The 72,089-nt window shown below is 35.3% G+C and overlaps 1 pseudogene; it reads right to left on the bottom strand.

Moving 5' to 3' along the window:
• Positions 1-20,433: 20,433 nt before the first annotated feature.
• On the bottom strand, positions 20,434-21,431 carry LOC115512983 (annotated as a pseudogene).
• Positions 21,432-72,089: the final 50,658 nt, after the last annotated feature.

Raw genomic sequence — 72,089 nt, forward strand, 5'->3', positions numbered from 1 at the left:
GATCTCACGGTTTGTGAGTTCGAGTCCTGTGATGGGCTCTGTGCTGACAGCTCAGAACCTGGAGCCTGCTTTGGATTCTGTGTCTCCCACTCTCTCTGCCCCTCCCCTGCTTGTGTGTGCTCTCTCTCTCTCTGTCTTCTCTCTCTCTCTCTCATTCTCTCTCTTAAAAATAAACATTACAAAATTTTTTAGGAAGTCCAGTTCATTGTTTTTTCATGAGTCATGCTTTCAGTGTCATATTTAAAAACTCACCACCATAATGCAAACTGGTGTAGCCACTTTAGAGAACAGTATGGAGGTTCCTTAGAAAGTTAAAAATAGAACTGCCCTACAATCCAGCAATTGCACTGTTAGGTAATTACCCAAAGGATACAAAAATACAGAGGCGAAGGGAAAAATGTACCCCGATGATTATTGCAGCATTACCAACAATAGGCAAACTATGGAGAGAGCCCAAACATCCATTGGCTGATGAATGGATGAAAAAGATGTATCTATGTATCTATCTATGTATCATCTATCTATCTATCTCTCAGTCATGAAAGAGAATGAAATCTGGCCCTTTGCAACGACATTGATGGAGCTAGAGTGTGTTATACCATGCAAAATAAGTCAGTCAAAGACAAATACTATATATGATTTCACTCATTTGTGGAATTTAAGAAACAAAACAGATGAACATATGGGAAGGCGGGGGGAGAGAGAGAGAGAGAGAAACAAACCATAAGAGACTCTTAACACTAGAGAACAAACTGAGGGTTGATGCAGGGGTGTTGGGTGACAGGTGGGATAGAGGGGTGATGGGCATTAAGGAGGGCATTTGTTATGATGTGCACTGGGTGTTGTATGTAAGTTATGAATCACTGAATCCTACTCCTAAAACCAATATTGCACTGTATGTTAACTAACTAGAATTTAAGCAAAAATTTGAAAAATTGAAAATCATCTAGATTTTCTGTTTTCTTACATGGGTTTTATAGTTTAACAATAAATTCTTTGATCATTCAAGTTACTTTTAAAATTACATATGAAATGTACATCAAAGTCACAGTGAAGGGAAGGTGAGCCTAGGCAGAGGCATGTGGCTTCCTTGGGCTGAGGAGACAGAGCTAGGCATGTGTGAGGCCAAGGAGGCTGGAGTTCACAAGGAAAAACACTAGACAACAAAGAGCTACACGTTGAGCAAACCCCAGAGACCTCTAGAGGCTCCTCTTCTGAATTCTTCCACTGATTTCTGATGTGCACATGTGTATGAGAAATCTACCTGAGCCTGGCCAAAGAACCACCTAAAAGGATCAAACACAACAACGTCTAGGGCCCATCTCGTGTCAACTCTACTTTATGTTCCAGGAAGCCACAGTAGAAAACATTAACATTGCATCAGGTTCAGAAGCTTATCATATTACTTTTGTAGTAGGAAAAAGTTAGCTGTTCTATTCCCATCTAACAAAACTTGAAAAGCAAGCCATAAAATGATCAAACTATTTCCGAGTAACTTAACACTGTCCCAGAACGAGCTACAAGAATATTTAAAGGAATATTAAGCATCCAACAAGGTTAAATCACGGTACTATAAAAAAATTATAAAGGCATGCAAAGAACCAGAAAAATATGACTAATAATGAGAATAATTGATCAATTGAAACTGACTCAGAACTAGAACATGAATGAACTTCAAAAACCTAAGAATGCTTTGATATATCTATGTTGCGTATTTTATTTTATTATTTTTTTTATTTTTTTTTAACGTTTATTTATTTTTGAGACAGAGAGAGACAGAGCATGAACGGGGGAGCGTCAGAGAGAGAGGGAGACACAGAATCTGAAACAGGCTCCAGGCTCTGAGCAGTCAGCACAGAACCCGACACGGGGTTCGAACTCACATACCGCGAGATCGTGACCTGAGCTGAAGTCGGATGCTTAACCGACTGAGCCACCCAGGCGCCCCATATGTTGCGTATTTTAAATGTCTTGCAATTTGGTTGTCAATTATACCTCAGTAAAACTGGAAAAGAACCATAAGAATGCACACTTTATGATTCCACGTATATAATATTTTAAAAAGACCCCAGTAAAATATACTGGTTGTGGTTATACAGTTACATTTTGTTTGGTGCATTTAAAAAATGTGCATTGTATTGCACAATAATCAAGTTATAAAATCAAAACTTTGTTTTGTCAATTAAAATGTAAAATATACTTTAAAATATAAGTACTTTGACAATGCAAAGTATTTAGGAAGATATGGGGTAGTCATTCTAATCCCATGCTGGCAAATGTAAGTACTAATTAGAAATAACAAGAAATGAGGTTTTCAAAAAGTAAGATTTTGTAGTACTACACACTGATTGTAGAATAGACAAGATCCAGAACACTGACAACATCAAATGGCTGGTAAAATGTGGAGTGAGAGGAACCCTCATTTGTTGGTGGGAATGCAAATGGTGCCGGTCAGTTTGGAAGGCAGTTTGACAGTTTCTTAAAAATGTAAGCATACCCTAACCATATGACCCAGCAATCACACCTCTTAGTATTTACCTAAAGGAGTTGAAATAATGGTGTATACATGTCATTAGACATTTGTCCAAACCCATCGATGTACAACAGCAGAAGTGAGTCCTAATGTAAACTAGGGACTTTGGTCATTATGATGTGTCAATGTAAGTTTATCAATTGTACAAATGGACTGTTCTGTGGGGGGGAATATTGATAATGGGGGAGGCTGTGTATATATGTGGGGGTAAAGGTTTATGAAAATTCTCCATACTTACCTCTTAATTTTGCTGTGAACCAAATGCTCTAACATCTTTTTTTTTAGTTTATTTATTTATTTTGAGAGAAAAGAGAGAGCACAAGCACATGTGAGCAAGGGAGGGGCAGAGAGACAGGGAGAGAGAAAATCCCAAACAAGCCATGATGTCAGTGCAGAGCCAGATGCAGGGCTCAATCTCACAAACAGTGAGATTGTGACCTGAACTGAAACCAGCAGTCAAAATGCATAACTGACTACCACCCAGATGCCCCTAGCATCTTTTTAAAAGAAAAAAAATAAGGTTTTGGTAAACTGCTTTTGGTCAAGAGAATTAAAATACGATGTGTATTAGGTAAAAATATTGATTACTTATCTCCTTTGTAGATTTTACACACCTAGCAATATCTCTTGTATATTTATTTTGTAACTTTAGGTGAAAGTTTATTTTTATAAAGTAATTATAAGTATCTTTTAAAAATGCATATCAGATAAATATTTGCAAACGTGTTTGCTGAAAATGTGGTCTAATGTTCATTATTGGAAACTTAGATGCCACGAGAACCCCAATACTTCTTATTTTTGGTAACACGTACCTTTTGCCACAGGTGTTTCCGTAATAGCAAGTGAAAAGTTGACTTGGCTTTCTGTTTTGTGTCAATTAGATTACTTTGGCTTGAATATATTATGAATGTACATCTTTCTTGAAAATGTGTTAAATAGGGGCGCCTGGGTGGCTCAGTCGGTTAAGCGTCCGACTTCGGCTCAGGTCACGATCTCACACTCCGTGGGTTCGAACCCCGCGTCGGGCTCTGTGCTGACAGCTCAGAGCCTGGAGCCTGCCTTGGATTCTGTGTCTCCCTCACTCTCTGACCCTCCCCTGTTCATGCTCTGTCTCTCCCTGTCTCAAAAATAAATAAACGTTAAAAAAAAAAAAAAAAGAAAATGTGTTAAATACTCAAAATAAATAATAATTTACTAATTTCCCAGGTTTCGTCTGTCAAGACCTTTTAAAAGTCATATTTTACCTTTCTTACAAGCTAAAAAATCCACTTGTTATATTTCATGGATGCTGATGAAAGATAGATTTCTTTTATGACTCACAGCCCAGGAAATCCCGTGAGAACCAAAATATGTTGGTTCCCCTTTCCCCCAAACGTGTGATGGAGAGGAGCCCAGGCAGATGGCACAGACATGATGAGTTTGCATTCTAGCTCAGGAACCCGAATCTTTTACAGTGTGAGGGGAGCCTGACTATCCTCTGCCCCAGATGGAAGTATTATCTTTATTATACTGAGCTGTATGTAAATTTTCTATTTGCTCCAAGGGGAAAATACTAGCCCCATTTTATAAGGCCATTTGTTATCAAACATCCTTGCAAAGACAATCTGGCCTGAAAATAACTAGTGTTCCATTCTTGTGTGATATACGGAACATGAGGGACCCATGATAAATCATCTAGGAACAGTATTCAGCCATGGATTCCATCTTTTCTCGGCTTCAGGTGCATTTTCTCATGAGTGCACCCCTGTCAGCCACTCTGATTAATTTTACTCACAGTATCTGGGACCAAATTTGTTCAATTTTTCTCACATAGCATTTAATTAAGATTTATATCAACAAAAATACAAGGAGCAGAATGAAGCTCACTTATACTAATGATCTCAACTACGCCCTCCAAGGCCTGGCAAATTATCGGGCCTTTTCCCTGAAGTTTCTGTACGCACTTTCACTTGGTCTGAGGCATTATTTCAGGTACCATGGGATGCATTGGTGATTGCACAACCTCTGCCTGAAACCATAAGGAAGAAGACTAAGACAATTTTCTCAGAACAATCCTATGCAATGAGTTAAGACTGATCTAAATTCCTTTGGGGGCCAGGGTAGTGTCACTGATCACTACAACTAGAGTTGGGTGAAATTTTATAATACCTATTCTTCCACTGGTGACTTTAATTTTAGAGATAACTACACATAGCGTGAACATAAAGAAAGACTCAGCATATACTGAAGTATCTTCCTCATTTACTCTGGTCAGTTAATAAGTGTACAGGGATTTCCTTAAGTAACTTGAAACTGGAAGTCTTCCAAATTTTCCTTAGGGCCTGTGGTGTGTGTGTGTGTGTGTGTGTGCCCAAGTTAGTGTAAACCTCAGGAAAGAATACATGCATACATACATACAGGCATCAAATAAGCCTCAGGAAAATGCTGTGTTAAATAATTGCTGCTGATTTTTCACGACAAATCCTTGGGGCAGTGTTTCTCCTATTCAGCAAGCTCAACTTTTCCAGAGATCTGCAAGACGTATTGAATAGTGACTCTGTTCTGAGGATGGGAATTTTTGGGGATCTCTAGTCTCATTCTCTCCCCTCCAGGGGTGGACAGGCTGTCAATGTTAACAGCTACCATGGTGATAAGACTGCTGGCTTTGAAGATTACCATGAAACAGGAAAGACGGATGGGTCAGAATGGCTAAAACAACACAAACAACACAAGAAATAACAAGTGTTGGCAAGGATGCAGAGAAAGGGGAACCCTCCTGCACTGTTGGTTGGGAGGGCATACTGGTGCAGCTGCTCTGAAGAATAGTATGGAGGTTCCTCAAAAAACAAAAACAAAAAAAAAAAATAGAACTATGATCCAGCAATTGTTCTATTAGATATTTACTCAAAGGATGCAAAAATACAGATTCCAAGAGGGTATATGTACCCCAATGTTTATAGCAGTATTATCAACAATAGCCAAACTATGGAGAGATCCCAGTGCCCATTGACCGATGAATAGATAAAGGAGATATGGTATATATCTACAATGGAATATTACTCAGCCATCAAAAAGCATGAATCCTACCATTTACAATGACATGGATGGAGCTAGAGTGTATTATGCTAAGTGAAATAGGTCAGTCAGAGAAAGACAAATACCGTATGATTTCGCTCATTTGTGGAATTTAGGAAACAAAACAGATGAACATATAGGAAGGGGTGTAGAAAAAAGAAGAAAAGGAAAGAAACCACAAGAGACTGTTAACAATAGAGAACAAACTGAGGGTTGACAGAGGGAGGTGGATAGGAGACAGGCTAGATGGGTGATGGGTACTATGGAAATGATTATTGCAAAGGACAAATAAACCAATGGATGTAAAATTTCAGCCAAGATATATTTCTCATAAACAATGTTATATTTAGTTAATTACTATCCTTTTTATTAATAAAATGTAGATTTTACTGAACACAAAAGAAATTTTGTATATTATGTATATATGTATACATATATGTGTGTATATATATATATGTATATATACATATTCTGATATATATATATATGTATATATATATATATATGTATTCTGAGGTTCAGCAGTTTCTCTTGAGCAAGTGCTCCTCTGATTTTTTTCCCCAAAACTCTGTTAATACTGAGAGTTCTGAAAAAGTATATTTTAAAATGCTGTCAACATTTTTATTGTTTTTGTTGACCAGCAGATTTACAGAGGATCTCATTCTCATTCTTTGACTTTTGATTTTTCTACAAGAAGTTCTATTGTCATCTACTTGTCAGTATCTTATGATAATTGCTTTATGTATTCATAAAGCAGTGTTTTTAGTTGAAATCAGTAGGAAGGATATGCTGGTATATCCTCACTCTGTCTTAACTGCAGCTGGAACACCTACAACACGTGCTTTATTCAAATCAAAAAAGGGAACATTATATAACAGATTCATCATTATATTCAACATTATATAACTATTCATCATTGTCTCATAAAGAACAACAACCAAAAAGTAAAATTATTCTTGATTTTTCAAAGGCCCAGACAACCAAGATTATTGTAAATATGTTTATGCACCGTGTAATTACATTGAAAGAATGTTTTCCTTATAATACATATTGTATAACATGTATTCAGTCAATGTTTAATATCAAAATTTTTTCATTCATATAAATGTTTTGATTTGCTTATTAACAAAATGTGAATAATGTATGTATGTGTAACAAAACAAAAATTTTGCTGGGCTATATAAAAGGCCCACGTTAAACATTGCTTTAAAGGTGTTTTTTACCATTCCATTTCTGGTAGTTGTTAAGTAAAAATTGGGTTTAAAAAAAAACTGTTGTTAAATGGTTTAAGATTTAAAGATGGATGTTCACAAGTTTTTTTCTTTTCTAAGGTTTGAAAGAGTTTTCTTTTTCTTTCTTTCTTTCTTTCTTTCTTTCTTTCTTTCTTTATTTTTTGAAAGAGTTTTCTAAAAACATACATTCTTTGTTTACCACATCGTTTGATTCTGGAGTGAAGCTCTGTAGACCTTGGCCTAGATTAGGTATCAAGAAACTAAAGTATAATAATATATGTTGTATAAAGAAGTCCGTGTGGGCCAGATGGGGGTGTTTTAAGGATGATCATTTGAGAAACATTGAGATAGATGCTGAAGTAGTTACAGTGCTCCCCAAAATATTCTACAATCACGGCAAGGAAAATATCCACAAACTTGTATACATTATGTAATATTAATCTTAAAAATTCTTTTGTGTTCAGTAAAATCTACATTTTACTAATAAAAAGGATAGTAATTAACTAAATATAACGCTAGCTATGAGAAATATGTCTTAGCCGAAATTTTACATCCATTGGTTTATTTGTCCTTTGCAATAATCATTTGGATGGCAAAAAATTTTCCTACTCAAACATTCTAGAATGTGAGGTACAAAAATCATAAAAATAGGACATAATGGTTATGAAGCTACCAGAGAATATTTTATAATTCCATGCAACAGATTAATATATTCATCTATATTTTACAAATATAACATGATTTCTCTATAATGTTTCAAAAAAACCATTGTACTCAAATGCTCTGGTGATTAATAAGAGAGGCACAGATTACCATAAATAATATTCTGGGAATATTATTTTTATTCATAAGAAAAATGGCTTGTAACAAAAGAAAAAGGAAGAATGAGATTTATAAGCAGTGGTGTTATCATTTGGCACACCTCATTTCTTGCATTGCAGATTATATAATCTCTCTCCACCTAGACAAACATGCATTATTATAATGCTATTTTGATGGCAATTTAAATTAAGATACTCTAAACTTGGGAAAACTAAGAATGTTGTCCTTATAGGAGAAACGGAATGTATATACTGAAGCAAGTTGAAATTTACTACATTTTAAATTTGATAACATAAAATTAAAACTATAATCAGAAATTATCAGGAAAACTTAAAATATTCTACAGTCTAAAGTATTTTGGCCCGAATTATCAAAAAACTATATCTGTCCTTTACTGCACTATTTTTTTAAGACGCAAAGTTAATCTTACATTTTGTAACCGTGGTGAAATCTTAAAGTGTTTCTTAGAATGTTTCTTTTGTTTTTTTACTATACTTCTGGTTCTATTTTGGACCCCGAATGCTTTAATTGTCATCTCTTAGCAGTCAAGGGACAAAATAAAAGGAATTTTAGGTGAAAGAGGTGATAGTTTTTCCAGGCTCTTGGACAGACATCAAAGGAAGAAGGCTTTATTTTACTCCCTGTGATTTCTTTAGGTTTGGGGAGCCAGAAAGTATCATCAGAGAACAAATTTCCAGTTCAAAATGAAGAAGAAAAAAAGGTCTCAAACGGAGAAGAAAGTTTTTGAAAGGGGTATTAATAGATCTCTGCACACAAAAACAACTCTGAATGAAAGAAAATGCTTTCACTTTACAGAATTGTTTGAAAGTCAAAGAATGCAATGTTTGCAGACAAACATATGGCAAAATCGTACTATTTTCTGTAGTTGTCAATCAAACAATTGTACCAAGGAGAAAGAGTGCCTTGAGGAACTCATGGGCTAGCAGCTGCGTGAAGACAAGTACACTTGACTCGAGTTTTGGATGCAGCTTTCTTCCTGGAAGGGCAGCTTTGTTAATGGGGAAGAAGTACATAGAGGAATTGTTAGTTTCACATCGGTGAAGCCTCTTGCCAGCCACTGTCAGTCAGCCTGCCGTTCTCATTGTTGCCACCACTAATCATATATGATCATTTTCATTAATATAAGGACATTCATGCAGCCCCTGGGTGGCTCAGTCAGTTAAGCAGGCTGCCTTCGGCTCAGGTCACCATCTCGCCATTCCTGAGTTTGAGCCCAGAGCCTGCGTCAGATCCTCTGTCTCCCTCTCTCTCTCTGCCCCTCCCCTGCTTTCTCTCTCTTTCTCTCTCTCTCTTTCAAAAATAAATAAACATAAAAAAATACATTCATCTCTTCAAGGAGTTGGGTGGGATGACTGAGGTTAGTTGCTGTTCCCCAAAGCTTACTGTTCCTTAAGTCTGACTCAAAGCAAATATACGACAGTAATGGAGGTATATGAATCTCTCAAGAGATCATCAAGTCGAGGTAAACAAACCCATACATAATGGAGGACATGAAGATATGAATTGTAATTACTAACGGTCACGGACATGAGGCCACATTTGTCTGCACTGTTGCATTATTTTCATTTTAAATATAAATGTTATTGAATATTTTCTTCTCGGACGAATGGAAAGAAATGAGTCCAATTTCTTACCCTGTGAAGGTTATCTATACAGAAATTAGAGACACTCCGTGTTTTAAGATCGTTCTATTCCACATGTTTTCAGATGGTTCTATTCCACAACGTCCTGCTCGGCAGAGATGTGTAGAGTAGACAACAAACGGCATGGCCACAGGCACTGAAAAAAATCACAGTGCGGTGTAGCCAATCACAGCAGGCCCATAGCAGAGTTACACCATATTAGGTGGTGTTATCAACACCGGTCCTCTTGAGGTATCTACGGGTTCCCAGAGGCTCACTTTTCAATAGCCAGCTCCAATTCTCTGCTTCTGCAAAATCATTGCTTTCTGTGCCCTTTTGTGGCTTTTCATTTATTTCTGCCAAAGCAGTATTAGTCAAATAACCAAAGCAGAAAATGAATTTATTAGGTAGCTTATAAAAGAAGCAAAAGAAGTAAAGTAACAGAAATCAGGGCTGCCGGCCTTAACTGGTAGGGTGGCTGTGCTGTCCTGGAACTATGAAGACATTTTGAGCCGTCCCAGTGTCTATGCATTGCTTGCTGAGGATTCAGTATCTGGACTACATGATTTTTTTTTTTTTTTTTTTTTTTTTTTTGCGGAACCTCGGTTCACTGGCATTATTACACCAGAAAACCATTGGTTTAAAATTGAAAATTATAGTATCCTGCTGTTTAAAAGTCCTCAGACAGGGCGACTGGGTGGCTCAGTGGATTAAACGTTTGTGACTCGATTTCAGGTCAGGTCCTGATCTCACAGTCATGAGACTGAGCCCCACGTCAGGCTCCGCACTGATTGTGAAGCCTGCTTGAGATTCTCCCTCCCTCTCTCTCTCTCTTCTCTCTCTCTCTCTGCCTCTCCCCTCCTCACAATTTTTTTTCTCCCTCTCTCTCAAAATAAATAAATAAAACACTAAAAAAAATATTATAAAAGTTCTCAATTTTTCCATCCTTTACTTTATAATCCTCCCTACTTACTAGATTGCTCACCCTACCAAGAACTCGTGTGTATTTATTAAAAACTTTGAGCCTTATTCCAATTCTTTCCCTTATGGCTTTTCATTTCTTATCTCGTGGATTTCCTTATTCTTTTCCTGAAAACACATACATACATACATACATACTTAAACATAAGTATTTTCTTCTCCCAAAATAACTTTCTTCTTTGCTAAATTGTATGGTTCTCCTCATCATATAATGAGATGATAGTATAGGGTTGCTATCTCCCCACATTTGGGGACTGTGTGTGGCCTAAAAGTACCTGGTATAACAAGGGGTGAGGGGCATCGTTTTTGTTTTTTTGATTTTTCATAGTAATGGTCATTTATTCCTACTTCTGTTTATAAAACTAAGCTTCTCTAAACTATTCGTATCCAGGAGTTTGTCAGCAATGAAAACATCTATACTTAAATATTTAAAATTTTTTTTTCACTATTAACATGTGGAAAATTAAAAGCATATGAGTTTGAGAACAACAATAATTATAAACATATAATATTAAATATTTCATGTAAACAGTTTGTAATAGGAAAGCACTTATTAATTGCTTATCCATATATGATATGAAGCTAGGAGAAAGTTAAAAACAAGTTGACTAATGTGATCTGGGCCCAATTAATCTGTGAATGATTAGCGCACTTGCTTTGAGCATGGTGCTAATGAGGTGCATATCACAGGCTTGATCTCCTCCTGGGCTGGTTAGGTTGGCTCTCCACCATCACAGCGTATTTCACTTCTAACTTTCATAAAGAGCTCTTACACATATGTCACTGGTCATAAGGACAAACACATTAGAGAATAGAGATGAACATTGCCAAAGTTATCAACTCAACTGGAAAAACAAAGCATGCACTCTTATATGGAGAGGTCAATAATCTTTATTCAGTTTCCCTTCTACTGGCATTGCCATTGTTAAAAATGAACAAAACCAGTATATGTAGAATGCTTGATAAAATGTAAACAGTGTCTTCACATATGCTATAACATTTTATATAAACATGAAAAGATACTTAAACACTGTAATCCATCCTTTCCACTTACACACTGATAGGGCATTGAAAAGCAGAAGATAATTTGAAACATAAACTTCAAAAAGGGGCTCTTTAAAACAGTTGCATATAATTTAGTTATTACCTCACTGTTCAAATATGTTTTGCATATAAAACTGAGTCATACTTGATGCTTCAGTTTCTTTTTTTAATTTTTGTGTCAATGTCAAAAATTGTTCTGGCCACACCTTTCTTAAAGCACAGCATACTACAGTTACTGGTTTTGTTCATTTTTAAAGAAAAAAAAATCAGTAAATGAATGTGTGAATTCGAGCACAAGATATATTTCAAAGGTTAAAAGCTAGTTGTCTTTAAATTTCTGTGTCAAATGATTATTTTTTTGCATTTGCATGAACCACTCTCCTAAATTCTCTATATTCTTGCATAACTTGCCTAAGAAGATTGTGTGGGTCTTTAAGAATAGTATTATAAAGGGGAGCCTGGGTGGCTCAGTTGGTTAAGCATCTGACTCTTGATTTTGGCTCAGGTCATGATCTCACTGTTCATGAGATTGAGCCCTGTGTCATACTTTGTGTTGACAGCCCAGAGCCTGCTTGGGATTGATCACTCCTATAACAATTACATAGTTTTCAAAGAAAATATAGTGGCAATATGGATGCTCAACCAACTGAGCCACCTAGGTGCCCCTCAACTGTCATTTTAATAACATGGTTGGATATAACAGGAATAGGAATCACACAAGACCCTGGCACCAGCACTTATTAAGCAGCTCAGCATGGATAGTATCAAGTTTAATAAGAAAACACAAATATCTATGCAGAATGAAGGCCTTTTGACACAATTTTGAGATTCCAGAGTACCAGCAAAGGACACTTGCTCTCTTCTCTCTATCACTTTGAGACTTTGCACTAGTTCCTGGGCATATTTCTTGAAAGATTTTCATTTTCTTTTCTTTCTTGCATTACTTTTTGAGGACATGTGTAAATAGTTAGGGCCCCAACAAAATAACATTTGAGAAAAATACTGGATTGGTTAATCATTTTCCTCTTTCTTATATGTTGAAAATAAACATTATGAAGGTCACAAGGGGACTTGATTTCCTCTAGGAAGTCATACTTTGTTTAGAATGTGTCCCTCTGATTCTCCATGTATGGTCATCTTGTGTTCATTACCTGAGTCCAACAGATCAATTTCAGCCAAAGCAGCACTTTCATAGTTATGAGGTCAAAAAGCAAAATTGCAAAGGTAAGAACAATTTATGTACTAAATTTGCAGTTCTCAAGGAAGTTGAGGGTGAATGTGTAACTTGCAAAAAAATCTGTTGGTATTTAATATCTGTCACCAGCCACATAAAAAACCAAAAACAAACAAAAAAAATGCTGAAAAAACATCAGCACTTACTTCCAACTTTAGGAGTTACATTAATACCATGGTGGAAGGTGAGACATCTACATTTAAATATCACTCTGTAAAATATGGTTTTACTTAAAACAATTGGCTGTTCTAAATTCCGCTCCTATTTTATCCCAAGCATTTTTATGCATTTATAAAAAGTAAAGGGATAGTGGGAAATGAGTTGGCTTCATTAGCGAAAGAAGACTTTTAAACATTTAAAAGATACCACTGTTATTATGTTATGTTATGTTATGTTATGTTATGTTATGTTATGAGGCATCTATATGATGCCTCAGATAAAGAAAAACAGTTAATTCCAATAATTGCTTGATATTTTAATCCAAGTTACCAAGTCAAATCTTTGAAAATTTGAGTGGTATATTGAGGTAGGGATTAAACACTGAACATTAATTTTTTTTTAATGTTTATTTTTGAGAGAGAGAGCACAGTAGTCAGAGAGGGTGTGGAGAAAGGGAGACAGAGGATCTAAAGCAGACACTGTGCTGTCAGCACGGAGCCCAAAGAGCGGCTCGAACCCATGAACCATGAGATCGTGACCTGAGCCAAAGTTGGACTCTTAACAGACTGAGCCGCCCACGCACCTTTGAATATTAATTTTTATTTGCAATGATAATGATAAGAATACTAATTTCCTGAGAGCACAGCATCATGACATAAACATTATTCTTGCTGAACTAAGAAAGCTTTGGAATAGAAATGTACTTGGAATTAGTGGGGTACACATAAAGGAAATAATTTTGTCCATACAGACTGCAGTACTCTATCAATCTAAATATAAACTGGTTGCTAAAATTGACTAACATTCCTAAAAATACACAGCTATAGCAAACAAGCTACAAGAAATAGCCGATGAAGCTGTTATTAACACAAAAATGACTTGCCAGTTGCAGTAAATGTCACCTTTCTTTGCTACTTATTATCAATTAAATTTTAGAAGTGGTTTTCACTTATAATTATCAAAAAGAAAGCTTTCAAAAAGAAACATATTACAATGTATATCTCCAAAAACTAAGAAAAGAAATAGACAATCTATGAGAGATTGAAGAGTTTACAAGCAATACTTTGAAATTTTAGTATTGTGATTTGGAATACTTCATATGTGGGAAGAAATCTTGATGGACTTCCTATTTTCATTGGTTAAGTTTATATTCCATACTGGAACTGAATGCATTTGAAAAGGATTCTGATTTCTAGCGTCTATGTTTGCCAAAACATTCAAAATAATGATAAAGTTTAAAGACTTATTGTATAAATTTTGCCTCGTAAAAATATTTGTTAAAGAAATATACTCAGAATGGAGGCCAAAAAAACACGGGATGAAATATTTACACATTTTTTAACATAAAAAGTTAGAATTCATAATCTTCTCCATTTAGTATTATTTCATCTGAGTTTATCGGGTATTTCAATATCTGTTGCAAGATTTTATTCAATTAAAGTATTATGACCTTGAAGGGCGCCTGGGTGGCTCAGTCAGTTACGTGTCCAAATCTTGATTTCAACTCAGGTCATGATTTCACAGTTCAAGAGTTTGAGCCCCTGGATGGCCTCTACATTCACAAAGTGGAGCCTGCTTAGGAGTCTCTCTCCCTCTCTCTCTGCCCCACCTGTCTTTGCATGGGCATGCTCTCTCTTGTCCTCCCTCTATCAAAATAAAGAAATAAACCTAAAAAAATTATGATCTGAAGAGGCAGTCATATGAAAAGTACAGCATAGGGAATATAATAAAAATATTGTAATAAAAAATATTATGACCTGCAGTATAAAAGTCAATTGAAGACAATTATTTTGAATTTTTTAAGCATAAAATAAAAGTTTGAAGAAGATTACAAGGAATTTTATAAAAACAAAGTTAAATAGAGCATATTTAAAAAATATACTCCCAGATAAATATCAGTTCCATAGTATTAAACACATTACATGTATTATATGAAATGTGTTTAATATATATACATAAAGGGGTACCTGGGTGGCTCACCCAGTTAAACATTTGACTTCGGTTCAGGTCATGATCTCTCAGTTCGTGAGTTTGAGCCCCGTGTCAGAGCCTGTTTGGAATTCTGTGTCTCCCTCTCTTTCTGCTTCTTCCCTGCTCACGCTGTTTCTCTCTCACACAAAAATAAATAAACAGCACAAGAAATTAAAATATATATATATATACATACAATATTGACACATACATTAAGAATAATGATTCCATGATTCTGCTTATGGTGTTTTTAAAGTAATGTTCAAATAAGAAATTAAAAATAATCTATTTTTCAAAATTTAGTGTAGACAGATATATTTTAGTTTTGAAAGAATCTTATCTTTGAAAATAATTTGTGAGAAGAACTATTTGAAAATCCACGGCAAAATAAAACATGCCATTAATAAGCAACTACTTAATAAAATTGTATGATTTTAATTATTTTAACACACTCTTCTCACTCAAAAATGTTGACTTGGATGGTACATTACATAATCACAATATTCTTAGTCACCACTTCCTCCACCAGGATCTAAATTAAGAGCCAAGGTACCTGATGGAATATTTGAGAGAATATTTGCTTGCAAAGTGTAATAATCAAATTTGAGTGCTACACAATTTTAGAAAAGGAAAAAATCTGCATTGACTATACCAGATGAGGCAAAGTTAATAAACAGAGCACAAAAATTTAGACTTAACCTAAAAAAAATTGTCAAAGAGGTGAAAGGGTGTATGTGTAAAACTAAGAAAGAAACGGTCATGAAGAAAGGCCAACTGCAAAGAAAGTCATGAGACACACTGAATTTGTAGCTGAAATACAAATTTCATGGGTGGATTGAAGAATAGTCTGCATGCAGACCAAAATAACTTTAAACATTAGAATATTGGGTTAAGCGGCGCCTCGGTGGCTCAGTCGGTTGAGCCTTCGACTTAGGCTCACGTCATGATCTCGCGGTCCATGGGTTCGAGCCCCGCGTCAGGCTCTGTGCTGACAGCTCAGAGCCTGGAGCCTGCTTCGGATTCTGTGTCTCATTCTCTCTCTGCCTTCCGCCACTTGTGCTCTGTCTCTCTCTGTCTCTCAAAAAGAAATACATGTGAAAAAAAAAAAAAAGAATATTGGGTTAATATCTGCCAGACAACAAAGGGATAAAAATTTCAAAGGAGAGTCAAAAAGTATGGGTGATGGTATAAAACAGAAGTGTCGTCGTCTCTAAATTAAGAGACCCAGCACAAAAGCTAGAGTGGCAGGAAAGAAAATATTTAAGGAAATAGACTCATGGAACATAGACTCAGAGTTTCTCCTATGAAAGGAAAGTTAATTCAGATTGAAAAGCTCCCTATGCTGCCCTACAAAATAGGTTTTTAAATTGCTATGTATAGACACATTATATTTAAACTAAAGACTGAAAAGATAAAATCTTCCTTAAAGAAAAGCCCAACCACCCATCAGGAAACAAGATACAAGTGTATTTCAATTTTCTCATTAGCAATAGTTGAGTAAATAGGAGAGTAGTATTTTCACAGTACTGAAGGGAAAGAAAGTCAAGTCAAGGTATTATTTTAATCCTGTGCAACTACCAGTTAAAAGTGAAAACAAAACAGAACAAAACTTTAGCATACAGCGTCTCAGAAATTTTAAATCCGTATGAAGACTCTCTTGGAAAACGATCTTGGGTGAGGTAGGCCACTAAGAAAAATAAGTCCTGAATTCTTCAAGATAAATAGATATGTAAGCTATGCCAGCTGTTTGGTTTCCAACACTATTCTATCGTGAAATACATCAAGTGCAGGGCGCCTGGGTGGCTCAGTGGGTTAAGCGTCCGACTTCGGCCCAGGTCACGATCTCGCGGTCCGTGAGTTCCAGCCTCGCGTCAGGCTCTGGGCTGATGGCTCAGAGCCTGGAGCCTGTTTCAAATTCTGCGTCTCCCTCTCTCTCTGCCCCTCCCCCGTTCATGCTCTGTCTCTCTCTGTCTCAAAAATAAATAAACGTTAAAAAAAAAAAAAAAAGAAATACATCAAGTGCAGTGTCTTTTCTTGATTAAAACCCGACTGACACATAGGTCAAAAAACAAAAGCAAAATCCGAAACAATAGATCCAGGAGATATAAAGACGAAACATATTTTCATTTTTCATATGAAAAATATTAACCTTACAATGCTATTTCAAAATTATTAAGCAAAAATCCTATAGAATTTGGGTGAAGAAAATTCCCTGTATAGTCAAAAAAATCTCTTTTATGTAATGATAGATGGAGTGAGTAAAAGGTAAGTAAAAATATTGAAAAGTTAATAACAAAAAGATAGTTCTAAAGATGGCTTATTGTCTGTATCATAAAAAACTATCAGATGTAATTTGTGTAAAGAGAAATTTATGAAATCCTATAGACTTGAATGAAAACAAAACTACCATATGCCAAAATCTGACAGATACAAAAAAAGCAGTACATACAGGGAAATTTGTAACTGAAAATACATGTATTAAAATAACAGCCATTGGGGTGCCTGGGTGGCTCGGTCGGTTGGGCAGCCGACTTCGGCTCAGGTCATGATCTCGCGGTCCATGGGTTCGAGCCCCGCGTCAGGCTCTGTGCTGACAGCTCAGAGCCTGGAACCTGTTTCCGATCCGTGTCTGCCTCTCTCTCTGCCCCTCCCCTGTCCATGCTCTGTCTCTCTCTGTCTCAAAAATAAATAAAACGTTAGAAAAATTAAAAAAAATAAATAACAGCCAGTAACTGAAACAACTGAAACTGAGTGGTCCTATTAGAAGAAAATAGAAGAAAATTTAAAAAAAAAAAAAAAAAAAAGATAGACATAAGTGAATAAATACATTAAAAACACACAATGAGCCTGCTTCAGATTCTGTGTCTCCCTGTCTCTGCTCCTCCCCTGCTTGAGCTTTGTCTCTGTCTCTGTCTCAAAAGTAAATAAACATTTAAAAAATTAAAATAAGTAAATAAACAAATACACACATACATACATACATACATAAAGGGGGCGCCTGGGTGGCTCAGTCAGTTAAGTATCTGACTTTAGCTCAGGTCATGATCTCACAGTTCGTGGGTTCAAGCCTCGTGTTGGACTCTGTGCTGACAGGTCAGATCCTGGAGCCTGTCTCCCTCTCTCTCTTCTCTTTTGCTCGTTCTGAACATTAAACAAAATAAAAATAAAAAAGAGCACACAGATTATTAAAAATGCAGAAACTATCTCAGAGCTTAAAAACCTGACATTGATGAGAAATAGGGTAGGGAGAGGAAAGTAGAATCATTTTAATTACAATATGAACTTAATCCTGTTAATATTTGCTTCCTTCTTTAATATGTATTCATATAGACATATATATGTCAAATATATTTTCGTAAGCATGTATACATTTAAAATTCCAAACACACAACAGACATTAAAGAAAAAAAATAGTATACAAAATTGAATATAGTTGAATAAAACATAAATATAAACATTTCAAAAAACATAAAATGTAAAATCAGCATAAGAAAAAAATAGAACACCAGTAGCCATTAAGGTAATTAAAATAGGAATAGAAGGTTGGAGTATGCAATTATTAAGCTTGAGTCAATAAATATGAAGATTTTTTTAAATACAGAAAATATGCATAATAATAGAGCTATTTGCCTTGTTCCTTGTCTTAAATGTAATGAGTCCTTTAGTCTGCAAATGAATTGTGGTGTTTCCTGTAGGTTTTTGGTATAAAATCTGTTCTGAGAAATATAGTAGTATAGGCCCTGACAAACATAATCAGATAAGAAAGTGGAAATTGAGAATAAGAATGAAAAAGAAATGTATTTGTAAGTGATGTATCATAGATTCATAAACAGGCTAATAAAGCAATAAGAGACTTTGGTCAAGTTTCTAAATTCATGAATTATTCACACAAATTGACAATACAACCAATAATCATAGAGAAAAAAATAGAATACGATGCTATTTCCATAACAAAAATAATTGTGTAGACTCTAACATACAAGATGTTGATGGAGAAAAACATTAAACTCTTTGAAAGAATAAAAAAGTAGATTCAGAATAAATGGAGAGAAAATATGCAGTAACAGCCTGAAACAGGCAAGTATTTGCTTATAATGCTTACTTAACAATTCACTGTTTTTTAAATTTTTTGTTTTACTATTTTCCTTTTTTTATTTTTTATTTATTTTTTTTTATTTTAGAGGTAGAGAGGGCCAGAGGGAAAGAAAGAGAGAGAGAGAATGAACCTTAAGCAAGCTCCGAGCTCAGTGCAGAGCCCGATGCAAGGCTGGATACCCTGACCTGGGATCATAACCTGAGCCAGAATCAAGAGTCAGACACTCAACCAACTGAGCCCCTCAGGTGCCTCAATTTGTTATTTTTATTCAAACTCAAATTTTGCCCTTAAAGTTCTGTTCTGTCATCAAATTTCAATTTATGGGCATAACTAATTTTCAACAATAAGCTTAGAGAAAGACTTGGTACTATAGATCGTAAGATGATTTCAATATAATTTTTATTTTCATTCATTTCTATAGTTCTTAATTGTAGCTATACAGGTTCATATTCACAACTTTCTAGAAAGGAGAAGTTGACCGTGGCATTTAAAAGTACTGATTATACTCAGTTTCCTTCCCCAGATCAATAGAATTTATTAGTTTTGGTGAAGAGTGGGCTAATCAAAAAAGTAACAGGTCAGTTTTTTCCCCATTCACGTGACATTGTATTATACTCGCTATTATTAGTTGTGGCCCACTGCTCTGATTCACCTTCATCCTGTGGTCAAGTATGACCATTTCTAAATTTGTCCTGAAATACTTGCACAAAGGCAAATTTGTCCCACCTGGTATTTGTGGTCTTTATTTTTCTTCCATGTGATTTACTTTGAACCTATTTCTTCTGAACTTAACCCTGTTTATACTTGTTTCCATCTATCTCTAACATGTATTCATGTAGAAGTGTTAGGCCCAAGCCATTAGAACTCAGGTTTACCCACAGAAATGTGAAGTCAAAGAGCTGTTTAAATACAGCGCAATTATTTACCTATAACATACGTAGGGACAATAAATGTTATGCAAAAGAAACAGGACACCTGGGTGTTTCAGTAGGTTAAGCCTCTGACTTTTGATTTCAGCTCAGGTCATGATATTGTGGTTCATAAGATTGAGTCTTGCCATTGGTCTCTTCACTGACAGCACAAAGCCTGCTTGGGATCCTCTCTCTCTCCCTCTGTCTCTGTCTCTCCCCCACTTGTACATGCATTCTCTCTCTCTCTCTCTCTCTCTCTCTCTCTCTCTCTTTCTCCCAAAATAAATAAATAAACTTAAAAAAAATATTATGCAAGAGACTAACTGGTCAATGACAATTTTTGTCAAATGTCAAGATCCCAAAAGAAATGTATCAAATTATAATATTATATAATTTTAAATATGACAGATGTCTCCATATAAGCATAGTATCTATACTACTTAAAAGTTCTGTTAATTGAAGATTCGAGACTACAATAAAGTGTATGACATTCTCTTTTCAAGATTGAACACTAAATACATAAGGAATGTGGAGGTGTTGTGAACTGCCTCCATTTTTTCCCTGAAATGTATCCCCATGTTCTTAACTTGAAATGCTCATCTTTAAATGTGTATTTTTTGAAGATGGCTATAGAAGGAGTATCTCCAGAAATTTACTGTCTAATGCCTGTATGTGGTTTTTGTATTTTTAAGACTGTTTTTTTTTTTTGATTTTTAATGGATCAGTTATTTAATTAGGCTCCTTGTAAGAAATTTAGAACACTAATTTCTGAAGATAAACGCCATTTGTGAGAGCGGAGTTAGCCCTGAAGTTGAGGAACAGCTTTAATTTTGGCAGAATTTGTGAGTCCACGGCTCTCTGATCAACTTTGCACTGCTCTGTAATCTCTTATTTCTCTTTCTCCATGTTGAAGATCTCACCTTCCTGGTGTCTGGGTGTGTGCAGCTTCTTCCCTTTGGAGTGAGCATCAGAGAGACGTTTTGGAATTTTCCAACTGTTGACATCAATTTTGGTGGAAGTGGCAATCACCAATTTCTGGTGTGTTCTACACAGAGGAACTCGATTGAGGGCCAGAGGACCAGTCACAAGTAGCAAACCACTGCTCCATTGCTTCAGGAAAACCACCCTCTTGCCTTTGTGGCTTCCAGGGAGGATGGTAAAAATGATCCCAGGAGTGATGTTAGCTCCCAGTTTTCTCACCTGCTGCCTGACAGGTTTTTTGCTGTGACTCAACAGCTTCTGAGCATACCTTCCATAAGCTAATGCCCAGGCATTCTGTGAAGTTTAACCACTTTGCTGCCACCATTCTCATCACCACCAAGTGACTTTGTGACAGTAGCAAGAACCTTCTCCTTTTTCTTTCCAAGCCTGAATTTCGGTGCTGAATACTTCCCCTTGTACATGGCCTTTCTCGAATACGTAGAAGATCGGGAATATCTGCCACTTCCTCTGACTAGGACAGGGTTTTGGCTGCAGTGGGCCTTCCCCTTCTTTGGCGTTTTAGCGTTGAGGTTACCCTTCTTAACCTCGCCACCAACATCAGGCTTCTTGGCTTCAGGTTTCTTCTCCTTAGTATCTGGTTTGTCAGCTTTATCACTTGCCACCTTGCAAGATGGGAAAGAACTTGAGACCATGTCTTTTAACTGGTCAAGCGCTATAGGAATGTCTGCAAGATCTGGACCAGTGACAACTGGAGACAATAAAAGGCTATATGGGAAAGCCAAAGACCAAAGACCAAAGACCAACCTCATCTTTGCAGGTTAGCCTGTACGTACCGCATCAGCATCTTATTAGTAAACGACCCCCAAACCATAAAATATATGGATTTAATCTAATTTTCTCTGAGTTGCTACACAGAAGTACTTCACAGAGTGAAATTAGACACTTCATGGGATATTTTAAAACGTGGAGTAAGTACACTTGTCGTTAAATCAATCAGCACCTGCTGTTACACACAGCTTAGTTGCCTAATAATAAATTAATTAAATTTGAATGTAAGATGCCTTCATCTTTCTGCACATTTATATGCTGAGAGTGTCAAGCCTGAGTGTGAATTCCAAAGGAAATACTGTCGTATATTTTTTTTTTCAGAGAATCAAAAGCTGCTTTTCCCATTCCTACTGTAAGCTGCTTTGAACACCATTCCCAACGAATGTGCCAATTTGGTGAAGGGTGTGAGCCAAGGCTTGCTGATTTCAAAGCCAGCTTGCATCACTGCAAATATTTCATTTCTGGTTTTTTGCACGCAGGATCAAAATGATGAAAGATGACTGCTTCTCTTATGATCTAGAAAAGGCTTATTTTGGGGTCAAGAATCACTGACGACTTTACCAAATGTTTTCTTTCCCCGTTGTGTTTTCACTTACTCACTCACTCACTCACTTACTCACTTGGAGACCTTGATTTCACTCTTATCAATCATTGCATGTACCTATCTCTACTCAGCTGGTAGTTTTGGAGACCAGAGCTGTAGTATAGGAGCCAGGAGCTGGCAAGGACTGTTGGGGGCTGGAGTTCAGAACAGGTCTCCAGTCTCAGGAAAGAATTCGAAGCAGAACACCAAGGAAAAAGCATAGTCATAAGAATCAGACAATTATGCAGAAACAAAGATATTTAAGCAAAAACTGTAGCCCAAATGTATGAGCAACATAGACTTAGACCAACAAAAATTTGCTCCCTGATGAGGTTTAAACCTACTGATAGCTGAATGTCTGGAAATCCTGGTGCCAGTCCCGGACTTTACTTCATCCCTGTCCAACTATGGGCCCTCATAAAATTTCTAGAATCCTGAATTATCTAGAGTTTCCAATTAATAATTTGGAAGTCAAATCTACAATTCCCTTTATTAAAGCAAACTGGAATAATATTATTTTAAGCAAAAGAACACTGAGGCTTTAGGGAGTTCTGATTCAAGATAGTGACATAGGAAGATCCTGAACTCACCTTCTCCATGAACACACCAAATCTACACCCATTTATGGAACAATTCTTCCTGAAGAGGAAAAAAAAAAAAAAAAAACACTGAGGTTTTAGATAATGTAACAGAGAAAAAATAGTATGTAAACAATCTAAGCTACCTTATCTTCCTAACAAAAAACAAACAAAAAAAACTCTGATGATGAAAGAAATAAACTCATTTGGCTTGATCTCTACCCATCAATCAAAACATAAAACAACTGTACAAACCTAATGTTCATAACATACAAATTGTCATCTTACCAAAGTTATATTCTCAACCTTTCTGTCCTTCCTTATACTGTCTTCATTCAAGACATTCAGAGACCACAATTCTTTCCAACCAAGTAAACCATGTCTACATTTCTCTAACCCCATCCCCTTTAAGCTCCAATTACTTTAACTCTAACCAGCTTCTGTCATCTCCTGCCTCAAGCTGCCTCACAATGGCAGCGTATATAATGTATCTATTTCTGACATGTTTATTGTGCAAAAAAAAAAATACATTAGTACATTTTTCATAATTAGCTGAGTTTTTATTGCTAAATGGGCCTTCCCAAAGGGAATGGGCCTTCCTATGAAATTTATTCTTTGCTTGGCCACCTATGGAAGATTACAATATAGGTCAAATGATAAATTGCATAGTATGAATTCTACTGTCTCTGTCATGATCCATTGGTTTGGATTGGTTTCTTTCTTCAAACTGTAGTTATTATTTAACATAATAATACAATTCCGTTGGCAACCTACAAAGGATTAAATATGCAAAAACAAGGAACAAGGGAAGGAAGGAAGAAGGGTTAGAGGGAGAAAGGGAGGGAGGGAGAGAAAAAGAAGGACTTGCATGAACTTTTTATACTATCCATCCACTTTCAAACTGGATGGAAGTAGGGAAGATTAATAGAAGAAGAAACAGAAAGCTAAAGTTGAAAGAAAGAGAAGAGATCCCTTTTTCCTATTGTTTCTTAGAGTTTTTAGAATTAGGAGATAAATAGAAGGTACTTTAAAAATGATTATAGATACATGGATTTGGTTCTTGGTCCTCCAGTGCATGAGTCACTGGTGACTCCATCTCAGGATTTCTCAACCTTGGCACTATTGATATTTTGGTCTGAACAATTTCTTGCGCATTGTAAGATGTTTAGCCACACTCTTGGCTTCTACCCACTAGATGTCAACAATACCCTTAAATTGTGACAACCAAAAATGTTTTCAGACTTTGCCAAATGTCTTCAGAGGGGCAAAATTGAACTCCATGGAAAATCACTGCTTCATGCGATGGCAAGTGTTAGAGAAGGCTATGACTTCAGCCCATTGTTTAGATGAGCAGTTTGCCATCCTGATATGTATATATATACATATCTCCAAAATATAATATATATTATAATATATGCATATTATATATATACACAATATATGTACAATATATGCAATATATATATTATGCATATATACAATATATGCGATATATATATACACATATATATGTATATATATACATATATATACACACATATATATATATGTATATATATACATATATATAAAATCCTTAAACTCTCTCTCCACAGATTTTCATGTAATTGCTCTGTGTTGTAGCCTGGAAGGACGTATGAAGTACTTTAAAACTCTAAGAGTCTAACATATACCCAGGGTTTAAACCCTGGCTTGGAGATAATTTGGCTGGCCTTAACATGAGACCTCAAGCTAATGAAGAGACTGTATTTCTGTCCTCTAAAATCCTCTAAATTTTGGAGCATTATATTCACAGCATATGCTTCATTCTCATGAATTTATGCATTGAATATCTTGTGTCAGCACAAAATAAATCACTGAAATCTATAAAAGTCTCCAAAACATCAGACATTCAGTGTACTTTGCATGGAAGGATATCTTGAATTAAATTTACTGATGCATTAAGTATTAAGCAAAATTGCCTATATGGAACAAAACTTTCCTTACTACTTGTACAGGACCTCATCTTATCTAGTGTTAGGCAAGACAGGAAATCAACTTCCTAACCTATGTTTAATGGTGCAGTTGGGTGGGATGAACAATACATTTGGATATAATGGAATTGGCAATTTACATTTTGTTTAAAAGACCCCAACTGCATTTCCTTGACAGATGTTCAAACCATTATTTAAATTTTTTTTTTTTTTTCAACGTTTACTTATTTTTGGGACAGAGAGAGACAGAGCATGAACGGGGGAGGAGCAGAGAGAGAGGGAGACACAGAATCGGAAACAGGCTCCAGGCTCTGAGCCATCAGCCCAGAGCCCGACGCGGGGCTCGAACTCACGGACCGCGAGATCGTGACCTGGCTGAAGTCGGACGCTTAACCGACTGCGCCACCCAGGCGCCCCTCAAACCATTATTTAAAGGGCAATAAAAAGAAGTAAACAGAAACTCAAAGGCTAATTATTTATTTTATATCTACATATTTTTAAAATAATTATTTGAAATCAATGTGGTCTGTGAATTTAAATTGAATTCATTTCTCCATTTCATTGGATAAAAATTTGACCCTCTTCCCATTTATAAAAAAAAATGTTTGTTTATTTTTGAGAGAGAGAGAGAGAGAGAGAGAGAGTGTGCAGGGGAGGGGCAGAGAGAGAAGAGAGAGATTGAATGAATCCCAAGCAGGCTCTATGCTGACAGTGTAGAGCCTGATGTAGGGTTCAAACCCACAAAGCAGGAAATCATGACCTCAGCCAAAATCAATAGTCAGATGCTTAACTGACTGAGCCACCCAGGCGCCCCAACCCTTCCCCCATTTTTTATCTACTGACCCTAATTTTGGGGACCTATGTGTATTGATACTTTGTTTCCTAACATATTTTCAGCCTCTGCTCTAAATCTCCTCTGAAGTTCTTTGTTTTCCTTTTCTAATTGCTCCTTATTTGGATGATCAACCAAAATTTATCAGCAGCTAAAAGCCTCAAACTCCTTAAAATATCAATAGTTTAAAGAGATATTTCAAAAAATATGACAATGTTTAAGTGTAATGTCAATCTTCTGAAAAAAATAATGTTTATTTAATGAAGATTCCTTTAACAGTAATAATGTTTCAAGGTTATTAATAAAAACTAAGTGCATTTTAAAGTATAATATACATTTTAAAAACCTTTAGCATTCTTTTTATGTGAAACATATAATCTGAAAATTAGCAACGAGAGTACCCAGTCCAGATGTTTGACACCGAACGTGTAGTGTTCCAGAAGATTTTACTGATATCACTCTCAGATTACCACCATAGAAGTGCTAAATTAGTGGTGTTGAATCAAATAATTGATCACAAAGTACACATCCATTCTTAATATTTGCATATTTGCGAGTCCCACTGTAATAGCACATGTGAGATTCTGTCACATCTTTATCATTAAAGAATCGTGAAGATTGGGGCATCTGGGTGGCTCAGTCAGTTAAGCGTCCGACTTCGGTTCAGATCATGATCTCATGATTCGTGAGTTTAAGCCCCGCCTCAGGCTCTGTGCTGAGCTCAGAGCCTGAAACCTGCTTCAGATTCTGTCTCTCTCTCTCTCTGCCCCTCCCCACTCAAACTCTCTCTCTCTCTCTCTCAAAAATAAATAAACATTAAAAAAAAAAGAATCATGAAGATTGATTTCAGCTGAAAGTTTGTTTATAAAAAAATCATGTTTGAAGTCCACATTTGGTTGATAGAAATTAAATACAAGTTTTAAATATAAATAAAAATATCTCAATTCTGTAAAATGTTAGTAAGTGGAAATTCTGTCAGTTTTTACTGATATTAAAAAAAGTCTATAAAACTTTATTGATTATTATTCATTTTAATCTCCCATTTTCTCAATTCCAGTAATATTAACTTGAACTACATAACTTGAATCTTTTTTTAAATTATTTTTTCTAGTGTTATATTAGTTTCAGGTGTACGGTGTAGTGATTCAACAATTCCATACATCACCTAGTGCTCATCATGACAAGTGTACTCATTAGTCCCCATCACCTGTTTAACCCAGCCCCACCTCTGGTTAAATCTTTATTACAATATTCTTTAGGTAATGTAGTATAACGTTTGCCGTTGTTTTATAGTTTCAGTTTGAAGCCCCATAGAAGTAGATGACTTCTGAAATTTGAACGGATATACAGTTGTACAAAGAAAAAATAAGTAGAAATCAACCCCAATCTTGAAGATCTACTAAGTAATATTAAGTATAACTATATTGATTCTTATGATTTGTTACTTACATAATGTAATATATGTTTCCTTGTTAATATTTAGCTTTTATTGTAAGCAAAACAAGCATAATTTGGTTTCAATAATTTCTTTTTTTTTTATTTTTTTAATGTTTTTATTTGAAAGAGACAGTGAGTGAGTGGGGGAGGAGCAGAGAGAGACGGAGATAGAATAGGAAGCAGCCTCCAGGCTCCAAGCTGTCAGCACAGAGCCTGATGCAGGTCTCAAACCCACAAACCGTGAGACCATGATCTGGGCCAAAGTCAGACACTTAGCTGACTGAGACACCCAGTCATGCTGTCAACAGTTTCAATTAATCTTGCAAAGTTAATTATTGTGTAAATTTGAGGATAAAGGATACACTCAAATAATTCTTTTTTAACATTTTGTTGCTTCCCACGTGTAGTAGAAATATTATTCCACACAAGTGTACCTAATATGATCGGAACATAATCCTATTTCTGGGCACTCACTGGAGATTCCCTTGTCAGAAATGACACCAGCACGCATGGGCAGCAGTAGCCTGAGCTTTTACTGCAGGTCTGGGACATCCAAAATCTCATCAGAACATTTTATTTCACAAAGCCTCTGTCTCTTTCCCAGGCTCCCTTGGCTCATGCACAAATTATCTTTCTATAATATTGAAAACATGATATAGTCTTCAAAATTTTAGTTCTGGTTAATTAACTATTGTGAATTACTGGAATTTTGGAAAACTGCTTACTACTGTCCTTTTGCACATTAATTTTCCTAAGAAACAAGTAGCCGTGGCATTCAGGAGTGATTCTGTCCCACACAACACTTTAGTCAACACGACTATAGTTATCTGGGAAGTTCTTTCTTGTGGATAGTTGATCTAAAAATGAAAATGGCAGTAGAATTGTTATTTACCTTCCTAAACACTTATTTGTTCATTAGCACATTCAATGAGTATTTTTTCTTGCCTGTAGGGTACATAATACATTCTAGGCATTATATCAGTAAATACAAGTAATAATTCTTCTCTTCACAGAAATTACAGTCTGAGTCTCCCTTTTGTAGCACCTTTAGTCTGTGTTTTAGACTCAATTTTAGTATGAGCAGTTACTGGTAGTGGCTGGCCCAAATGTGATTTTCTGTGATTTCTTGTGAGATGTTATTTACTTCTCTTTTTAAAACATGTCACTATTGAGAGAGCATTTACCACCTAAATATGATTCTGCAAAGGCAAGAATAGTCTATTTGTGATTGAAATCATTCTTTACACCTGAAGATCAGTATCATGATACTTATTGGTGAGAAACTCAAAGCTTTTCCATTTAGATCAGAAACAAAACAAAGATGTCTCCTCTCACCACTCCTTTAAACACTGTATGAGAAGTCTTAGCCAATGCAATGAGACAAGAAAAGCAAATACAGAATATATGGATTGGATGAGAAGAAATAAACTATCTTTGTTTGTAGATGACATGAACATTTATGTAGAAATTCTGAAAAATCTACAAGGATATCCTGTAACTGATGAATGATGGTAGTAAGTTTTTAGGATACAATGTTAATAAATATCACTTTCCTATAATAATTACTTTCCTATAAACCAGCACTTTCCTATAAACCAACAATGAACATGTGCAATTTGAGATTAGAAAAAACACGATATTTTTACATTAACATCCCTCAAAATGACACACTCAATTATAATTCTAACAAAATATATGCAAGATCTATATGAAGAAACCTACAAACTCTGATGAAAAAACAAAGACCAAATAAGTAAATGAAGACACATTTCATGTTCATTGATAGGCAGCTCAATATTTTTAAGATTGTCACTTCTTCTTAATCTATACATTTGAGGCTATTTCAATCAATATCCCAGGAAGTTATTTTATTGTTATTGACACATTGATTCTAAAGTTTATATAGAGGCAAAAGATCTAGAACAGCCAGCACAATGTTGAAGGAGAAGAACAAAGTTGGAAGACTGACACGACCCCACTTAAAAACTTACTATAAAGCCACAGTAATAAAAAAAGTATTGGCAAAAGAAAAGGCAAATAGATAAATGGAACAGAATAGATGGCACAGAACTAGATCCACATTCATATAGTCAACTGATCATTAACAAAAACAAAAGAAATACATGGAGCAAAGATACTTCTCAACAGATGGTGCTGGAATAGCTGGGCATGCAAATGGAAAGAGAAAGAAAGAAAGAAAGAAAGAAAGAAAGAAAGAAAGAAAGAAAGAAAGAAAGAGAGGGAGGGAGAAAGGGAGAAAGGAAGAAAGAAAAAGTATGAACACATACCATATACCTTGCACCAAAATTAGCTCAAAATAGATCACAGACTTAAATATAAAATGCAAAACTATAAAATGCCTGGAATATAATGTGGGAGAACACATAGATAAACTTGGGTACAGCAACAACTTTTCCAATATGACACCAAAGCCATGATACTTGAAGAAATATCTATTGAAGTTAAAAACTTAAGAGACACCTCACCAAAAAAGACATACTAATTACAAATCAGCATGTTAAAAGATGTTTCACATCATATATCACTAGAGAAATGCACATAAAAACAATGGTGAGATACTACTACATACCTATTACATCACCAAAATTTGGAACACCAACAACATTAAATGCTGTGAGGATTTGGAGCAATGGTACTCTCATTTATTGCTGGTGGAAGGCAAATTGGTACTCCCACTTTGGAAAACAGTTTGGTAATTTCTCATAAAATTAAATATACTCTTACCATGTGACTAATAATCATGTTTCTTGATATTCACCCAAAGGAGTTGACAACTTGTGTCCACCCAAAAACCTGCACATGAATGTGCAATTAATAATTGCCAAAACTTGGAAGCAACCACAATGTTCTTTAGTAGGTGAATGCATTAATAAACTGTGTACCTCCAGACTATAGAGTATTATTCAGCACTAAAAAAAAAAAAAAAAAAAAAAAAAGGAAAGAAAGATAAAGAGAGAGAGAGAGAAAGGAAGGAAGGAAGAGAGGAAGGAAGGGAAAAGAAAAAGAGAGAGCTTTTAAGTCATGAAAAGACGAAGAAATTCTTATTTCCAAATGAAAGAAGCCAATCTGAAAAGACTACATACCATACAATTCCAACTACACAACATTCTAGAAAAGGCAAGACTATGGAGACAGTAAAAAGATCAATGATCAATGATTGCTAAGTGTTGAATGGATAATGGAGGAACAGGTGGAGCACAGAGGATTGTTAGGGTAGTGAAAAACCATATGATACCATAATGATGATAGAATATACAACATCAAGAGTGAATAGTAATATGAACTATGGGTGGGACTTTGGGTGATTATATTGTGTCAGTGTAGGTTCATCATTTGTAACAAATGTACTACTCTCCTAGGGAATATTGGTACTGGGGAAAGTTAGGCATATTAGGGGTGAAGGGTATGTAGGAAATTATGTATCTTCCCCTCAATTTTGTTGTGAACCTTAAATTGCTCTAAGCCTTATTTTTTTTAAATGTTATTATTTTTGGTCCCATTACTGTAATAATCCCTGAAAAGACCCATAATTATTTAGATTTATAGCTTTAAAGTTTCAGGCTATTTAAAAAATGGTGACATTGGGGCACCTGGGGGCTCAGTCACTTAAGCATCAGACTCTTGGTTTCTGCTTAGGTCATGATCTCATGGTTTCATGGGTTCCAGCCCCACATTGAGCTCTGGGCTGACAGTGTGGAGTCTACTTGAGAATTTCCCTCTCTTCCTCTCTCTGCCCTTCACCACTCATGCTGTCTCTGTTTCTCTCAAAAAAAATAATAAACATGAAAAAAATTTTTAAATGGTGACATCAAGAAAGGAAAGAAGGGAGGTAAAAAAGGGAGGAAAGGAAGAAAAGAAGGAATAGTCTTGACCAGTGCCATGCATAGATCTGTGCAGCGCTATGAACTGATAGAATTTAATTAGATGGTTTTAACATCTGCCTGAAATAAAGAAATATCAGTGATCACCTTTATTTTTCCCCCACCTGTCCCAAGACCCATGCACACCCAGAGTCAATAATCACCTTTAAAGTGGGCCTTCATTCACAGAGAGAACAGTCAGGTACCACATACTAGCAATCTTCACCTAAGGTATCACAAGTCACAGCTATGTCACAAGATATTTGCTATCACTAATATTTATAATATCCAAGCATGCAAATAATTAATTTTTTTAGTTAACTAAATTAGAACAGATTAAAAATTATCTAAAATGGACCATTCTCATTCATATGCTGATATATTTTCCAGAGAGAAAGAAGTATAGAAGCACTCTACACAACACTGGGTTCATCCATGAGAGATCCTTGCATGAAGTCTTGTTGTGTACATAGTTGTGGAAACGGGAAGATGAGAACTCTCGATGCTTCTCCCTGTATGTACTCTAAACTGCAATGGCGCTCTTCCAGAGAGGAAGGAATACCAGTTCTATATGACGCCTGGAGTGTACAATGTATAACAGAAACGAAAAGTGTGCGGAAAAGTGGCCAATGGAACGTAAATTGGCCAGAGTCCATAGAATATTTCCATAACTTCATTCAAGCCTGAAATGAAAAGACAGAAGTTCACTTTTGAAATTTACTTCCAACATCTGCTTAAGATTTTAATATAAAATATTGTCTAGGGGTGCTTGGGTGGCTCGGTCAGTTAAGCGTCTGAATTTCGGATTCAGCTCAGGTCATGATCTCACAGTTCATGAGTTCAAGTGCCCTGTTGGGCTCTGTGTTGACAGTGTGGAGCCTTCTTGGGATTCCCTTTCTCTCCCTCTCTTTCTGCTCCTTCCCTGCTTGTGCACTCTCTCTCTCTCCCTCTCTCTCTCTCAAAATAAATAAACTTTAAAAATAAAATAAAATGTCTAGAACAAATTAGATGCTGCTCAGCTATTATAGATTAGATGCTGTTATAAAGATCAATATCTAGAGCAATGGGTAGAAATAAACTAGAGCCAGCCCTTATTTGCCAAACTTATGCATTTTTAATTTGTACTATAAATTTCTAGTTTCCATTAGAATAAAATATTAGTAAGAGATTTTGAGAAAAACAGATGAAAAAAGTATTTTTAATGCTATGATTCCAATATTTTAAGAACCTGTTGGAAGTCACACAGTCTCATTTTCCCAGAAAGTGAAAAGATTTGTAAATATTAAGTATTCCGAAGTATTATATTTAAAGAAAATAAAGTGCAGCTCATATTATTTATAATTAATTTCAGTTGTGAGAAACAGAAAATCCAAATTACAATACTTAAACAAGAAATAAATTTATTTCCTTCGTACAAAAATCAAAGATACATTTTGGAAGATCAAGACTGGGATGACAGTCTCAGGGACCAAAGATCTTTTTCTCGTTTGCTTTTTTTTCTTTTTTTCTTTTTTGACCAGCCATTTTTAACATGCGGCTTCCACATCATGGTCCAATGTAACTTTCTGAACGCTAGTTCTCCAGTCTGCATTCCAGTCAACAAAAAGGAGGGGATGACAACAATGAGTGTAATCCTACTTTAAAGGACATGCTGGAAATCATATATAGCAATTCCATGTATATCCCTAAATTCTAACAGTTGCTATTGCAAGGGAACCTGAAATATGCAGTTCCTTATTCTGAGAAGCCATGTTTCCAGCTAAATATCAGGCAGACCATTATATACAAGGAAGAATGCCTATTGGAATACAACTGACAGCCTTTGAAACACGTTCTAAATAGCCCTGAAGTCACAAGCTGAGGGGCACATGGGTGGCTCAGTCAGTTAAGCATCCAACTTCTGCTCAGGTCATGATCTCGCGGTTCTTGAGTTCAATCATCAGTTGGGCTCTGTGCTGACTGCTCGGAGCCCGGAACCTGCTTCAGATTCTGTGTCTCCCTGTCTCTCCCTGCCCTTCCCCTGCTCATGTTCTGTCTCTGTCTCTCTCTCTCAAGAATAAATAAACACTAAATTTTTTTTTTTTTAAAAAGGGTTGAAAGTGTAGCCATTTCCTGCCTCATAGCAAACTTAGCATTCTCCATCATCATTCTATTCAACATTGCAATAAATATTTTAATGTCCATGTCAGAAAATTAAATGCATACTTAAAAAGTCTCATATATGTATCAAAAAAATAGCTTATAGAGTTTTTTAGTAAACATGTATTTTGGAATTTTAGATTGAGAGAAAGTTTTCAAAGATAGTATGCCAAGTTTCTATATCCCTTCACCTAGTTTCCTCTAGATGTTGGCATCTTACATTACCATGGCACATCTGTCACAATTAAAAAATGACAATGATAGATTATTATAAACTAATTGCATACTTTATTTGGATTTCACTAGTTTTTCCATTCTATCTATCTATCTATCTATCTATCTATCTATCATCTATTTCAGGATCTAATACAGGATATCACATTGTATTTAGTGTCATATGTTCTACATCCTCTCATCCTCTTTTTCTGTGACAGTTGCTCAGTCTTTCTTTGTCTTTCATGACCTTGACAATTTGAGGAATGCTGGTTAGGTATTTTGCAGAATGTCCCTCATTTTTTTTTTCTGAAACTAATACTGGGCTATGTACGTTGGGAAGAGTGTCACAGAGATGAAATGACTATCTTATCGTATCATAGTAGAGAGCATGCCCTAAAATGTTTAAATAAAAATTTTTAAAAATTGGTCTCATTGAAAATATTTCCTACTTGGGGCGCCTGGGTGGCGCAGTCGGTTAAGCGTCCGACTTCAGCCAGGTCACGATCTCGCGGTCCGTGAGTTCCAGCCCCGCGTCAGGCTCTGGGCTGATGGCTCAGAGCCTGGAGCCTGTTTCCAATTCTGTGTCTCCCTCTCTCTCTGCCCCTCCCCCGTTCATGCTCTGTCTCTCTCTGTCCCAAAAATAAATAAACGTTAAAAAAATTAAAAAAAAAATATTTCCTACTTAATGAAACATTTTAATATTATGAGAATAGTCTTGTAGAACATAATACAGGAAGTCAGTTTTAATCCTGGTACACAATCCTGATTTTTAACAAAGTTTTGTCTAATAAAATTCTTTTTAGAGATTTTTTTTTACATAGCAAAAAATACAAAAAATTAAATTGTATGATATTGTCTAAAATACTGTACTACCAAAGTGGCTTAAAGATTGTAGTAAACAGATTAAATATTTCTCCTATAATCTTTATTTTTGTCAATTGTCTAATAAAGAAGCTTTGCACACATAGAAAATACTAAGTAATTAATCAAAGCCTGCTCAAATTATGATGTGTTGTATATTAAAGTATTCAAATCATCTACAATATCCTCCTGCTCATCATCATCATCATCATCATCATCATTATATAACTATAATTCTGCTAGCTTTGCCACCATAAATTAAAAAAAAATGTCATCAGATGATAAGTAGGGCTTCAGGTAGACAGTACCTTGACTAATTCTGTTTTGTCTGGATTTTTTTCCCCAGAAATGTATAAAACTAATGTAGTAATTACTATAGGCTCAATACTTTTGCTGAAAATTAATGAAGGATCATAGTTTTTCTTGATCTCTCTAAAGCAGGCAATTGTATGGTGGCAGTTGGATATTAGCTGAAAGGTCTCAAGTACCTTGGAAGTTGCAGTTGAATCCTGAGTCAGGGGATGATCTATTCCTGTTCCTTATCAGGAGAATTTGAGTCTAAATAGTTCCTGCTTCTAAATTATAAGGGTCGTTATCTAAATTAGTCTGAATATCCTTCCTCACTTCTTCACCGTGTTGCTACACATGTACATTCAACTGATTACCAATTACACTTTATGAGCAGGAAGTGTATTTTCTTTTTTATAAAGTTTCTTTATTTATTTTGAGAGAGAGAGAGAAAGAAAGAGAGAGGTGTGGGGGAGGGGCAGAGTGAGAGAGGAAAGAGAATCCCAAGCAGGCTCCGTGCTGTCAGCATAAAGCCCTATGTGGAGCTTGAACTCACAATCTGTGAGATCATGACCTGAGCCAAAGTTGGACCCTTAACTGCCTGAGCCACGCAGGCATTCTCAAAAGTACATTTTCATAATCAATCATATTTAACATATTATTCTATCTTAATAAGTTGATGCCTTTTATATTTCAGAACTAGATGAACTAACTTATATTGAGTGCGTATGATACATTATAGGCTATTTGTTGAATTTACTGCATAAAAATAAAATTTTTTATTTTATATATATCACATGAATTTAAGTATGTATATAAATTATAAATTTATACATGTTTAGGAAAGGAAAAATAAGGAGAGTTAAAGGTCAAGTAGAGTAATAGCCATGCTTTCTTGATCTACAAACCTTGTCTTCTTTTACAATTAATCCTTAATAATTAAAAAAAATTATACATACAAAAAAAGAATCACAGGATTTACTGAAAAGTTCATTCCTATAGCATTATTTTAAACATGACCAAACACCTCTACATTTTGGAATACACATGTTTATCCTCGGTTATTTTTAAACTTCTTTAAAGTTTAAAGAACTCATCCCTCCTATTACATATTGACTTCTTTAAATATCATTATGTTTTCTAAATATAAATGTAAGTCAATGTTATTATATTTTCTAAATATGAGTATAATAGAATATGAGGCAAATGATTATAGCTATTTTGATACTCCTCAAAACGCGACTTGTTTAGAGACAGCCTATCAGAACATTAGTCTGTGAACATCTTCTTTTGTGTTCACAGAATTATAAAACATTTGGATATCCAATCTCTCTTAGCTTTATGAAACATGTAACTAATATACAAAGTTTAATATAAATAGAATGTACAATGTTCTTTGGAATTAAGCATTTTGAAAAGCACATTGAGTTATTTTGAAAAGAATGAGAATAATCACATGACAAACGAAGTCCTATCAATTGCAAATATTCAGCTATTCCTTTGGCACTCCTTGGAAGCCACTCTTTGGTCTCGTACTGTGTATATGCATGAGTCAGCCCCTGCCTTCTCATGACAACATGTAGTTCTCTGTACTTTATATGAATTCTGATTTTCTTCTTCACAAAAGTGAGACGAATGTAATTAAACAATATTGACCTGTTGCCTTAAAAACAGAAGTCTATTTATAGAGACTCACACATCCCTCCTTTCTCAATGAGAAAAATACTGTCAAGTTGCCGGGTCAGCAGGAAGTTGACCGTCAGCTGGTATGCTTCAGGGGTCCTCTACTCAGTTTCTTCTTCTCCAAAAGGCCATAGGGTTTCTTATTCTCCAAAAGGCTAGTTTGGGTTTATTCACACGGTGTCTGGCTTTCAGGAGCAACAAGGAGTGAAGATGTAATGTGCAATCACTTTTCGAGTCTCTGCATCACTTTTTTTTTTTCTGTTCCATTGGCTATAGGAAGTCACCTGGCCAAGCCCAGATTCAAGAGGTAAAAATAAACTTTCTCTTCATGAGGTAAGAGCAAAATCACATTCCAATGGGGGCTGAAAGCAAGGATTAAAATAACTGGTGGTCATTTCTCACACTATACCACATATCCCAGCCCTAATTCCAGTAGGTTTTAATACAATCTGTAATCTCAGTGTATCTCATTAAAGGTGGGGTATGATAATTACATTTGTTACAAACTATCACTTAAGCTAGTCTCTGGGTCAAATATGAGGTGTGACCAAGAAAGTTTCTTAACCTCAACTTCCTGCCAAATGTTTTATGTACTGCTGTATAAAGGAGGATTGACTCTTAATGTTTGGATTTTCAACTTAACTAAATAGCTAAAATAGCAAACTATTTCTTCCCTTATAAATAGTAAATAATTTTACATAATTTATTTCTTCCAGTTGTAAGTTCTTGTTTCTACCATTTCTTTCAAAATGGCAGAGGCATATTTTGAAGCTTTAGCTTTGATAAAGACAAGAATCTTGCTTGGCATAAATATCCCACCCATATTTTCCAAAATTAGAAGGACTTCAGAGTTTCCATAACTGTGGATGCCAAAGGCTAACCATGAGAACCACAGGAATTTAACAGTAATGACAACATGCTTGATCCAGAGTTTCATATTTAGTAGTTCAAAATTTCATTTTGTTAGATGTTTTGAAAATGCATTTTTCCATTGGAAGCAAACATCAAATATCGTTTTCCTGAACAAATCTACAATGCTCACAGCATGATTATATTTTAAGAGATAAAGCTTTTTTCTTAAAACTACGAAACTTTCAAAAATAATGTGCCTTCTTTTCTTTTAGTCCTTCTTTTAAAAATATATCACACTACACGAGTCTCAGGAGAGTGAGTCAACATGTTTAAGCTAGTATAAAGTATTTTAGGCAGCTCAACATGCATGTGGTGTGATGGTAAAAATACTGAAGCTTCTATGTGCTGTCTTCTTTATACAAATAGACCACTGCAATGGATTGTGGACAGGGCACAGCAAAAATAAAGCAGTACCAAAGCTGCAGATATATGATTAAGGAGGTCGTATGGTATATTCAGTCTCTTTCCTACAAGTCTCCAGGGGTCCGTAAACATATCTACTTGATGTAAAAATAGATGGATTGGCCTCTGGCAGCCATATTGCTTTAATGTAGACTTAACTGCTAGTGTGTGGTTCCTTTCCATTGGAAACACCAACCAACCAACCAAACCAAACTGATGACAACAAGTGTAAAGGACACAGATTGCATATCAGGCACAAAAAGATACATACTACCTATTTGGGAGGAGGAACAGGAGACCAGATTAAAATCTGGGGATTTGGAGTCAGACAGACTGTATATAAATCTTAGTTGGGCCCTTTGTCATCTGCCGGAAAAGTGCACTCACTGCTATCCTCAATAACCTCACTGATATATTGATTTACTTAGTTACTCCTTCCATAAGAATGAAAACTTGAGTGAAACTTGTCCTTTTGATTCCCTAGTGGATAATGTGTTTCATTAAAATGTTTACAAAAAATATTTTTAAGGTTTACATTTGAAATTTTTTAAAAAGTTAAAAAAGTAAAAAAAAAAAAAACAACAAATTACATGAAGGGAGGAGATCAAAACAGAGCTTCTGAGATGCCAGAAAAACAAACTGAATTAGGTAAAACTAATTTTCCTCTATGAAGAACTACATATTTTATTTTATTTTTATTTTTTTATTGAGATGTAATTGACATGTAACATGTTAGTTTCAGGTATACAACATAACGATTAGACATTTGCATATATTGTGAAGTGATCACCACAGTAAATCTAGTCAACATCTATCACCATACAAAGTTACAAACGTTTTTCTTGTGGTAAGAATTTTAAGATGTACTCTCTCAGCAATTTTCAAATATACAATACAGTATTATTAATGATAATATGTTGGACATTATAGTCCCACGACCTAATTATTTTATAACTAGAAGGAACTGCCTATTTTATATGATCAAACTTAATAAAATCCTGTCATTTTTCCAAATTAAGCAGTGTGTCATATTCACAAAGAAAAGGGTCTTACTTGAGGGGATTTTCAAGTGGTTTCCCCTTCTTCACTCACATATTCACTCACATAAGCTAATATTGATTTCATACAGTAGGTGGATTGTTATACTTGTTATTTTTTTTTTTAATTTTTTTTCAACGTTTATTTATTTTTGGGACAGAGAGAGACAGAGCATGAACGGGGGAGGGGCAGAGAGAGAGGGAGACACAGAATCCGAAACAGGCTCCAGGCTCTGAGCCATCAGCCCAGAGCCTGACGCGGGGCTCGAACTCACGGACCGTGAGATCGTGACCTGGCTGAAGTCGGACGCTTAACCGACTGCGCCACCCAGGCGCCCTATACTTGTTATTTTAAAGGGGAGTTGAAATGTAGAAGGAGATGGGATGGATATAGGAGAGGAAGGAGATGCAGCGAAGGAATAGAGTTTGAGGCCAAGGTACAGGTGGAGACACAGATGGAGATACAGGTCAAGGCCAATGGAGATATAAACACAGATATAGATACGACACTTCTAAACACATAAGCATATATTATAAAAAATGATTAATAGCATAAGAGAACCTGGACAACTGAAAATTTTCTACTCTTGTACTCATATGATCTCATCTCCCTCAAGGGTGTTCCTCCCCTGACTTCTTGCTAAACTCAAATTGTGAACCAAAGGCTGTTAAGCTTTGATAGCATTTTAAGAGCCCATTTTTGAACAAATATTCCCAAAGCAGCTGAATTTCAGCTGACTCCTTTTCCTAATACTCTATGAAATCCTTGCCCTCTTTCTCCCAAGTGAGAGTACTTTTTCAGGGGTGTTCTCATGCCTCAGCCTTCTAAATTGAGGCTTATGTCTTTCTGCATGCACTCTAGTTGATTTTCCTCTACAGTATCTAGGCTTACTATGCTTTATTATTATGTTGATTATTATGCAATTCTTTTTTTTAATATGTCTTATTAAAATAATAACATTTTCAGCTTTTTGGTCCAATAATACATTTTTGAATTGTCTGTTTTCCAGATAACATATCTGCCATCATTATCAAGTTCTACATTCAATATTTACCCAACTACTCTACCTTGTAAATCATTCCAGAACAATCTACTTATATCAGTGCTGATTATAAAAAAATTACAGAGAATTATTGGGTGATGTAAAAAAGTCTCAATAAATATGTTTTGAGTGGATGAATGATTTTACTCACTAAAGCACAAAATGATAAACCATTTCAGTTCCAAGTCGTTATGGCTATGTATTATATAATTACATAATGTAGACAGATAGAAATACATATGAACTCTATCAAATACCTACAGTTGCCCATGAGTTGCTGGGAATGTCCTGGTTTCTATTGCACTGAACAGACCTATTATCCCAAATTTAACATGAACAAATTACTGCTGAGATGATTAGAATGTCAAAGAGCCTCCATTAAAGAAGAAAACTTCACTTTGTGATTTATTCCTGCATTGTATTGTCAAACATCCTTGGTAAAAGTCACAGCCTATCTAATATCTTCGTGCTGTCTTACATGTGAGTTTCAGATTTTTCTACTAGAAAGGAAAGAAGATGCTCGTCTAGCACATGCCCATTCTTTCTGAAGGTTTGTGCATGGAAAACGGACATTGTAAATCCTCAAGGATACAAAGCAGATTCAAAGAACAAAGCAACAACAGAAAGCATGATGTGGTTTCCTTTGCTCATCCTTTCCTCCCCTCAGTGTCTCCCTGCTTGCCCACCAAAAGGAACAGATAGAAGCTTTTGTCCTTAGTCATTTAAAACATTTAACTTAAAAGCCGTGCCTGCCCGTTCACTTATTTGTTCAAGTTATCAATAAATCAAGTCATAATCCACTAAAAGCTTCTTAGCTATTAAATGCGATCAGGTTTACCTTTCAGTGAACTCATGTTTTATTCAGATTCTGAGAGAAAAAGCTTCATATTTGCTTTATCAATGGATAAACCATTCCTCTTTTCTCACAAAGTATTTCATTTAAACTTAAGGAATTTTCAAAGTAAGAAAAAGATAACCCAGCCAGAGGGCTGTTTTTATGTTGCATCTGTACCATAGCATGCTGTGAATGACTGATTTCAACTGCATTGTTCATTTTTGTCTTAAAAACAAAAAACAGAACTGAAACTATCTGGACTTTCAAAGGAAACAGGCATTTCTCCGTAATAAACTAAGAGATAGAAAAGAAGCAAATTATTATATTTATCAAAAGGAAACTTAGATGTGTGGCCCATAAAAAGTGATAGTATGACAAATTTTAGGTGGCAAGTTGTTCAAACAAATGTATATCTTACATAGTTTTGTTTTCTGTTTATTTTAAAATGTGATCAAGTCACTACATCGCAGGCTGTTCACAGTACCATTTATAGGATGCTTCAAAAAGCAATTTTTCCTCGAATAGGCCTTAGGCCTTAGAAAAATATTCAGAGGGGAAAATAGATTCTTTAAAGTATAAGAACATTAGTTTCCATCTTCATGAAAGCAGTTTTATTTAGAATTCTCTTAAGACTTTTGAGTTTTAAACTACATTTACTATTTTGTAGACATAAAATCAGAGTAAGAAACTCTTAAGACATTGGAAAGAGAAAACAAGAATATATTTTAAATTGATAGGTTAAGTTTCTTTATGGGTCTTCCATTTTTAGAATTTAAATGTTCCTCGTGGATTACAGTGAAATGTTTTCAAATTTAAAAAAATAATTTATCGGAAAAATCAAAAGATGCATTTGTGAAGTTAGCAACAGCACTCACTTCTTCTGAAGATAAATTTAGGGTCGCAGAAGTCTCAAATGTGAAAGGGAATAATTAATAAAGTGATATTTCTGAGTAGGCATGAAAAGATGAATTCCAGAACACAATTAAGAGATTTAGCCTTTGGGGGAAAAAGGAGAAGCTTTCATTCCATTGTAGCCACGGGGATGGAAAGGATAAGTGCAGGTAAAAGTATACCTACCCTGAAAAGTTTTCAGGAAAGTAGAGGAAATTCACATATATTCCTGTAGAAAATGTAGAAATAATTGACTAAATCCAATAGAAATATTCGTGGATCTTGTTGTTGAAAGCCAGTTGGAGACCATGAAGTTACAGTTGCACTAACAAAAATAGATGTAGATAAATCAGATAATTTGATTCACCCAAATTGGAATTTTCCTAGGCAGTTCAATGGTAAGTTAGAATAAAAATAAATTTTATAATAGTATCAAGAGAAAAAGTAGTGTTCAGTGAGATCAAGGCAGAAAGATAAAGAAGTGAATTAGAAAAGGAGGGAAAAAAATAAAACGCAAAAAGATCACAGCTAGAAGGTCCCTATTAGGTCAAATATTAAATGTTACAGGTGTTACTGAGCAGCAGGCATAGATGGTCAGGATATAATAACTTTGAAGTTAATATTTCAGAAGGCTCACAGTTCTGGGTGTTGACAAGATACATGGAATAAACAGCTCAAGAATAGTGAAGGTTGGTAAGGTCACTGGCGAAAGTTAGGTGAGGAAACAGCAAGAATCCTGGCTTGGGGTAGATTTATCAAGTTCACTTGAAGTTGTCAAGGATTATTCAACTGGTGGTGGAGAGTAAGACCCAAAAGTATTCAGTGAACCAAATGAAGAAATGAGTAGAGCTCATAGGGATGATGAATTGGAGAAGGAAGATTGCTAAAGCAGAAGAGAGGAGGCAAATAAAGACACAAAGTAAAATTGTCAAAGACTGAAAATCCTCTCATTTTCACATAACTCAAGACATGGTGCCTCCTCAGTGTACCAACTCTGCTATATGTTGCTAAGTATAAGAATGATTCCCAAAAGGAGAACCACTGTGGGGAGGAGAAAATACACAAAATAACAAATTATTGAGAAAAAATTAAGATGTTGTAAGAAGAACTTCACATTCTGATAAAGAAATTGGATATATCCTGGACAGAAGTGGATGCTTCCGGACAAGTGGATTTTCATTTTTATGGACAAAGAATTTTGTAAAACCTGAGGCAGGGATTTATCATCGCTTCACACTTGATTAAACAGCTGTCAAAAGGCAAGGGAGCTGTTTGTTGGAGAACTTGCATGGACTGCATATAACCATTTTGATGTTCAAAGAGAATATACGAAATTTTGGTTAAAAAAAAAGCCTCGTGGCAGCTCCTGGAAACTAATACACTAAGCATTACTTTTGAATATCCCATTCATGATAATTAAGCCAAAAAAAATCATTATTTGCACACGGCTTCCACATCATAGACTTGAGTCCAGATGGTCTTCCTTTTAAAAGATCGTTTGATTTTATTTCTTTCTCTGTGAAAGGTTTAAGAAAACTGGATTTTATGAGAAATGAGCTGTGAATATATGAATAAATTATATTTTAAAAACTTTATGTGACTTATTTAACTTAAGTAAGAACAATGGTGCAGTAGAGTTGTGTTACTCCAGATTGTTAATATTAACTTCAACAAAAGTAATGTCTAGAAATGTAATGATTATAAAAACCTTCAGATAAAACACATTTAGCTTTTAAGACAGATAACCCTCTTGGTACTAATGTCGTAACAGCAGCAAAAGAAGGTGCATTGGTAACCACATATAACCATGGATATGTCATGATTTTCCCTGAAAAAAGAGACAGACATCATGCCATCTTGCTTTTGAGCCTCATGTCATGGGATATACTTGCAACTGTTTGATTTTGAATGATAAAGTGATCTAAGAAACTGACAATTTTATGTGAATGGATGTTTTTAAGTTAAGGTTACTTATTTTGGATGAGTGTAATATTTTGGGCTAGTTGTTCTCATTACTATTGTTTACACTCTTTGTGTGGCAGATATGATATAAGTTAATTATACACTGTTTCTCATATATGAGATTTCTATGGTAAATCTGTCTGATAATGGTCTCTAATTACGTTGGCAAAAATGTAAAATGATGTAGGAGCTATGGTAAGCAGTATGGAGGTTGCTCAAAAAATTACAAATAGAACAATCATTAGATCCAAAAATCCAACTTCAGGGTATATATCAAAAAGAACTGAAATCAGTATTTCAGAAAGATATCTGCATCCCCATGTTCATTGCAACAATACACACAAGAGCCACAATATGGACCAAGTGTCCCTTGATCGATGAGTGGATGGGAAACGTGGTATACATTGGAATATTAATCAGCTGTATAAGAAGAGAAATTCTACCATATGTGACAACACAGAGGAAACTGCAAACATTATACTGCGTGAAACAAGCCAGTCACAGAAGCACAAATAGTGCACGATTCTACTGACATGACAAATCTAAAATTGCCAAACTCGGGTGCCTGGGTGGCTCAGTCAGTGGAGTGTCCAACTCTTGACTTTGGCTCAGGTCACGATCCCAGGGTTATGGGATCAAGCTCTCGTTCAATGTGGCACCTGTTTAAGATTCTCTCTCTCTCTCTCTCTCTCTTTCTCTCCGTCTGTCTGTCTGTCTCTCTCTCCCTCTGCCCCTCTCCCCACTCATATATACTCTCTCTCACTCTAAAATAAAATGTAAAAAAAAAAAGTCATTAATTAATTAAATTATCAAACTCACAGAAAATAGAATAGTGGCTTTTAGGAGCTGGGAGGTCTGAGAAATGAAGCTGTTGTTTAATAGGCATAAAGTTTCAATTACGTAGATAAATAATATCTAGAGGTCTGCTGTACAACAAAATGCCTGTACTTAATAGTATGCTGTGCACTTCAGACTTAAGAGGGTGGATTGCACGTTAAGTGTTACTAACACACACATACACACACAAAACAAGGGATACTTAAAAACTTTGAGATATGTTGCATATGTTTATTGTTTTGATTTTGGTGATGGTATCACAGATATTTGCATTTCCAACACCCATAAAATTTGTACACATTAAATATATGCAGTTCTTTATATATTAACGACACATCAATTAAAGTTGTAAAAATAATGAATGAAACTTTATTCAATATTTGGGAGATTTGGTCTTATTGAGGTCATTTTCCATCAAGAGGTGTGGATTCATTACCCTTCTGTCTCTTCATTGCCTATCTGTAAACTTTATCCCTGGTGTTCTTTTTTTTTTTTTTAATTTAGTCAATATTTCTTACGGCATTTTTATTTTGCAAAGGGTTTTTCCTTGTCCCAACATGACAAAGGTATTTTCTTATATACTTTTCATTAAATTTCTTTAGGTTTAGAGTTTTATATGTATCACTTACATCTTTCAACCATCTGGAGGTCACTTTAACATAGGAATAAAGACAGGGATAACATTTATTTGTCTTCATGAAGTGACATAATTTCCTAAGCCATCTATTAAAATTTTTCTTAGCTATTTTTGGTTTGATTTTATGTCAAGCTTCCACTTGTACTCTGATCTGTTTCTGACCCTTCTATTGTGTAACATTAATCTATGTGTCTCACTCCACATCAGTAACACGCTGCATTTTTTGCTTCTTCGCTTTTAATTTGTACTGACTATGGTTCTGTAGCAAGTTGTGTTCTCTATTCCATCAAGTGCCCTCTCTGATCTTTTTTTCAGCAAGTGACTTAGTGACTCAGGGGCATTTATTTTTCTAAATAACATTTAGAATATTTTTGCTGTGTTACACACAAATGTCTTGCTAAAAGTAAAATCATAATTTTGTGGATGTGATTGGACTTTAGTACAATACTTTCTCCACTCCCTATGTCTACATACTTCAATAACTGATCTATTGTTGAGACCCTTCTTGTGCTTTAAACAAATGTGTACATTAGAACTGGAGAATCTGAAGATCTTACCATTAAAGCCACATTCAGAAGACTGTCATACCAAGGGGAAAATACGAAGAGAGATGAGTCCTTTTATTACTGCTTAAGTAATAAGGTCAGAGTTTAATGTTGGTTGTGGAATGCTTACTTTGTGTTTGATAAATACATCTGGGAAGCACTTGATATTTTGGTAAAATATGTATAACATTTTCTGTTTTCTAGGTTTTTCTACACATTACTGGATTTTCTGTTTCTTTGATGTTTTAAATGCTATCTCCACTGAACTTGCAGCGTTAAAAAGGGGATATAGAATCTGCTTCTCTGTGATTTTGGTTTTTAAAACATTGTTAGCACAAATTATGGCTAGAATGGAAACCATCCACTCTGATATGAAATATCCTTCATATTTGAAACTATATCATGCAATTTCTAACTGGCACCACTTTTATTTCTATAAAATCCATTCCTTTTGTTACCTTCACATTTGCCAGAGTTGTTCCTGGACATGTTTGATGAAGTATTTATGTATCTTTGTATCCTAACACAGCTATTTCCGAGGGACAGATTATAGGAGTTAGACTGCCTGTGTCTTTCTATTCTACATAGGTTAAGGTAGAGATGGGAACAAATACAAACAGAATGAGGGTTGGAAGAAATAAGTTCATGGTAAATCATGTCAAGAAAAATAAAAATCCAAAAACCAGGCTGGACAAAAAATTACATTTGCACAAACATTTTAGAAAATGTTTGAAGCAAATGGTCATATCTACTCTGGGGAGAAATGAATCAGCACTCCACAAAGACATAAGGACACAGTGACGTATTTGTGGTAAAATAAGCAAGTAAGTAAATAAATAAATAAATAAATATATAAATAAATAATAGTGTTTGCCTGTTTTTATTAACTACTTCTTCGTGGGAAATAATTAATTCAACTGTTTTTTGGGAAAAAAAGCTTTCATCATCACTTTTGGTTTTTATTATCAGGGACAATTTTTTATTACATTTTTGTTTCCTAAGGGTTCTTAACCTATGTGTTTTTACCTAATAAATATATATTTATACCTAAAATATAAAATGGCTGAAAAAATTGTATTAAATCTTCTTAAACTCTATATACCAAATACTTGCCTTGTGTCATAGCAATAGGTCTCTGCCTCCATATTGAAAATAGAAGAATGGGAGTGGATCATATTAATGAAATCTTTCATTTTAAATTTAAAGAAAAATAGCATAGGAGATCAGGTAAAACTTATGATGCAAACACTTGCTTCTTTCAGAGTATCTCTTTTTCTTGCTATGTTAAAAGACATCTCAGATATGAAACAGATAAAATATGATTATTGCCTCTAGAATAAGATACAGCATGCTTTTCAATTAAAAATGTGAAATTGATGCATTTTCCATTTTTTTTCCTGTATAGCTATAAAAATAAGTGAAGACTAGAAAAAATGAAAAAAAAAGGAAGGAAAATGTTGGTTTTGCATTAAATGAAATATTAGACCTTGTTAGTGCTAATAACCCTACTGTTTTTTTTTTATTATTTTTTTTTTATAAGTTCTTTTTTTTTCCAACGTTTATTTATTTTTGGGACAGAGAGAGACAGAGCATGAACGGGGGAGGGGCAGAGAGAGAGGGAAACACAGAATCGGAAGCAGGCTCCAGGCTCTGAGCCATCAGCCCAGAGCCTGATGCGGGGCTCGAACTCGCGGAGCACGAGATCGTGACCTGGCTGAAGTCGGACGCTTAACCGACTGCGCCACCCAGGCGCCCCAACCCTACTGTTTTTAAATTGTGGTCAATTATATTGATGATATACTTAGTCTCATAGTTTGAAAATCACTCTGGACTTACATCCACTAAATACCATTTCAATGTAAATGACAGTCTACAAAGCACGTGTGTGTGTGAGTGTGTGTGTGTGCACACGCACAGGCGCGTGTATAATTAACTTTACAAAGTTTTAATGAAAAATAAACTGCTTATTTTGAGTATATTAAAAAATAAGGTATAAGAAAAATCTATCTCTTCCCCAAACTCAACTGGAAATCCAAATCCTGGCTGTCTTTTGAGTCTCTCCACTTAACAACTAACTTATCTGAATATTGTCCAAAATGGGTGAGGATATACAATAAGTCCATTTCATTTCTAGCATTTCTTCTTACTATTAAAACCAATGTGTCAAAATATTTTAATTGCATACTGGGTGATAGATATCATAACCATGCATATTTATTTCTTATTGTAATTTTCCCCTGCCCTCTCATAACAATATGGCAGGCAAATGCTTGACTAATCAAATAGCTTTAGGTAACAAGTTAGAGTTTTTTCTCCTTACTGAAAATCTATTAAATTGGTAAAATACAGAGATAATTTGGAGGACAAAAACAAAATAGAAAATGAACAGTGGTTCTTTTCATATGTTTTGAAGTTATAGTCATTGTCTTATAACACTGTTAGCTTTGAATATCATTAAGAATGAATAATAGGGGCACCTGGGTGGCTCAGTTGCTTAAGCATTGGACTTTGGCTCAGGTCACTCACTGTCTTGCGGGTTTGTGGGTTCAAGACCCACATGGGGTTCTGTGCTCACAGGTCAGAGCCTGGAGCCTGCTTCGGATTCTGTGTCTCTCTGTTCCACCTCAGCTCATGTTATCTGTCTCTCTCTCAAAGCAAATAAATAAACATTTTTTTAAAAAAATGCATGATAACCAATACTTATTAGTAAGAAATATGCAAAATAGGAAGCAGTATCCCATACCCTCAAGAAATCTTTCTTCCATCTTTACTTTCCTCCAAATATGTCCTATCTTCATTTTTTTTCATGCTCAGTTATTTATAAAGAATATTCCAACTCATTTCACGCAGTTTCTTCTAAGTATTTTGCTCTTCATCTCTCATTGTACTGAAACTGCTCTTACATGAGTCACTGTGATTTGGAATCATCAAATTTAATGACCTGTTTTGTGTACCAATCAATCTCTAGAGGCATTGACCCTGTTTAAACTGGGACCCAATCTATCACTTAAGACCCATTACTCACATAAAAGTACTAAACAAGTTTCATCAATTTTATCCTTGCAGTATTTTCCTCATATCGTTTCCAATATTTCTATTTCCAATAAAAATGGCTCAATTTGAAACTCACCTGAATTACTATAAATAATCTCCTGGCTGATACTTCTGATTTCCTTCAGTTTTCCCCATTCTAAAAACAATTTATGAATATTGTTGGGATATAATGACAAATACTCTTGTGCAAAGTTTCTCATCCATGGCTTGAAATTTAGCTAATTAACTCAAATAATTCAAAATTTCAGTCAAAGAAAATGCTAGATTCAAACTATGTAACTCATGTCTTGCCCCCACAAGAAGAGATCTTACTTGTAAAACGATGGGTAGAAATTTAATATTGTGCTTCTGTTTCTTTTATAAATATTAGTTATTTTAAAATTCATAATGGTAACATGTCTGTTATATGAAATATACACAAAGAGCAGATTAGAAGGTAATATACTAATATTTAAAAGTTAAAAAATAAAACTTAAAAATATGTTACAATGTATCTTTTTTTGGTACAATTATGGATGCATTGCTTTTTCATAGCCAGGAGTAAAATATGCACATTCATTTAGATATTTTCAATGAGAAAATCTAATCATATAAGCTCTGATGCGTCTACCAAGGGCACAAGGACACTGTACTGATTGAAGTTATTTATTGTTTTTATGTATTTTAAGTGGACTTTGTAAGAACAGAATTTGATTTTGAATATATGGAATAGTGGATTGAAAATCTCATTAGTATTCATAGAAATTGTCTAAGTTCCTGTCAGAAAACCTGTACAAATGTATTTTGGGAAAAGAGAATTATTTAACATATTCCAGCATCCATATATGTCTGTCTATCTATCTATCTATCTATCTATCTATCTATCTATCTATTCTACTAAGCAATTTCCAATATAATTAAGTGTACGTAGAGATTTTAAATGTTATATGGAGTAGATATTTTTTGGTAATTTTGCATTTTACTGATAATCCAAATTATCTATTCTATTACATTGTATTACTATTAAAATATTGAAACACTTAAAATGTTTCAATATTATATTATCTTTAAAAATTGATTTAGCATTGAAGAAAGAAAAAAAAAGCCCTGAAACTCATTTCTTAATTTTATGAAAACTTCATTTTGAATGCTAAACATTCTTGTGTCTGTATTAATTTTCAAGCCCCCCAAAATTACTAGGACTTCCAATGTTAACATTATCCCTTTATTTAAAAATGAATCCCTGAAATTATGTAAACTCAATAGTTACTACAGGGTTTATTTTGTTAATTTTACTAAATCTTCCTAGATTAGCTCTCTTTTGATATTTTTTCTTTTCAATTCCTGTCTTCCTTCACTTTTCCAATTGCATACATTTTTGTTCATTCAACTATTAACCACCGAAGTTCTAAGAAAAAAAACCAAAATACATCCTTTGAGCCCTGCCTAGCATTGTAAAGAGTGGACCATACTTTTTGCTCGATGTTCTATAACTGAATGAGTTCAAACTCCTTTGTATGCATTCTAGGTAATGTTGAGTTCCATTTACTACAGTCTTTAAATGACAGATCACTTTCCTGAGTTTATATTTTCTTTTCTGTTGCTCATTTACTCAAAATGTTATGAGACTTTTGTATTAACAACCTGGCGGTATAAACTTCTCAGTTTGATCTATTATATAGGGATAAAGTTACCCTCAGAAAGAACTATTTTTCTTCTCACTACTCTAGTACTCACTGTTACCTTATGAAGAGATTCTCTAAGGATGATGAAAAGACATTTCAACATTTCACTGAATGATTATTTAGTTGACTATGTATACAAGAACTGATTGATTATAGGCTTGGCTATTTGAGCTTAACTATACAACTTTTCCTTTCTATTTCTTCATAAAAGCAACAACATATCTTTGTGCAAGCCTGGGTATATTGCTTTATAAATCATTAGTGTAGAGTGCATACAGAAATCAACCACAAAATTGTGTCTTCCATTTAATGACTGATGTCACCAATAACCAGAGGCCAAGTAAGTATATCCTTTATGTTTCTTCATAATTAATGTATGCAAAATATTGCTTAAAATGACCTATTTAAATACAGTAAAAACTTTGAATAGTACAATTTAAATAGGTCATTTAAATACCATACAATTTTATGGTATTGGAATTATAACACAAAAAAAAATCTGTTAAAAAACTGCATTGCAAGAATGGTATGGACACAAGCAAAGGTAACAACTAGACAGGAGTATAGTTTTATGATTAGCAGATCTGGAGTTCCTTTGCACTTAATTTTTATGTATGCATGTATATTTGTATGTATGTATTACATATGCAAAAGAGTGCATAATTAATGTTTACAACTAAAAGAGTTTTGAGATAATTATATACCCATGAAATTATCACCACAGTCTTTGCCATGAGTCTATCACCTCTAAAACTTTTACACACCCTCTTAATTATTATTATTATAATTATTATTTATTTTTGTAGTAATAACACAACATAAGAGATTACCTTCTTCACAAATTTTTGCATATAAAATACAGTATTGTTAACTATAGGAATTGTGTTGTACGGTAGATCTCTAGGACTTATTCATCTTGTATAACCAAAATTTTGTACTGTTTGCCGAATACCTCTCCATTTCCCCTCCCCCAGGCTCTGGCAACCGCTATTCCACTCTCTGCTTCTATGCATTTGACTATTTTAAATTCATAATATGAGTGAAGTCATACAGTATTTGTCTTTTTTTGTTACTGCTTATTTCAGTTAGCATACATAATATTCTCCAGGTTCATCCAGGTTGCTGCATATGATAAGATTTTTTTTTAAGGCTGAACAGTATTATATTAATGTAAATACTACATGTTCTTTATTCATTCATCCCTTGAAGATCATTTAGATTGCTTCCATGTCTTGGATATAGTGAATAATGCTGCAATGAACATGAGAGTGCAGATACCTCTTCAAGAAATTGATTTCAATTTCTTTCAATATAGCATGGTTCTGGCATAAAAAGATACATAAGCCAATGGAACAGAAGAGAGTCTAGAAATAAACCCATACATATATGGTCAACTGATCTTAAACAAGGGTTCCAAGAGTACACAATGGGGAAAGGAAAGTTTTTTCAATAAATGGTACTGGGGAAGTTGGTTATCCACATGCAATAATAATAATAATAACAATAATAACAATAATAACAGGTCCCTTATCTTACACCATACACAAAAACCAATTTAGAATGCACTAAAGACTTAGATGGGAGACCCAAAGCCATAAAGCAACTAGAAGAAAGCTCTTAGGGAAAAAGCTTCTTGACACTGGCCTCGGCAATTTCTTGGATATTACACCGAAAGTACAGACAACAAAAACAAAAATAGATGAATGGGATTATGTCAAGCTAAAAAGTTTCTGTATAGCAGAGAAAAAGAGAAACGAAAGGAAAAAACAACCTATGCAATGGGAGAAAATATTTGCAAGCCACTGAACTGTTAAAGCATTAATATTCAAAATATATAAGGAATTTTTGTAATTCAATAGTATAAAACAAAATAACTCAGTTAAAAAGTGGGAAAAGGAGCTGAAAAGGTATTTCTCCAAGAAGACACACAAAGGGTCAACAGTTACATCAAAGGATTCTTAACATTCTTTGGTGCAAACCAAAACCACAATGAGATATTCCTTCACACCTATTAGATTAGCTATCATCAGACAACAACAAACAAAAAATCTTGGAGAGGATGGGGGAGGGGAACACCTCTTCTACACTGTTGGTAGTAAGGTAAATTGATGCAACGACTATGGAAAACAGTATGGCTATTCCTCGAAAACCTACTGAAGCTACTAAAAAGAAAAATAGCCTTATAGACATTGTCTTTAATGCATAGAAGGCTGAAGAGGTTTCCACTACTGGTAAGTTTAATCATATATATGGAGTTTTAATAAGTCATCAACCTGCTGATGACGGCACACACCACATATTTTTCCTGTAAAATTTCTTAGGAAATGATACTAAAAACAAAATAGTAGGATGAACCATGTATCTTTGCACATTTACACATTCCAAATGAAATTATACCCTTTTCTTCCAGATGTCTTGTGAGGCTCCATGGAACAGATGTTCAAATGTCTGTTTTGTTCCTGCAACTTTTGAGATTCTCTCTTATACTGGTGGTTTCCCAACAAATGCCAAGTTTCTTCAGGATAGGGTTTCTAAACTTATATGAGTTGGCCATAAAGATAGAACTTTGCTAATTCTATATATTACACATACGGACTAGGAATTTGAGATCATACTAATGTGGACTTTTTGTCTGGTAAATAAGTTAATTTTCAATGCAAGAGAATTCAGATTTACCTTTAGATATCATAAGTAAGAGCTACCATTTGTTGTGTACCTACTATGCACCAGATACAGAAGCTTCTCAAATTCCATTCTCATGACTCTGTGAAGTAAGGGTTATTATTTTGTATTTTATTATTGACACAACTGGGGTTCAAAAGGAAAAAATAACTTATCTAAGGCTAAACAGCCACTGTCAAATCTACCTGACTCAATGTTTTAACTCTTGCCTGTATACCTTGGTTTATGTCTTCCACAAAGCTGTATTCCAGAACATGTTTATCCTAACTCTGAAATGTCTCTTCATATTTCTGCTGAAGCCTTGGAGGAACTTCAGAGACAAATACTCTCTCAGGTATATTGAAGGATAATAAGAAAAAAATTAAAGTTGAGAATCAAAGTAACCTCCCCTCCTCCCCCCCCCCCCCCCCCTTTTTTTAAATAATTGCCAGATGGAAGAACATATTTCAGAGTAAAAGTCAATGAGACCAGCTACTAGAACTAACATATTGCCAACAATGCCCACTGACTTGCCAATAACAAGAGTCCCCACAAGGAGGGACCTGCCAATAAGACTTAGAACATGAAAGGGAACAATATATTTGTCTTCTGAGACAGACTTGTTCCCAAAAGAAAAAGAGCAAAGCAGAGCTATAAATACTAGTTCTTGCCTAATATCTCTAAAGGAAGACTGAGTGAAAGGACAGAATTTAGCCAAGAGTATATTTAGAGAATTTCCCAGGCTAAAGAAACCAGAGAACTAAAAAGAAGCAATCCCTTTTAAAAATATACTTTTTCACATCAAATGTTAAAAATAGCAATATAGGTAGATAATTAAATTTCATTAACTAATTATTTACTGATTCTTTCTTTTATTGACTAAAAATCAGTGTAAGTTTAAGTAAAACAAGTTCTCATCTTCCTATGAAATTATTTTCAGCATTTGCTCTGAATAAAATACCGTGACCGGGAGATAGGAAGAAATGAAATTAAAAAGAAAAAAAATACATTGGATGAGCCAGCAAAGGTGTTAAGTTAGACACGAATCTAAATATTGCTTCTAGCTCAAATATAATAGGCTAAGTAAATTGGTGATGAGAGTTTCCCGTAGTATTAGTTAAATGGGTGTTCTTTGACAAGTCACTGTTGCCTCGCTAGGACTTGATTCTTCCCTATCATTCTAGAAGGCACATCCCATTTAAATGGTACATCCCGAATAAGTATGTGTGTCTGTGGTGGTGGTGATGGTGGCGGGTGGCAGAAGTAAATTGTGTTACTTCTGTCCCTTTAGGAAATGAAGCGCATGAAGTCTCCTGGACAGTTTTCATTTTATAGATGTTTTTTCTTTGTGTGTCCGTTTGTTCGTTTTTTCCTCTTTGGGATTTCTAACCACCTGTCACATACCTCCCCAGTTAAGAGAGCATGTGCAATGCTCTTGATTCTCATATGGATTGGGTGTTCGTTTTGCCCTTTAGATCTGTCTAGGTGAGAAATGCACTGGAAACTGCTGATCAGGCCATACGAATGTATAACTTCCTCCCAAATAGTTTGCTATAAATAGTTTGCTCCAGGAGGCCCCGAATATACACTTAGTTGAAACACTGTGTAAGTGTTAAGAAACACTCATGAGGACATAGAAGTTACACGTAGTAATGGTGGGATGACTCACATGAGGTTGTGGAGAGCCATAAAACCGAAAGTTTGCTTTTCATGTAGGGACATGTTTAAGTCTCCATCACTTGTGTGCAATGATTTTGTTTCAGACAGATGCCCAGTTACTCTTCTATATTTGGATTTGAAAACAACTGACCAGCAGGTAACAAACTTGCAAAAAATAAAACTGATTACTTCTTTATGTTAAGGCTGTTTCAGGAGTTACCGATGTTAACAACCCTTAACCAATTCTCAAAATTAAATGTCCAGACCTGTAATGATGGTTTTGCCTGTGATGGAATTAGAGATGAAATAAAGGGTAAGAAGTGCCATCCGGCTTGTAGGTGGAGAGTCTGTCAAAGACACTCTCTTTGCCTTCCTTCCGCTGGGAAAATATTTTAATTTTTGGAAACTCTTTGTCCATATGTTGCATAATTTTATAAATATCTTAGTACAGAAACCTAGAGCAGAGAGGATAATGCACATGCACTCAAACGTGCACACACACACACACACAGAAGAAAAAAAAGGAGCATATTTTAATGATTTTTTTTTTTAGATTTGCCAAGTACAACAGTTTTTTATGCTATCAAATTTAGTTGTTGATGTCATAAGAATAACATAATGATATTGAAATTTCAAGTAAGATATTGATATTTTTTTAAATTTTTTTAAAGTTTATTTATTTTTGAGACAGAGAGAGACAGAGCATGAACGGAGGAGGGGCAGAGAGAGAGGGAGACACAGAATCTGAAACGGGTTCCAGGCTCTGAGCTGTCAGCACAGAGCCCGACACAGGGCTCGAACTCACGGACCGTGAGATCATGACCTGAGCTGAAGTTGGACGCTTAACCGACCAAGCCACCCAGGCGCCCCAAGATATTGATTTTGACAAAGCATTTGGTTATATGTTGAACTTTGTCAGTGCTGAGGAACAACATAGAGAACTCCACTGTAGCTATTTTTTGGTGAAGTTTAATTGTGCAGGCCACAAACAAGATGTGTTATTAAGTTGAAGAAGGAAAGGAAAAATTGATTTGTGAATAAATAAATAGGCACTAGTTAAAGGGAAGCTGTATGCAATCTCAAGCTACTTTTTTTATTTAGGAAAACAAAATATTTAGCTGAAAGAATTTCATATTCCGTTTCCACTCAGAGAACATATAAATGTTTCTCTGACATCTGTCAATTTCTCAGACATATTTTGTAAAAATAATGCCTTTAAAATTGCAAAACATAAAATGCAAATGGTTTCACATAGCTTGAACGCGTTTTGCTGTGTATATATGTTTTATAAAGACTTGTTATTGTTGACAAGAAGAAAATTTATGGAAAGATAAGATTTTGGGAGTGCCTGGGTGGCTCAGTTGGTTGAGCATCTGACTCTTGGTTTTGGCTCTGCTCAGGATCCCAGGGGTCATGTGATTAAGTCCGGAGTCTGCTTAAGATTCCCCCTCTTTCTCTCTCCCTTTGTCTCTCTCCCCTGCTCGGGCTCTCTCCTTCTCCAAAAAATTTAAAATGTTTGAAAAATAAATAAAAGAAAAAAGAAAAGTATGTCTCTTTTTTTAAATTTTCATTTATTTATTTTGAGAGAGAGTGAAAGAGTGGGAGCCGGGGAGGGGCAGGGAGAGAGAGAAAGAAAATCCGAAGCAGGCTCCGTGTTGTCAGCACAGAGCCCAATGTGGGGCTTGATTCCCCAAACCATGAGATCATTACCTGAGCCAAAGTCAAGAGTCAGACGTTTAATCGACTGAGCCCCCCAGGTGCCCCAGGAGGGTAGGATTTCTAATTCTAAGATCATTTTCACAGTAAACATTGTTATTGGAGAAATAAAATGTTTATTAATAAAAGTAGGTATAACAGAACTCAAAAGGAGAGAACTAGAAATACCATCCAAACACACAGTAAATATTTATTTTTATGTCTTGTCAGGTAAAAACCAGGATAACTCTTCAGTGGTGCCCAAAACAGTATGATTCCATGGTATTGGCAGATGACAGTTTTGCACCAATAACCCAGGGAGATTCTTAGGACAAATTCCTCTGTCCTAAGGGGGGCGGGGGGGGAATGGATAATACAAATCACTCACCTATTCATCAACACAGTGAAAATCTGTACATATTTTACAAGCCTGTTTTCTACTTTGTGGAGGGAGTTTTCATCACTGTTTGAAGTTTCTCTGTAGAGGTTAGTTCTTCTTCCTCCAGATTAAGCCTCTTGAAAAGGATGTAACGACATGTGCCTTTTCCTGAGAAGTAACAGAGTGGCATGATATTTAGACATGATCAGTTTTAGGAGCAGAAATCAAGAACATTGTTTTGTTTTTTTCAAAATCATGCTTATATTTAAATATAAGCAACTATGTACTTAATAATCAATAAAACAAGTTAGTTAATTTAAATTATAAGCATCAGTAGGAAAAGAAAACTACCAAGTAAAACAAGGAACAAAACATCAGAAATAGCCTATCATGTATTTTGTGGGTAATACTTGACCCTTTTTCATTAGGTTCCTCTTCACTATGTATGGCCTGTGCTCCATTTAAACCTGTTTTCATTTGCGCTGTATTAGTGAGTAGCAGATTCTGATTTCAAGTGCCTTATACTTTTTGTTTTTCAGAAGATTTTTTTAAATTATTTTTTTTTAAATGTCTATTTATTTTTGACAGAGGGAGAGAGAGACAGAGCATGAGTGGGGGAGGGGCAGAGAGAGAGGGAGACAGAGAATCTGAAGCAGGCTCCAGGCTCTGAGCTGTCAGCACAGAACCTGACGCAGGGCTGGAACTCACAGACGAGAGATCATGACCTGAGCTGAAGTCAGCCACTCAACCGACTGAGCCACCCAGGCACCCCGGTTTTCAGAAGATTTTATGTTTAATTCAAGACGTTCTTTCTGCAGTGAGTTTTTATTCTAATATGATCTCATCCTTCTGTGTTAGCCTTTTAATGAAGGAACATGTATTATCAACCAAAAACTGTCAGGACACAGTAAAGACTTTTAAGCAACATATATATTATTCCAAAATCCATTTATTCTTCCGCTTACCTATGACCTCTCTAAGGTCTTTATGAAAGAGGAAAATATATGAGCTAATCATTAATGAATAGTCTTAAAAGAAGATATTTGAAGATGTAAAGTTTAATAAAGCAAAGGATAGTATAGCAGTGGTATTCCTAATTAGAAAGGTAGATCCATTCAAGGGAATTCACAAAGGGAAGGAAGTATATTCACATGAGGGAAGTATATTCACATAACACCTAAAGGAGAGATCTTGCCTACTCTGGAGACACAGCTTGTTGCATAAGCCTAAAACATAGCAATTTCCAGATTCTATTTCTAAAATCCTTCCAATAGTCATTTGATGTCAGGTTTATTCTTCCCAAGAAATATGATAGGATGGGATTCCACCTTTGTAGACACATTAATAATCTCCATTGTGATGGTAAGAACTATACAGATTCACATGATAGGGATAAGGATGGCTTAATTTTTTTTTTCAATTAAGTTGTTTCTTGGATGAAAAGTTACTTAATAAAATACAGTACGTGAGAATGAATATTATAAATGCTTGATGCATTTTGGAAAATATAACTGAATTTTTAAAGTTAAAATGTAATATGTAAAATTAAGGAAAAAAATCAGGTTAATTTAATGTCTTTTCATCGACCATAGAAGCAATTTGACATCAGGAACAATGGTAAGTTAATTATAGGTTTTGAAAAATAGGGATAGATTTAAGACAAGAGTGGCAATGTCTCAGTTAGTTTTCTATACAAGTACCGACTTTTTTTGAGATTGCAAAGAACTCTTGTCCATAACAATCACATTTTTAATTGCCTTAACAACAGCCACAGTAGGTTTAGAGGGATTAATTGGTACCGGAAAAAAAAAAAAAATACTTTTGGAATAATGTTGTGCACACAGGTTGAATTCCAGCATGTAGTCAATATAGACTTCATTATGATTAAAAATAAATTGCAGGGGCGCCTGGGTGGCGCAGTCGGTTAAGCGTCCGACTTCAGCCAGGTCACGATCTCGCGGTCCGTGAGTTCGAGCCCCGCGTTGGGCTCTGGGCTGATGGCTCAGAGCCTGGAGCCTGTTTCCGATTCTGTGTCTCCCTCTCTCTCTGCCCCTCCCCCATTCATGCTCTGTCTCTCTCTGTCCCAAAAATAAATAAACGTTGAAAAAAAAAAACTTTAAAAAAAATAAAAAAAAATAAAAATAAATTGCAAATATTTATATAAAATTTACTCTATGCCAGTGACTACTCCAAGTGTTTGATATATTAGCTCACAAAAGACCTGAAAGGTAGGTACTGTTATTTTTCTTGTTATATTGATCTGGTAAGAGAGAAGGAGAGAGGTCAACTAACTTGCCATTAAGTGCAGACTTACAATTCAAAAACAAAGACTCTTGTTTGAATGCTTCTGTTCTTAAACTCCATGCTATGCTTCCTATGAATTTATTTTTTTCTTTATTTTAGCAGTGATTCCAGTGGAAATGTATTAATAAGACAAAATTTAGTTTCATAAAGACCATTTATTTATCATGAACAAGCTGATGAATGAGAGAATGAATATATTGAAAGGCTAAATAATTACAAAGACAGATGTTTGAGATAAAGGAATCTGGTTTAATACCGGTACCAGAATTATAGCATGAGCTCTTTGGACCGGCTTCCCTAAGAAAGAATCATAACTTGTTGATTGTGTATTAACAATACAAATTTATTTTCCAGGAATTATTTTAAGTGTATACAATAAATGAAGAAACATTGATTCAGGAAAATCTACTAAATCTTGGTAAGAGCGTCCAGTAGGACTTGAGTCACAACTCACCTCCCACGCACACGTACATAGCTCAGACTAATGGAAGCTCCACTTGGAGACAATGTGGCCATGAAAACGGGACTCCCTTTCTGTCCAGTTCCCAGTTAAGGCCTATGATATCTCTTTGGGATGGGTGGTGAGCCAGCATCTCTTACTCCCCCAGCTGCATGTTGTAAAGGCGAAATTCCAAGTGAATGAGGCCAAGAGGCCAGGAACTCCTTTTCTCCACCCAGACTTGACTCATGAACTAGAGGCTTACCACAGGTGTGGAAGGCCAAAAATACTGGGGTTTTGATCACCCTTACCACAACTTACTCATAGGGTGGAGGTTCCATATTGGGTAAGATCATCTGAAAGTACTAGAAGTTACTTTCCCCACACAGCCCTCCAATCACAAACCGAGTGTGCTACTCTGAGAGTAGTGGGTCACCATTACCGAACCAAAGTGGGTAAGCTATTTGGTGAGTTACAGACCTAGACTGCACTAGATAGAGTTGTCTCACTACTTACTTTGTAAGGCTGTGACTCGCCCAACAGTGGTATACAGGCTCCTTTTATTAGGGTTTGGGATGAATATTGAGAGGGGGAGTCCGCACTATCACATATAATGGGCAGACATAAAGTTGCACAGTGCACTCAAATACTATGCCTAGGGGCGCCTGGGTGGCGCAGTCGGTTAAGCGTCCGACTTCAGCCAGGTCACGATCTCGCGGTCTGTGAGTTCGAGCCCCGCGTGGGGCTCTGGGCTGATGGCTCAGAGCCTGGAGCCTGTTTCCGATTCTGTGTCTCCCTCTCTCTCTGCCCCTCCCCCGTTCATGCTCTGTCTCTGTCCCAAAAATAAATAAACGTTGGAAAAAAAAAATTTAAAAAAAATACTATGCCTATATGTATATGTATATGTATATGTATATGTGTGTGTGTGTATATGTGTGTGTATATATATATATATATATATATATAATATGTTATGTTAATGAAGCTTATGCCTCTGCTAGGGTAGGGATTTTAACTTTATTATAAGGCTGCGGTAACCTTCCAGCACTTTTTAATTCATCTGCACAGGTGTCCTCCTGGGGTCCTATGCAGAAATGTTTCTTTTTGTCTTCCAGCAATTCCTAGTAAGTTTCTAAAAGATAAAATTGATAGGCAGAAGCTTCTAGGAGTTTCCTGAGTTTGGCAGGTCTCACTGGTGACGACTATTTACTTGCCTCCTATTCCTGAGCAGTGGCTCAGAGAAGCTGTTCAGTGGGAGAGTCATATCGTAAGATCAAGCTTCAAAGCTTTGCCCAAAATAATGCATTTAATTGAAAAATTGTGGGGAAGTTCAAGCCTAACAGCACCCCCTGGAACAATAGATATTTGTGAATGTTTTGGTGGTCAGTGATTAAGAATAAGCTACAGCTACGTGAGAGTGACAGCTAAACCATAGGCCAGCTAGTTTAGACCTCCTGTTGTCAAAACAAACCTCAAAGACTGGCCCACCAAATTATCCCTGCAAAGGACCCAAATCTGATTGGATTGGACTGGAGCAGTTTATGTCTCAGGGCAGGGCCAGAAACAATAAGACAATCAGTGACCAAATAGTGGAGCCTAACACCTGGGTGTGAACACAATAAAGGCTGATGGTATAATGGAGAGATCAGAGAAAGAAAAAATCAAAAGGGCCCCCGCTAAAACCGTTACCCTTGAAGGCTGACTGTGCACTAAGCCCAAAGTTGAGCCCTCTGAGGTGTGACACCAGAGAATTCACACTGAAGGGGAAAAAAAAAATCACTAAAATTCTCTGACCAAGTTACTAAATAAATGAGCAAATAGATACTAGCAACAATCCATGGGAGGGTGGAAGTGGAGGGAATTATCAGCCCCTGGTGTTGCAAAAATTTTTTAAATGCCCATTTCTAAAATAAACACAGAGCATGGAAAGAAATTGAAATATATGATCTATACACACGAAAAAAAAAAAAAAAAAGACAAGAGAAACGGTGGGATTTACCAGGCAAACACTGTGAAGCAGCCTTTATAAATAGGTCCAATGAGCTAAAGGAAATTGTGTTTGAAAAAAGTATGTCAATTATACTTCAATTAAAAAAAAAAAATAGAAGATGTAAAACAGCTCCACCTTTCCATTGAATGCAGGAATTCCCTTTAAGTTCCACAAGAACTATCAAAACAAATTATTTCTTTTTAAAAAATTTTTTTTTCAACGTTTATTTATTTTTGGGACAGAGAGAGACAGAGCATGAACGGGGGAGGGGCAGAGAGAGAGGGAGACACAGAATCGGAAACAGGCTCCAGGCTCTGAGCCATCAGCCCAGAGCCCGACGCGGGGCTCGAACTCACGGACCGCGAGATGGTGACCTGGCTGAAGTCGGACGCTTAACCGACTGCGCCACCCAGGCGCCCCAAAACAAATTATTTCTAAGCATAAATAAGTTAATATTTTTTTAGTGCCCAAATGTTGCCTTTTATTTTAACTCTGAATTTTTTTTTATGTTTATTTATTTATTTTGAGAGAGAGAATCCCAAGCAGACCACGTGCTGTCAGTGCTGACCCTGACCTGTGGCTCGATCTCAGAACAGGGAGATCATGACCTGAGCTGAAATCAAGAGTCCACCCAGACCCTTCTTATCTCTGTATTTTAAGGATGGGAAAATTTTAACTTACCTAATAGCCTGGCACTCCCCCTATTTTCAGTGAGGGAAACTGGAGTATAGGAGACGTTTCTGCACAATAGAAGTTAAAACACAATAAATCTGAGCAATATTGTCTGAAAAAGAAACCTTTGTAAAATACATGCTTCTTAAATATTGTTCAGCTCACTGGCAATCTGTAGAGGAGATCTGGAGAAATCTCGGACCCATGTACATACAGAAGGCCTGTATCTGCTACTCTGTCACTTGGGGGTAGCACCTTTCCTCTTGTTCTTCATTAATAACCATAATTATGGCTGGAATCCTTTACCTGGTATCCTCTGGTCCCCACTGAATCTTATCAAGAGAATCGTCTCATTTTTTTCCTTTGAGCTGCATCATTTTTTTTTCTTGTATCTTCATAAAAAAGGAAAAACAAGCACATTGCTCTTCCCAGGCCAGATAAAAAGCACCCCCTCCAAACCACTTCCTATAATCTTTTTTTTTTTTTTTTCTCTTAATCTATGCACTCTCTGCATTCTTAGACAATTCTTGTGGACTGTCGGTTATTTCCTCTGTGAATTTAGTCCAATCTGATGTCTGACCTAAGGACTAAAATTAGGCTCATGCTATTATTTCAAGCATGGGAAGTCATGAAATGTGCCTGTTTTTGTCTTAGACCAGAAAACACAAACTCAGATTCTATATTTTTTTTCATGTGACTGGTAAAAAGTTCTTTTAATTCTGTTTCTTTGCTCACTTTCATGTTAATATCACTGCTGGGAAGTTTTCTTCCCATAATCTCACCGAAACATGCGAAAAGTTCCAAAAAATAAGAAAAAAAAAAAAGCAAATCAACAAACCCCACTTTGCTCTTTGCTTCTACTTACTTTATAAAATGACTGTATATTTGTGTGAAGTAAGGTCTTTCTTATGCCTTTAATGGCAACATGTAATGTTAAAAGTAAATAAGAAAATAGAGGAGCAAAGTTTCTGGTTAAATATTTTTAACCGGTTTGTATGTTTTGTTTTGTTTTGTTTTGTTTTGTTTTTGATTTTACTGAACTTCATTGGGACCTTAAAAGTAAATCAAATTTGGATGCCTCACTGCCATAGTTTTATTACTCTGGATTGCTCTAATCTTTCCTCAGTTATAAATAACAGCTCATTAGTTACCAGGGCTATTTTTTTCCTGTTGACTTAGAAGAGCATAGCAATACTCATTCTTTTTAAGTTTGCGTTACCCTGACTTTAAGGGCCTACTGTTTCATAAAATGGGACTTCATGTACAGGCATGTACACCCAAACAGGCAGAATCATTTCCTAAGACGTACAAATGTCCTTGCCCATCATTTAACATTGCAGCATTTCATATGTCTTCTGGTTTCCTAAACAGATTTCTCAAATTTCCATTTCTCTCAATTACCGTACCAACAATTTTCACTGAGAACACAGATCCTTAGTCTCATATGAGTAAAAGAGACTGTAGTAACACTAGGGAAATGCGACTCAAATGTTATTTCTGGGTCTTTAAATTGAAATGTTCACAAAAATCCCTTTTAATACATTAAAAAAAGGTTTTCTTATGGTTTTTCTGAGGGAAATCACACAAGGGTTAAATCCTGTTGTCTTAGCTTTTCTTCTTCATTTGCACAATGTCAACTGCTATATTAATAGGAATGATTACTACCCTGACCTCCAATTTGGCCAGTTCTTATAAATAAAGGGTGTGACTGTGTTCCAACAAAACTCTCAAAAACAGCAGTGGGCCAGAGTTGGTGTGCAGGCCATACTTCGCCTATCTGTGAGAGACACAAACATTCAGTAGACGTTGGAGGGCATACAAAACGTAGACATTTCTAATCTCAAAACACTTACAAGCTGGTGACAAAATACAGAAATAACTTACCATTTTATACTAAGTTCCAAATGAAGGATGTGGAGAATGTCAAAGGCCAGACTTAGCAAATAAGATAATGCATGTGGCAGAACTTCTCGAAATGGGAAAGAGTGAAAATATAATGTTGTTATGGTTTAGCCATCATTGCTATTCTCAAAAAGTTTAACTAGATTGGCAAATTTCTTAAAAAAGACCCATGAAAATAAGATTTTTGGGGCGCCTGGGTGGCGCAGTCGGTTAAGCGTCCGACTTCAGCCAGGTCACGATCTCGCGGTCTGTGAGTTCGAGCCCCGCGTCGGGCTCTGGGCTGATGGCTCAGAGCCTGGAGCCTGTTTCCGATTCTGTGTCTCCCTCTCTCTCTGCCCCTCCCCCGTTCATGCTCTGTCTCTCTCTGTCCCAAAAATAAATACACGTTGAAAAAAAAAAATTAAAAAAAAAAAAAAAGAAAATAAGATTTTTGATTATTGAGTTCTACTGGTTAATCATCATTCATTTTTTGACAAATGCTTTTAATGTTTACTTATTTTTGAGAAAGAGAGAGAGAGAGAGAGAGTGCAAGCAGAGGAAGGGCAGAGAGAGGGAGACCCAAAATCCAAAGCTGGCTCCAGGCTCCAAGCTGTCAGCACAGAGCCCAACGAGGGGCTCCAACTCACAAACCGTAAGATCATGACTTGAGCCGAAGCAGGACGCTTAACCGACTGAGCCACCCAGGCACCCCAATCAGCATCCATTTTGTAGCTAGTCTATTTATAATTTTATTTGACAATTCTCAATTTTGTACCATTCTTGGTAATCATGTTCATTTCTTAGAACTGTATTATTTATTTACTTACTTTCCTTGCCACAAAATTATAATTTCAAAATAGAATCTCCTGTGCTTTAAACTACCCTCGCTTTTCCACTTTTGGGACAGCTTATTGTAAAGTCTATCGAAACCAAAAAAAAAAAAAAAAAAAAAAAAATGGTTGTGTTTCTTTCCTCACTAAATTATTTATCCCTGTACTATAAGAAAATGGGCACTTCTTCCACACAGGTTAATGATAGCTCCAAAGCCAAATAAGTCCGAGAAGACAATTTTCATTAAATTCACGAACTTCTGCCTCAGCTACCTTTGTTATTGAATGTCATTACCTGAATTATTGGCAATGGTGGTTTGGTTCTTTGCTTTTGCTAAGAGGTATGGCCTTAATACACTGGGTAAAAGATAATGAACAAAAATAATGTTTAAAAATTACTGCAGCAGGAAGTACCCAAAGCAAAATATATTTTTAGTCTGAAAGGGCTACGGTACTTACAGTTTGTGGGAACTGGTGCAGTGTAAGGTCACATAAGCACACATGGGAAGACTAACTATGAAAGAAGCCACAGTTACGTCTCTTGTGTGATCTCAGGAGATGTGCATTCGCACCTTTTTAAATTTACAGAGGCAAAAAGAGTGTGGTCTTTGTTTTTAACATGATGGATTTGTTTACATCCATACTTGAATAAAAAACTGAGCCTGATATACTTAGCTACCAAATGGGAGTAAAATTACACTGGAAAATTAATGTGAAGAAAATAATTCATTCCTTCAGCACAAGTGTTTTCTGTGATGTGGCTGTCACAAGAAGGTTGAGGAATGAAGAAATGCGGGTCTATTTAACATGTTCCGTAAGTATGATGCTTTGTGTCTCTGGAGGAGGAAAATAATTAGGGAAGCAGAAAACCAAAACAAAACAAACACAAAAACCAACAAAAACAAAAAGCAACAACAACAAAAAAAACCACCTCTGAAATGAATTTCTGTGATAAATTCCCACATATCTAAAGCATATCCTTTCTCTAAAGTTTTTTTTCTATCTTTTGCTTTTAGGTCTGACACATTTGCCTTCTGATTAATGTGACGAAGAAGCCATTCATGTGCCAAAGTACAGCTCCTTAGTTTTAATGAAGGAGAGTCAAGCAAAAATCTTTTCTTGCAACTCAGAACGGAAGAAACGTTTTAATGATACATGAGCAAAAGGAGAGCACCATTATAACTCTTTGGTTATTTGTAATGCTGTGGAGTGCTTATCCTTCGACGTACAGTATTTTGAACATCCCTACTCTGAACATCACAACTCGATTTTTTTTGCCAGAATGAACACAAATGGCATTTGCACTTCTGCGAAGAGGAAGTTTAACCCCAAATCCTTTCCTTGTCTACAGTTTTCCCAAGGCTCAACTTATCCCAATTTAATGTAAACACAGCTCCGGCTAAACAATCGAAGTTTGTTCTCACACAGTGCTCCTGTTGATTCAGCTATGAGTCTGTCACCCTGGTGTCATTGAATGGCATGGCTGCCTTTGAAAGCTGACAAGAACGTGTCTTTACCTTTATGTATTCTAGGCCCTGCTTTCATAGCTAACCGCATTTTTGGCAAGGAAGCACATTTAATTTGGCTCATATTTCTCCAATCATTATCAAAATTACTTCTCAAATGCCAGTGATAGATGATTTGCTGCTCTTTTAAATCTGGAATGTGACCAGGGCTCCATAGGAGATTAGGAAAAAGGGGGGAAAAAATCAAAATGCAGCATGTTTTCTGTTTGTATCAGTTCATAATAATTTACCAAAACATTGAACCTCAGTTCAGAAATTCAGCATCAATTTTCATAATTAAAAACTGACAACTTCCTGAAATAAGAAATTCTTTCATATCCTTCTCTGTTTCTTCCTATGCATCCACATGATATATAAAAAAACTCTGGAAAAGTCAGGCATTTATGAAAGATGTTCAATAAATAACATGATAATTAATTCACTATTTGGTTATTGGGCAAACTAAAGCAATCTGAATAATTATTATGTTTTGGAGCAATCTGATCAATCCAAATACCATAAAATATTTAGGTGGCAATCAGATTGTAGTCCTTGGGGAAATCTTTGTACATCAGCATCAGGATACCTTAAGCTGTCTAATCAAAGCATGTTTGATCCTTGAAGATGTTCTCATAAACATGTGCATTTGAATTTATGCGTATAGTCAAACTGCACCTTCAAATCTGTAGCTATCACCAGGAAAGAAATCTTCGGTGTTACAATGTGTCATTATTCTACCAAGCTACAGTCAATAATTGATGAGTAAAAATGACTATATGTTTTATAACTCTAGTATGAAAGAAGCATTAATTCTCGGTCAACTTATGGTTGAATTGAATGGTTAAATGGCAGCATGCTCATATCGGATAAGATTGCATAATGTATTCCAATTTGTTTGCAGACAATTTCGGAAAGGGAATTCTCAAGAAAGACTAAATAATCATGATTACATAATAAAGAGATTTTGTTCACAGCTGGATAATCATGTCGGTGCATAAAGCCACATGTGCCATCTAGACTCTCAGATATACTTCTGAATCTTTTCCAATTTAGCCAGAAGAACAGAGACCTCCTTGGAAATATAACTGTATATATTTTTTTGCTTAAGAAAAAAAAATAGACAGGAGCCTGGGTGGCTCAGTCAGCTAAACGTCCAACTCTTGATTTCAGCTCAGGTCATGATCTCAAGATCATGAGATCCAGTCTCGCGTTGGACTCCAAACTGAGCATGGAGCCTGCTTGACATTCTCTCTCTCTCTCTCTCTCTCTCTCTCCCTCCCTCTGCTCCTCCTCCTACTAAGGAGCAGTCTTCCGGTTTATTCCTGCTTAAGGATCCTCCTGCTTAAGGATCAATTAGATTGATCTCTTTATCTACTTTTCTATCTGTTAGTAGAATATCAGTTCATAATGCATTAACTGAGCACCCACTAAGTGCAATTCTCTCACTGAAAGAACACGATTTAAAGTCAGGAAAAAACACTTAAATCTGCCACTCAGAGACTTTGTTTTCTTGAAAAAATCTGTTCGTATTTTTCAATTTCCCCATCTATATAATGCACATAGTACTGATTCTTCATCTTCTTATTGACATCATTAAAGATATAGATCAAAGCATTTGTAAAACATAAATTGCTAGTTATATTGCTACCTAATTCAAGGTAAACTTAAATTGACAGCTGATATACTGAGACCTTCGTTATCTAATGCTAAAACATCCTTTTCATCCAAATTCCTGAAGCTATCTGTTTTTTTAGTTGTAATAATTTGCTTTCAATATCCTCGATATGCACTAGTTTTAAATCATCTTTTATTATCATATATAAAATATACTAAAAAAAAACCTAACTTAATGAATAACTGTAATGTCAACATCCATATAACCATCACCCATGTCAAGAAATAAAATCAAGTATCTTACTCCAAACACAAATCCATAAAAGCTCTCTTCCCAGAAGTACCTATTCAAATATTTATGATAATTAGTTTATTGCAGCCTTTTATAATTTTGCTATCATCTATGCATCTTTAAACCATATAATTTGCTTTTGCTCATATTTTGGAACATTATATAAATAAGATCAAAGGTTTTAAAATCTCTGTGTGTCTTGATTAAAAATGTGTGGGGTTCATCCATATTTTTGCATGCAAGTAGCATTTATTATTTTTCAATACTATATAGAACTCCATTTTAGACTACACTGGTATTTATTTAACCAACAAGTGTTGATAGAAACTTGAGTTATTTCAAGATTGGGGCTATGTTGAATGATGCTGCAAATAAACATTCTTGTATACGTTTCCTGGTGCCAGGTACCCAATTCTCTTGGGTATATTTTTGAAAATAGAACTGTTGGAAAAAAAATAAAATTGTTGGGTCATTAGATATGAGTATCTGTTCACTTAGAATGTATGATGTTTTTCTTTCCTTTTCATGAGTGCCCTACAAATTATATCATCCATGTTAAATTAAATGTTTCTTGTTAACTCTGTCTTCCTGTTGATTGTTTTGTGGGCGAACATACACTAACCATCTTCAGGCATTTGTGTTATTGCTATTGGGTATTTAAGTTCTGTATTGATTTCTTAACTCTAAAATGCATTATGACATGTTTGTGCAGACATTATTTTATTTGCCAGAATGTTTACCATTTTCTTAGATCTTCATCCCTTCTTAAACCTTCTATCTGTAGTCATCTGCTTTCTGCCAGAGCCATACCGATAGTACAGTATTTTCTTGAAAATAAATTCAAATTAGTCTCATCACTGAAAGATAATTTGGCTTGATACCAACTTCTAGGACACTAATCACCTGTCTCTCTTTCCTGAATATTGAAAATGCCATTGCACTTTACCTTTGTGAGATAACTTTCTTTTAGTTAATTTTAAGAATTTCTTTTGATACTTGACACTTTAAAGTTTCATTAAGCAGTGTCTAGATGTGAGTTGTTTTTTTGTTTTTTTTGTTTTTAATTAACTGAAAAAGATTTTTTGTTTAGGTTTCCATACTGGTGTTACTATCAGCACAGGAAAATTTTTAAGCATTATCTCTTCATATATTGACTGCCTAATTTTCTCCCTCCTCTCTTTCCTAATAACTTTCTAGTTCAGTGTTCTCTCTCTCTCTCTCTCTCTTTTTTTTTTTTTTTGACATGGAAGTGCTTTCACTTTATTTTTATTATTTTTTTTAATCCCAATATAATTAACATATAGTGTTGTATTAGTTTCAAGTTAACAAGACAGTGATTCAACAATTCCATAACATTACTCAGTTCTCTTAACCCTCATCACTCATTTCACCTATTCCCCAATCACCTCCCCTCTGGTAACCACCAGTTTGTTCTCTATATGTATGAGTCTGTGTTTTTTTTTTAAATCTTTTTTGTTGTTTTGTTTCTCTTAAATTCCATACATGATTGAAATCTTATAGTATATGTCTTTTTCTGACTGACTTATTTCATTTAGCAGTATACCTTCTAGATCCATCCATGTTGTTGCAAATGGCAAGATTTGCAAGATTTTTTATGGTTCCATAAACATATTTTAGGCCTCAGTTTATCCTCCATGTGAAATTTCCAGATCTAAACAAATCTATGAGTATAACATTGGGTTCCATTCTAAATAATTCAATCTGATCAACTTTATAGTTCACTACTTTTCTCTTCAGTTATGTCTATGATGGTAGCCCTAACCACTAAGCCTTTGATTTTTTATTACTACATGCTTGATGTCTAAAATTCTTTTTGATTTTTTAAAAACTCTGAAGTTATGTTTAATAATTTATGTTCTCTGAGATATTTTCAAGCTTATTTATAACTTCTAAGCATTGTAAATATGATTATTTTATAATCTATCTCTGATAATTCTAAATATCTGAAGTTTGATCTGTTTCTAATGTGTTATTGTTGCTGGTTTTGACTTATTTTGCCTTATTTCTTTGCATATTGAGATAATTCTGACTGCATCTTCTCTTTGTTATTGAAAAACTATTTTTGCAGAATTTTGGAAGTCTAGGAAGAACCAGCTCTGGTAGAAAAAAACTTATGTTTCCTTCTTCCAGTCATATAAACGCTATCAAGTCAAGACCATCATAAAGCAAAATTGACACGTTTCATGCACTCTGCAGGTGACCTAAACCTGGATTGGAAACTGATGCAAGGTTTTAAACTGATTCAAACTCATGACTAAATCTCATTTCACTGTCCCTCTTTTTAATTGGTGCTTTTCCTTCTTTTTATTCACCCTGCTCTATTCATTGGAAATGCAACCTTCCAAGCAGTGTTCTGGGGGGGGAGGGGAGGTGCACAGTGCTTTGGGTCACGGTTTAATATGGGAAGGATTTTTAACAAGATCTCCGGGTCTTTATTTTAGTCATTTTGTCTTCAGAGACCTAAATTCCAAAGCCCAAGTTTGCCTGACTAGTAGATGTCTTGGTAAGACTTCTTAGTTGCTCTAAGGGACAACTTACCTCTCTGGATTGTCACTTTTAAAAAATTTTGGTTTCATAGATTCTTCCTATTTTGTTAGCTCTTCAATCCATATAAATGTATAGGTACATATGCATTCATTTTCAAATATATATTTATGCATGTAGATATTTACATTATATAAATAACGACATACACATTTATATATACACATAAACATGTATTTATTTTCAATCCATTTAGGGAAGATACTTAAAAACTATTTCATCCATAATTTTTAGTTGTTTTCAATATATAGTGTTATGAGTTGAATCATGTATTTCAAAATCTCACATGTTGAAATACCAGTGTCCAGTAACCTCAGAATGGGACCTTATTTGGAAATAGGGCCTTCGCATATGTAACTAACTTAGGAATCAGTCATACTGGAATAGGGTAGACCCTAATGCAATATGACTAGTGTCCTTATAAGAAGGCAAAATTTAGACATAGACACACACATGGGGAGAAAGTCATGTGAAGATGAAGATAGAGATTGCCTTGATGCTTCTAGAAGCCAAGGAATACCACAAATGGCCAGCAGGCCACCAGCTGCTGGGGGAGAGGCCTGGAGTGGATTCTTCTTCACAGCCCTCAGAAGGAACCATCCCTGCTGACAACTTGGTATCAGACTTCCAGTCTCCAGGACTGGGAGACAACACATTTCTGCTGTTTAAGTCTCCCAGTTTGTGGCACTTTGTGCAGCAGCCCTAGAAAACTCATACAGATGAGTAAATTTAAATAATCTTGTCCAATATTACCAGAAACACAAGCCCCCAAATGCTTTCTTTCACCTTTGAGGAAAGAGTGATTTGTTTGTGTGCACTTCACAAAGGATAAGACCTCCCTCACTCCCTCCGCATCCCTTCCGGGCAACTCTTCCTCTCTTTTTTCTTTCTTTCTTTCTTTCTTTCTTTCTTTCTTTCTTTCTTTCTTTTCTTTCTTTCTTTCTTTCTTTCTTTCTTTCTTTCTTTCTCTTCTTTCTTTCTTTCTTTCTTTCTTTCTTTCTTTTGTTTCATTTCATTTTGTTTCATTTTTTTAAAGAAGCAAAAAATCAGCTACATGTATTAGAAATACAAGGTTTATAAACCAGCTGTTCCCTAACCCTTAAACTATCTATTACTTTCTGTCAAAATACAAGCTTCCTTAGTAAAACAACATGTTTCTACAGGTTTGCACATCCTATTCTCTCTGCCTGGAATTTACTCTTTATCTGCCTTTTAAATGCTGCCGATTCTTCAAAATAGAATCTGAATGAGATCAGCAATAAAAAAATAAAGAAACAAATAGGAAACATACATTAGTCTGAGATAGTTTAGTATAAGATGCTAAGCTGAAGTAAAAGATACCCTTCCTTTCTTCTCAAGAAGGGAGAATATCAAAGGCTAAGTAGACACGAAGTAAATTTAGCATTAATTAATTAAAAGAAAATACATAGAGCAAGCTCCTGGGGCAAGTTCTAAAATAAGAATATGAGGTGCCAAAGAGATATAGGTTATATGAGGAGTCTTGTCTACAGATTAGAAAGTAATAGAAATTGGAGGGAATTTAAAGTATATCAAATGGAGTTCTTTTTCTCTTTTTGTTAATGTTAAGTGAGATAGAAACATTAGAAATTCCAATAAAAAAACAAACAAAATATTTAAACAGTTTTCACAAAAAAAAGGAAATATAAATGGTCAAAGAAATATATGAAAATGCACTAAACTTTATAGTTATCAAGAAAATGTAAATTAAAACCACAATGTTATCATACCTCATATCCATCAGAATGGCTAAATGAGAAATATTATAATGGAATATTGTAAATATCATATGTTGACCAGTGTCACAACTGAAACACTCATGTGGCTGGTCTGAAAATTTGGGCG

The sequence above is a fragment of the Lynx canadensis genome, chromosome B1 (genome assembly GCF_007474595.2).
Source record: "Lynx canadensis isolate LIC74 chromosome B1, mLynCan4.pri.v2, whole genome shotgun sequence".
NCBI classification, from domain to species: Eukaryota; Metazoa; Chordata; class Mammalia; order Carnivora; family Felidae; genus Lynx; species Lynx canadensis.